The following is a 72089-nucleotide window of genomic DNA, read 5'->3' on the forward strand; positions in this document are numbered from 1 at the left end:
AATTACACTTAATCACACTACTTTCATTCTAAATAATTTTTTTATATTTTTATATTAACTTATAACTTTAAGTGTAAAATTATAAAAAAAATAAATTTATTTAAAATAAAAGTAATGTGATTAAGTGTAATTTACTTAGATGTGATTAAAAAATAATTGAATACTATGTACAGTAAAAAATTGATATTATTGAAGAAAAAAACTAAAATTTATTTTTATATATCATTTTTGTCCCCAACGTTTTCGTCCTATTTGAATTCCTAACGTTTCAAAATTATCTCCATTTTGTCCCGCCGTCAATTCTGTTAACGGATCCTTAACGTCAGAACAACATTGAGTCAATTTTGAAATGTGAGGGACTTAAATAGGACGATTGAAACATTAGGGACAACTTTAGGACTTACCCCAAATATTAGAGACAAAAACGATACTTTACTCAAAAAAAATATAATGGTATAAAATTATAATAAAATAAAGTATAAATATTTTTATTTATTATGTTTTATTGTATTTTATAAATATTATAAAATATTATAATTTTATATATTTGATTTAAATTATTTATCTAATATATATAATATTTAAATGTAAATCAACTATTATAATAACATATTAAACTGTTAAAACAAAATTTATATTGATAATTATTAATAATAATAAAATTATGAATAATACTGTAAATATACAAAAAAATAACATTTTTTTTTATTTTCTTGCTTGAGTGGAGAAAAAAAAAATTTAGTAGGATCCACATCAAAATTTTTTATTTATTATTTTTTTAGTATCTAAATAAAAGAAAATGAACCATTCTTTTTTTTTTTCTCTTATTTTTCCTTAAACCAGACATAGTGTTAGAGTTTGTTCAATTAAAATAAAAAATATGTATATATAATTTTTTACGTGTATGCTTTATATGTAACTTTTTGAGTATGTAATATGTTTAGTTTCGTATATATGATTAGAAATTTTTATGGATGAACTGTATACTTTGTGATAGCTTTAGAAAAAAGGACAAGGATAAAAATTAAAAAAAAAAGAAAAAGAAAAAGAAAACGAACCCTATTAAAATGCCATGAAGATTTCCTTCAGTCCCACCGGTAGTGACGTATCCCCAGTAGTGACCCTTGTGTATGTCCCATAACTTTGCAAACCAATCAAGCACGCACACTTCGAATTCCGATGAGTTTAGACCAAAGCTGCTCCCTTTAAAGGGATCTCCTGCATTGTTTATGGGATAATTAAGCAATGCTCCCAATCCATCATACTTCAACTCTTGATTACTAGGGTACCCTGCATTATATATAATATATAGTGGGTGCATTAATTAGAAGATTGTAATATTCTCCAAGTCATACTATGTCAAAGACCGCTTTTTTATTGAAAATTGAATATTATTCTTTTTATAGTTAAAAAGAAATATCATGTGCATTATACATTTTTTGTTCTAACAAATTTAATTATAATCTTTACTCTTCTTCATCCAATGTCAGTCTTTGTCAAAAAATTTCTCATTTTTCCGTAGTATCCAAATCAGTGTAAAAAGAGTTTAACACTAATAAAATTTATTTTTAAGAGAAAAAAAATACAAAATATATGGAGAAATAAACAAAATAAATATATGCATCAATGCCTCATACATGTGGAGCAGTATATATTTTAGGTTTAATTATTCTGTCGGTCTTTATAATTTTACCAAATTTTTAATTAGATCTCTATACTTTTTTTTGTTTTAATTAGGTCCTTATACTATATTAGATTTTATAAGTAAATCCTTATTGTAACAAAAACGTTGAAATTAATGGAATATTCCGTTAAATTATACAGAATATTCAGTAAAGTGTATATTAGGCATATTTGGTTTGTTTAGGATATTCTGTTAATTTTATCGTTTTTGTTACGATAGAAACTTAATTACAAAATCTGATATGGTATAGAAATCCTATAAAAAAAAAGTATAAAAACTTAATTGAAAATTCAGTGAAATTATAGAGACCCACAGAAGAGGAATTAAACCTATATTTGAAAGCATTGAATCCTACCCAAATTGCGCAAGTTGAAGTGATTTAGAGTCTCCACGAAGTGATTAATTGATGCACTCAAATCATCTCTTGCCTCTCCGGTGTAGTTGGTGATGGCAAGACTGTGTTGTTCATCATTATTACTCTCTTGGATTTCAATATGGTTCTCTTCTTCTCCTGGTGAGAGCAAGGAATTGCTGATATCAACCATTATAATTTCTATGGCTAGCTTGTTAGAGAAATGAACTGATGACAATTTTCAATGGCCAGGTATGAATATTTATAGGGCAAAATAAACGACATTTGGGTTACTTGAGCAAATTTAATACATCTTTACCAAAATATTTAACTACCTGTCCTATTATGGATGTATACATTTTGTATTCATATCTTTACCAATTTATTATTTTTTAACCGATTTTTCATTTTTCGATCAGTTCGTTAATAATTGGTTTTTATCTTGAATTAAACCAGTCTAATTATGATTTTTATTAATCTGATTAAACTAACTGATTCGGTTTGATTCTCACTGCGATAGGAGACCGTAAATATTTTGAATAACACAAAAGAAAATAAATAAATAATTATGAGATAAAAATAAATGAAGTTTAAGTAAAATTCTAAAAATTGAATCGGTTACTAAACTAGAAGAATAGGGTGAAAACTCAGGTAAAGTCGATTTTATGTGAAGTTGATATTTGAGAATCGTTAGATAAAAATCTAATCAAATCAATTAAATTATCTAACGATTCTCACGTATCAATTTTACGTAAAGTCGACTGCACCTGGATTTACATCAAAGAATAGCTAGAGATTCAATGGTTTAAAGATTCAATCTTCTATGTATAATATATATTTTTTAAAATAATTTTTGTGTTCTATTATTTTAATTTGACTAACCACTAAAGCCAGACTATTGTGACCGTTTTTTACTATTTTTTTCATAAAGGAAAAGTATGAGGAGCCAATGAAGGAAATATTAGAGATATAATTATTAGTGTTTTTTTTTTTCATCAGCTGAAGTTTTTGGAATGAGTAGTATCATGACATGGTATTAAAATGTTAGATCTGAAATTAGTACTTAGATGGTTATTATAAATAATACGAGGGATATTCATTTTATAACTCAATAGTCCATTATACATATTATACAAATAGCCTATTGTCCATCTAGCAAGATCCTTTTGACAAATTATCTAAAGTTTTGAACGCTTCACTTATAATTGGTTTTTACTTTGAATCAGAACGATCTGATTATCGATTTCAATTAATCTAGTCAAACTAATTAATAGCCTAATACTATCAACTGTTATGTTAAAGAAGAAGGGAAATAAGAGAAAGTCTATTAGGGGACCAGTTACATGTGCAGCAAATTTGAACAATTTTTTAAAAATTTTTACAAAATTTGATTTTGAAAAAAGTCCCAATAAAAATTATAAAAAAATTTGAAAGAGCCAATCTTCTACTTTCACACTCACACACATTTACAGTAGAGGGTGAAAAAAAAAAAAAACACTATACAAACTTTTATCCCTCTCTTTAGCTACGTCAGGGCCGCTACAGCCAACGCTGCACGCAGCCCCATTCCTTTCCGAAAACAGCACCGTCGACCACCATCGTGTTCAGGCAACGCCCTTTTTTCGCGAACACAGTGCCGCTGATCACCGCGGCAGACACGCATCTCCTCCTTTAGCTAATGCAGCGCTGCGGAGCACCGCCGCAGGCTCCCCTCGCATCCGCAGCTGTGTTCACTTCGCAACCGCGGCATGAACGCAGCCAGCCCCGTCGCAAACGCAGCACCACAGACCATCGCCGTGCCCTCCCCTCGTGAACACATCGCTTCACACCACCGAGGAGACTGCCACATGTCCATTGTTGTTGCCCTGGCGAGGGTCACGACATAACGGTCATCGAAGAACTCCTAGTTTTGGATGATTTTTTTTAGGTAAAACTTACGGGCAGTTATTTGATGTAAAGTTAATATTTAAAAATTATTAGATGATAATTTAGTTAAATTTATTAAATTATTTAATAGTTAACTTAAAAGACAACTGTACGTATATTTTTATTTTTTTTATTAAATTTAAAATTTTTTTTTGTTAAGTTTTGAAATTTTTTTATGTTTTGAATATTTTTTTAAAATTTTGGATGATTTTTAATAGTTTTTTTATAATTCTTGTTTAGTTTTTTCATATGTTTTTTTTCAATTTTTTTATGTTTTATTTTATTACGTTTTAAAATTTTTAAAATAATTTTAAATATTTCGATTTTGTTAGGTTTTGAATTTTTTTAATTTGATAAAATAATTTTAAATGTTTGTTATTAATTGGTTTTAGATTTTTTTTTTAGATTTTAAATTTTTCTATTAGGTTTTGATTTTTTTTTTGACAATTTGAATTTACAGTTCTTCCAAAAAATTTTTAAAACGAACTTGAATATCTCGTCTTTTTTTGTTAGATTTTGAATATTTTATTTTATTATATTTTAGATGTTTCTTTTTATTATAAATTTTTAAAATGACTTTTAGAGTTTTAAAATGATTTTAAAATTTTAAAAATAATTTTATAAATATTTTAAATATTTGTTATTAATTTTAAATTATTTTTTTTAAATTTTGAATTTTTTCATTAAAATTTAAATATTTTTTATGATAATTTAAATTTATTTTTTCTCTAAGAAAAATTTAAAAAAAGAAGTGCTAATTGATTACAATTGACTGCACTCCTTATTAATTACCTGGCTGAAAAATAATTAGCATAACTTCAAATGAATTAAAAGGGAGCAAATTTTATTCCTGTGGTCTTTAGGTTCAATCAATTTTAAAGAAACGACGCTGAGCCGATTTGTAGGACCTAGGTGCGTTAGACTTTTCTTTTTTAATTCATATGGCCTCATTTTTTCAATAATAATTTTGATATCAATAAATCCAATAGTTTTACATTTAACAAATTTGAATTGGTCAAGTAGTTAGCTTTCTCATTCGCTTAAGTAAATTTTAGAAGTTTAAATCTCGCCTTGTGAATGCAGCAAAATTCTTAAATAAAGTTTAGATCTGCAACGAATTAATTAGTTCTTGACCTGTTGGGTTGAGAAATACCGTGAACAATAAAAAAAAAATCTAAAACCATTTAAAAAATATAAAAATAAGAAATGTGAACTTTTATTATTAGTTATAATCGTCATATTTTTTAGAAATTTATTAATAGCTAATTATGATCAATTTAATCTTAGTAACTTTTATTATTTTTTGTTCTTACAATATACACATTGTTTAATATTTGTTTGAATTGATATTTTTGAAAGAAAAAAGTATTTTTTTTATTTGAGAAATTACCTTATCTAATTATAAAGATGTTTGAATAAAACATTTTAAAAAATTAATTCTATTAAAAAGAGAAAAAAAAACATCCTTTAGCAAATAGCAAGTAACATGTTGTTTTTAGAAAATTCAAATTTATATAAAAAGGTTTTAATAAATTACATATTAAGTATGTTTTTCTTAAATTTTCTATCGAAACAAAATTACTTTATATAATACAAATATAAAAAATAAAAAAGATTAAGAGTATAATACAAGTGTACTATCATCATAATTTGACAATATTTAACAATTAGAAAATAATCATCATATATAATTGCAATAATATCATATACTAACATGGCCCAATAAAAATAATTTTATATTTTTTAATAATATAAATTGTCTTATGTATGTCAAAAGTAACAAACTAAAAAAATATTGTTATCGTAATCCGTATTTATTTCTTATGAAATCTAAACCTTGATATACTTTTACATTCTTTATTTCTTTTACGCTCAATGTAATAACTCATGCAATAATATACGAAAATATTATTTTATTGACGTCTGTGATCAATATTAATAAGTTCGTCAGTAAAAAAAATTTGTAGTTATTTCTCTGAATTATTATGTGTCATCCACGAATATGATCTTTTGAATAATATCTCCAATTAGTTCTTAAAAAAAATTTATTCAAATAATTTAATTCTTAACAAATTTTAATTACTAAATCAATTTTTAACCTTTTATTTTATTAGACAAATTAATTTTTACATTAAAATTTGATAATAAAAAATTAAACAACAAATAAATAATATAATGTGAAAACTGATTTATTTAACAAAATAAAATTTTGATAATTGATTTAATAATTAAAATTTATTAAAGACTAAAGTATTCAACTAAAATTTTGTTAGGTGCTAATTCTGCGTATATTACTCATGATTTAATATTTTGGATTGATTGATAAAATAATTAATAAGAATTTATTAAAATTTATTTGGAGCATTAGTAAAAATAGAAGATTAAGCATGAATTTAGAATTTAGATTGTCTTTTTAGAAGTTCGTTATTTTCTTATGTTTTTATTATAAAAATTAATTTCGTCCTTGGAATAAAAATGCATGGAACCCATATTTTATTTTTTGGTGACTAATGGAACCCATATTTAACTATGTATGATTGATTTGAGGGTTACACGATTTTCCTATATGATTATGGTGATGCAACACAAATTTGTCATTTTCTTAATGAACTCATCAAAATAGAGAAAGAACAAAAGTTGGTGGCCATTTCGTGGGAGGAGGCATGATTTGGTTCTTTCCAATTCACATGGGAATGGCACGAAATGAAATGGTGTCCAAGCGTATTTTAAGAGATTGTTTTCTTGTGCATATTTTGAGAATTATTTTTTTTATATTTATTTTAATAAAAAAGTCCAAGTTATAGGCTTGATTTTCTCAAACCGGTTTAGCATGTTTCTTTTAAAATGGTTGAACCTAAGAAATTACATATGTTTCAAAAACGTTATAGACGTCTGTATTTGAATTGTCACTTTTAATTGTATTTTTATTTTTTATATTCTAACAAATTGTGTCAAAATCATTTAAAAAATACTAAACAAATTTATCTCAAAGTCAATTCTTACAAAATAAATTCTAAATGTAATTATTACTGCAAAAATTAATCCAATCAAACACAAATATAATCTAAAAATTCAGGCAAACATGGTTCTCGGCTATCTTGCATCGTGAACATCAGTTACATCATAGAGACGTGTGAGAAAGAATTTGTGAAATGGTGGTACAATGTTTTTGTTAATTGGTCGGCAATTCATCTTAATTTCTCAACTTTCATAATCCGTATTTTTCACGTGACCTTTCAAAATACAACCTTGTATATTATTTTTTTGAGTTAATAGCCAAATTAATTCTTAAAAAATAAAATATTTTTTAAATTTATTTTTGAAATTTTTTTTCAATTAAGTTGATTCTTCAAAAATTATGAATTAATCATATTTGTTTTTCAGTTATTCCACTCACAATTTTCGTCAACGATTAGTGATGTGAAATATTAACTAATAACATACATGACACATAATATATTCAATTTAACGTTGACTAAATATATTTACGAAAATTTATCAATTTAGTCACCAGGTTATATCGAAAATTAGATTTTTATAATGAAAAAAATTGACTAAATTAATAAATTTTCATAAATATATTTAATCAATATTCAATTAAATATATCGAGTATTATATATGTTATCAATCAATATTTTATGACATTAATTAATTTTTGAAAAAAATTGTTAATACAACGACAATTCGTAATTTTTAAAAAACTAATTTAATTAAAAAAATTTAAAATAAATCTAAAAAATATTTTATCTTCTAAAAACTAATTTGACTATTAATCCATTTGATATAAAAGTTTATCTAAAACAGAATCACCTAGATCATCCAATAACCCTATAAGTTTTTTGTTTTTTTGGGTATACAACCCTATGTTAGGCAAACCTAAACACCTACTATATTCCTTGTTGTTTCCATTATATATGTTACGTGTCATTATTTAATTCTTTTCCTTTAGAGGCGAAACGAAACTTTGTAGGTTTCACAATTGTTAAGAAGGTTAAACCTGAGGGTCAATAATTTTAATTAAAAATTGGAAAATTAGTTAATATTAATTTAGATATACGGAAAAAAACAAAAAACATGTTGATAATTTATTAGTCCTCGTCGTTCTTTTTCATTGACTTTAACATCATTTGCATTTTTCATTTTGTATTATCATTTGCCTTTTTTTTTCCAACATTCTTCGTTCTATCTTCATAAAAGATATTGAAAAGTTCTATTAGGTCGGCAGCCTTCTGCAAACCTAAGCCCAATGCATGAGCTGATTTTAATCTTGATCTGTTATCGGGAAAAAGTTGTATTCATATTTTAAGAACAAGATTCGGTTGATATATGAATTATTTCACTTGTCTACTAAACAATTGTGTATCAATTCAATTTTTTATTTATTGAATGTATTAATAAATATGGAATTGATCAAAAGAGCAATATATATATAAATACTATATACCCTAACTGAAATATTTAGAAATAACGAATTATATTTTTATGAATATATATGATAATCATTAATTAGTATGAAATAAATTTAACGAATTATTTCTTTTATTTTTAATTTGAATTTGCCTCTGATCTATTAGTCATAATCCGATCCAGTTATGTCTATAAATTGAAATTCAAATACAATAATAGACATGATTTATTTTTAATTAGAGAGAATCTTGCCCTTAACAATTCACTCAAAAAACAGACTAAGGTTGATTATCGACATATCAGGAAAATGTCTCAAAACTACTCTGAAAAGATAACACTCTATAAATACAAAATCCTAATTACATAAAAAGTACGTTATTCACTCCGAATTGCATTATACTCATTTTTCACTCTTACTAACTTGAGCGTCAGAGTGTTTCTACATGTGCCTGCCACCGTCGTTCCTCTTGAAGTCGACGTATACCTCATTCATTCCAAGCACTAAGCAAAGAGAAGCTCAACCTTGGATAGGATGTGTTATACACCAGACAAGAATATTTAGCGCCCACTATGGGCCACGAATTTATATAACCTTACCATCATCTTTTCTGTTCAACTTTTTGCTTTCTCTTGCATATTTTAATCAATGGTAGAAAAACAAAACAATTTACCTTCTTCTCCTCCCACTACAGTCAAACTATTAGTTATCAATAAATCGCTGAAAGCAAAAATTCAAAGGATAACCGAACTTTTGAACCAAAATGGACAAAGTGAAGCAGACGACCAGAAGAGTCCTGATAATGGTGACAGTAGTGACGACCATACCTCGAAAATAATAATCGCGGTAGTAGTCATTCTAAGGTCATCAATACAGAGAACAAGTCTCCTTCCAAATTCTCTAATAACATCATCTAATGGTACACAATTTTAGTTTCATATAATGCATTCTTGACTTCTATAATTTCATCAAGAATTCTAGATTAGCACAATTCTGATTTTGTTGGTGTCTCTGTTACCGCTACTGTTGTTGGAGGCCGTCGCGTCGTCGTTAAGGGGCTTCGAAGGGGGAGACACGCGACAAGGAGTTGGAATCACTGTTGTCGCACCGCTGCTGAGGGCCGGCAACCACGCCAAGATTTTGCCGCCGTCAGGTCTGCCGTCTGGTCATCGGGTATTGCGCGGGCGTAGTCGGAATCACTGTCAGAACTGCTGTCGCTTCGTTCTTTGTGTGGTGAGTTGTTTTACTCCAAAAGCTCTTTATCGCTATTTCAATATATGTCGCCGAGGTTTTGTAGCGTTAGTTGCTATAAGATTGAGTTTCGATTATTATATGTTGCGATTAGAGTTGCTGTGGTTGCTGCGAAAGTGGGTTGGAACTGAGGTTGCGGCTGCCGCCGCGGGCCGAGAGAAACCGGAGTTTTGTCGCGGAATTGAGTCGCAAATGAGGTAGGGGCGCTTTTCTTAAATTCATTTTATTTTCGAGAATTGTTATAAATCGATATTAATGTAATATATATATTTTTGTGATTTCATAAGTCTTATGGATTGATTTGAGTTGCTTTGCACGATTATAATTGTTTCTTGTTGAATTATTTATTATTTGAGAAGATTGAATACTTTGGGTTATTAAATAATTTTTGTTAAATTGACAGTTACCGAATTGGTTTTTTTGAGATTTAGAAATAGTTTGATATTGAAAATGAGTCTGAGTTATTGAAAAGGGTTTGAGACATTGGATTTGGATTGTTGATTTATCTGAAATGATTTATGAGAATTAAAATTGATTTGAGATATTGGAATTGGTGTGATTTTGAAATGATTTAAAGGAGTTTGAGAAATATTTAGTGGGACCCAAAAAGGATGGCAAAGTCCAAATTTTAGGAGAGGTGCTGTCAAAATTTCTATAAAATCTGGGACTTGTTTGAAATGTTGTTTAGAAAATTATGAATTTAAGAATTATATTATTATACTTGAATTATTTTAAGAAAATAATGAATTATGTTTTGAATTGAATTATTGGGAAGAGAATTATGATTGAGATTTGATAATAATGATGATTGAATTTGAATAAAGGAGGATTGATTTTAAAGTATAATTTGTGAATGAATGTATGTTTGTGGTACCTGATCAGTACTAAGGATTGTGGTTCGTCTCACTTGCTCTGGGTTAATGTTTGAGATACCTGGGCAGTAGCAAGGATTGTGGTTCGTCCCACTTGTTCTAGGTTGAGCTTATAAACACTCACCAGAGTAGTAGCAGCAGTAGTGGTTATTCCACTTGCTCCTGGTTGAGCGGATAGTAGCAAGGAGGGGTTGTGGCTCAGCCCCGCTTGCTCTGCGAAGGGTGTTTCTATCCACGGTTAGCTTGCAGGACATGTCGGAGTTGGCTATATAATTGACAGCTGATATCATCAGCCATAGGACAGGCATGCATCATATGCATTTGTATACTTTGCTTGAGTTTGAATTTGTTTTAATTTGCCTAATTGTTAAACTGTTATTAATTGATATCTGAGCTATATGATGTAACTGCTATCTATACCTGTGTTTTCCTTATCTGTTTTGTCTGTGTTTGTTCTGATGTGATACTTTTGAGATTATTGGTAATGAGATGATGATTGTATTGATTAATTATGAGATGGACTGAAGACTATGATTGATTTCTGATTGAGTTGTTAGTAAAGTATGAAAAATCAAGCTGGTTCAGCATAAACTTAATGAACCTATGCTTGGAACAAGTTGGTCATTCATACAGTCTAGGAAACTGATTGTCATTTTTCGTACAAGAAAAGAAGGGTTTTGGATTTCTGAAATATTATATATTCTTTCTTTGGAAAGGTTTTGGATGATTAACAATTGGTTTTAAAAAGATTTATAAGACGAGCGATAATCAGTACAATAAAAAAATAGTTTTCTTTTAAATATCCTCTTATAACAATTCTTAAACCTTCTATTGAGAACCATTTCGAAGACGATGTTCTAACTCTCCTACAGAAATTTTTTTTAGTGACAGGTTCAAGAAGCTTTAACACGAAGCCACGACCGACTACAGAGCTTTAATGTCTATATGTGTTTTTATTTTCTATATTTATTTTAGTCCTAGAATTTAATTTTCCCTCGACATTTATTGTTTGGTTATTAGAGGGGTAGGATTTGTGATTGAAGAATCGTAATTAAGTCTATGTATTTATTATTATGTGAATATGATATGTGACTATGTGGTTTTAAATTATAGACTTTTTGCGTTAATAATTAGAGACTCAGTTCATATTTACGAAGGCTCGATATTAAATAAATATAGTAATAAATTAAAGGATTAGATGAAAGTAACACCTGAACTTTTAGTACGATCATGAGGTGTTAAAAGTAAGGGTGTTATACAAAATGACCTTGAGGACAAGATGAAGAACGTGGAGGAGGAAACAAGGGTGGTTCTTCTTCTGTCATGGACTTCTTTCTTTTGGCGGTGTTAGCCCTAGATGTCCCAGCCTCAGGTGGTACTGCGTTGTTGATAGATGACGAGAGGTTGTCTTGGTTCGTGCCATGCTTTCGGAAATAGGAGAGGAATGTGAAGAAGAATGAGAGTGTATGAGCCTAACCTTTTGGTGGAGGATTATGTGGAGTGCAATAAGTACCACTTCCTCTTCGTGTAACCACCTTCTTTCTCATTTTTATGAATTATTAATAGATACAGTTTTTTAGAGTTAAAAGAGGTTGGAGGAGAAGATGAGCAATTTTTTTTTGATAACTGTTATAAATGCTTGTATTTTTCACCAAAAAATATTTAAAGAAAATAAAAATGTGTTTTGAAATAAATGATTTTAAAAATATATGCAAGCAAGCAGTTGAAAAGACAAGTAAAAAAAATTGAAAAATTGAACTTAATTTTACTTGATGAAAAACCCTAAAAACAAGTATTTGAATTTTTTATTAAAAACAATGATGCCCACTGCATATAGTAGAACTTCTCCTTTTGGGCGCAAGGGTGGTGTTATGGAAACACAATAGACCACCAACAAGATTTAACTTTGATCCATATTAATTTAAAAGTACTATCACTCAGCCTTATATCAAGGAAACCTAGAGAGATTTATCATCTATCCAGTTTGTCTCCTGTCGACTTGAGAGATAAAAATAAACATAGAGCATAATCAACAACTCAATTCAGGGATTTAGTACAAACAATACCCAAAGCAGTTTTCAATTTATAAAATCTATCTTTAGACAATGATTTTGTAAATATATATGCAAGTTGGTCTTTCGATTTAATAAATTAAATATCAATATTTTCTTTTTGAATATGTTCTCTTATTGAGTGAAATCTCAATTAAATATATTTTGTTCTTAAGTGCAAAATTAGATTTTTAGAAATATTAATGGCACTCATATTATCACAAATTAAGAGAATATTTTCTACTTTCAATTTGTAATTGGCTAACTGAGTTTTCAACCATAACAATTGGGAACAATAAGATGAGGCAGCAATGTATTCAGCTTCGGTAGTGGATAGGACTACAGTGGACTACTTTTTGCTTGACCACACGTTTAGAGATTTGCCAAGAAAATAGCAAATTCCTGAAGTGCTTTTTATATCCACTCTATCTCCAGCAAAATCTGCATCACAATATTCAACTACAGAAAAATTATTAGATCTAAAATATCATAAATCGAAGTTGGATGTGCCATGAACATATCTAATGATTCTTTTAACTACAGAAAGATGTAACTCTTTTGGTTGTAATTGAAATATTGAACAAACTCCAATATTTTACACAATGTCAAGTTTAAAGGATGTAAAATACGTAAGAGAACCTATCATTTATTTATAATAAGAGATTAAAAACAAATGATGAATGCATCTGCATTTTCTGAACCAACTAGATAGATATCTTCCTAATTTTTAACAAACCTGCTAATTTATTTTATCTTCACTGAATCAGGGCTAACAATGCCATTAAAAATCACTACAGTCACTCAATGACAAAGAAATAAGAAGTATCCTCACTTTTTGATTTTCACCTAAATGTTTTTATTTCTAGTTTTTGCACATTTCCAATAGAGTCAGCTAATGTTTTAGAAAAATTGAGGTAATAATAGTTCTTTTCTTTTTACCTTCATCAATGTAAAAGTGTTATGATGTAATATTGATATGACTAAGTCTATTACAGCGAGCAATTATCTCCAAGTTCACTGATCAAAATGTTACAATTATAATGTGTTCTAAATACCACCAGCTATCTTATTGATTTTTTTTGTATTTTTTAATTTTTAGAAGACTTATTATGATGCTATTATTGGGGATATTACAATACTAGAGAAAAGATTGCCATATGTGGATTTCATTGTGCCACATGCAGAATTAGGATTGTCAATGTTAGTTCCAGCAAAATCTGAAAAATCAGCATGGATGTTCACCAAGTCATTTACCTGGTAACTTTCGACAGTTACAGGAGCCATCTTGATCTATACAATGTTGGTAGTTTGGCTACTTGAGAAAGAACCTAATCTAGAGTTTTATGGCAATTGGAAGAGCCAGGTCAGCACTGCTCTTTAGTTTACGTTCTCCTCTTTATTCTTTGCTCACAATTAGTATCAATCTTAATTTTTATTTTGGTTCCACTAATTTAAAAGTTTCAAACCTGAGTAAGCCAATTTTTCTCATTTTTCAGGGGAGAAATAAATGTATAGAAAGTTAACTCGGGTGGTGATGGTGTCATCGCTCTTCCTAGTCCTAATTCTTAATTCAAGCTATACTGTAATTCTTTCTTCAAGGCTATAGAAAATGTATTAGTAATTATAACTAATTCATAATTTATTTCTTATTGTAATTGAAATTAACTATATTTTGTTTGTAATTTGTATATTGCCTATTCTTATAATTCTATTTGCAATTGTTTGGTTTGAATATTCAATCTCTCCTGCTGAACGTGTATGTGAGAATTCAGAATGTTGTTGTAGCTTATAAGGAGAGTACAAAATGTTAAGATAGATGATGTTGCTCATCATACAATTTTCTTGCACACAAATAGCCTCATCCGGTTTTAGTTAAATATTTTTCTTTTTGCATTGCCAGGTTGATTCAATTTTATGTGTTTCTAAACAAATTTTCGTACGTATTTCTTGTATAAAGATTATCTTTGGTATGTTATTGTTGTAAAATGTTATAATGTATTTATTATTATTTAAATTCATTATCATGTTATATAATAATGTGTTGATACTCTTATAAAAGTAGTTAATTATTTTATATTAGCAACTATTAAATATTAACAGGTTTGTGGGGATGTTTGAAACCCACATAAATGACATTTTTTAATTAAAAATTCAATTTATGGAGATTTTAAACTGTTATAAAATAGTGAAAAATCGCCACAAAAATTAGTTCAAAACCCCACTGAATAGATAACAAACCACCACTAAAGAATGTTATGAGATTTTATAAAACCGCCATAAATAAGCTTGTGACACCTTAAATTTTAAAAATTGCCATAATCTTTTTGTGGAAATTTGAAATCGTCACAATTTAAAAAAAAATTGCCACAAAATAATAAAAATCTTGTAGAGAATTTCTGAATTAATAATAAATATTTTATCCATGATAAAGATTTGAATATTGCTGCATCATTGATTTTTTAATTTTATTTTTTTATTATATTTTTTCGAGAGAAAGAGAAAAAAAAGAAAAAAAACTAAACAAAGAAAAAGAAAAAGAAAAAGAAAATGCATGATGATGCAAAAAAAAGAGAAGAACACATACAAAAAAAAAGAAAAAAGAAAAGAAGATCCAAACGAAGAAGGAAAAGACAAAATCTTAATTGTCTAATATTTCTGTAATTCAAACTATACATAAAGGAGGGAAAACTAGAAAGACAAAATGTAATGAAGAGTGATATAAATGGAAAGAAGTGAACGAATTTCAAAGTTGCTACTCATTATTGATCTGTTTACAAGATCTTTTACATCTATTATACCTTGAACTAAACCAATAACATACAACAACCTTCCTTGATCTCCTCATGATTCCTTCTACTATACACAATGTACTAATAAAGATTCAACTAAATCTTTATTCTTCTATTGACTTTCTAAATGATTATTGCTATTCTCTCTTATTCTCTTGATTGGGAAAGGATCCTTCCATTATTAATATTGCACCAATCTTTGCTATTCCCGCAAAAGTGATACAAAATGCTTTACAAGGAAACCATATTTATAGAAGCACAAACAACAACAACTAACTCTATACACAATTGGATTAGTTATTCACTAATCGCTGTGATGTGCAATTTGGAAATTAAAAGCTGGCAAAGAAACGATTGGTAACAAAGAATAAACAAAAGGGTTTGTGTGTATATTGTATATGTGAAGGAAGAAACAATTGAAAGTGAAAAAATGGGTGGCAAAAGTTTCCTAACCTAGAGGTTTTTCTTTTTTTTTTTTTTTTGCTTGTGTATGTCTATATGTGTATATGTATATACGAGAGGAAAATACAAATGATTTTTTTTTATATAATTATCATCGTTTTTGTGTTGATATATTATTTATCTATTGGATCAGATAGATAATATATCCGTCCAAAATACGATGATAATCATAATACTTTTAGAAACAAATTAAAGAAGGGATAAAAAAAATAGAAAGAGAGAGAATGAAAGAAAGAGAGGGAAAAGGGTAGAAAAGAAATTTCGAAATTATTCAACTTGGAAATCAAGAAAAGGGAAAGAGGACATATCTTGCATGAGACCCTCCAAATCCCATTCTCCAATTTTCAAGTTTTCCCCTTGATGCAATTGCTGATGCCCATGATGATCATTATTGTTATTATTTCCAAACCCAAACAATTCCTCCACCTTGGAAACCTTCTGATGAATCTGATGATGAGCATTGTTGAAGCAACTACTATGATGATGATGATTGAAATGGTTGTTATGGTTTTTCACATCAATAATAGGGGCATTATTGTCACTTTCTAGTGGAGGAAGGGACAACTCTCTTTCTAGCCCTATTTTATTGTTAGACCCGATAATTCCATAATTCCCATTATGCCCCTCCTCTACCATGCCACCAAATTGGGTCATCAAGCATTGAGGCACATCATTATTATTATTATTTATCAAGATAGAAAATGGGTCAGAAAAAACCATTGGTGCTGCTTGTTGTTGATGCATGGATGAGATTGATGAAGAAGTTGAAGATGAAGAATATGATGAGTCCATGCACATTGACATGGCCATGAGATCATGATGTTGTTCATTGAGGTGCACCATCATGATTCCATTAGCATTATTAGGATCTGATGAAGAGTCATCACTGCTACTATTGTTGTTGTTTGGTGAAGGGGTGTTATTGGTGCTAAGTTTGAATCTTTTCTTGAGTGTGGAGTTCCAGAAATTCTTTATCTCATTGTCTGTACGCCCAGGTAAACGTGCTGCTATCTGAGACCACCTGACACAATTTACAAATAAAATAAAAAAAAATTGTGTTAAATAGTGTCTTCACAAAAATATTTCTAATTACCCATCATTTATTTATATATATATTTAGAAGTATTGTCTCACTTATTATTTTTTTTAATTCAACTATAAAAATAATCCAACTCTTGATAGCAAAATATAAACATTTCAATAGATTCGCTAAAGGAGTTATCACGAATTGAGCTAATAAAATTACAATTTATTTAAAAACGGATCAATTTATCTCGTCTCAAACAACTTGTAAATTGAATAGATTTGAATTGTTGAGTGAACATGAAATTATTCGTCGTGTAACCTTCTATTTTGGTATATACTATATTTTTATAAATTTGTTAACTAGTATTTTAGAATTTTGATCATTTATTATTGAAATATATAAATATATAATAAATTATTTTGATTTGTATGGATACTAAGTAAAAAATATTGTTGAAGTTATATAATAATATGTAAAAAAATAAAAGAAAAAATATCAAACAAATCAGTTCATTTAATTTATTAACTTGAACCAGCCGACTTAAACTGGTATTTTCTTAAACTTATTTAAAATACGGTTCAACTGTCTTTTGTTTTTTTAATTTTAGTTTGGGGTTCGTGATGAGTTGGTCATTCCCCAGCTCTGTATTTCATGGAGAAATAATCAAACCATTTTATATTAGTATTACAAAATTTATTATAAATATAATGAATCAATAATTACTATATTTTGTGGGAATTTTTTTTAAAATGTGTTGTGAAAGAGAGGACACTGGACACATATGCTTGAGTTTTCTTTCGAATAATGAGAGGTAGAGTGTAGTTTTCTTCACATGCTTGTCAACTTTGAAATTTGTTTCAACAAAAAACACCAGGTAGAGTATGTCTTAGCTTTCTTCACAATACAATTTTTCACACATCATACACTTTAATTTCAGATATTATACGTGGTATTACTAATAATAACTCCATTTCATTGCGGTAGTTTTTCGGAATAATTTTACCCTTAAACTGCACAAGATATTTTATTATTCAGGATTAGAAGTCTTCATTCTTAGGTTTTCTGATTTTCTAATAAACGTGAGAGATTTTCTAGGTCTTCTATCACTATGTTGATGAGTACTTAATTAATAATAGGTTTAATTAGTTTTATCTAATTATTTTTTTAATTAAGTCTCTACAATGCTTTTAACTTTGTAATTAAGTCTTTTTTGTGTCTAAAATGTTAAAATTAACAAAATATCCCTCAAAAAATTATATGATAAAAGATTTAATTAAATTCTTAATTGTATGTGAATATTTTATGAAAAATATTTTGTTAATTCTAACATGTTTTATACTGATAAAGACTTAATTATAAAATTAAAAATAATATATGAACTCAATTAAAAAATATATATAAAAACATAATTATAAATTTTGTAAAAGTATAAAAACCAATAAAATAATTAAGCCTTAATAATATTATAGAGTAACAAACCATAGTATGCTTTAATTCAGTAAAAAGCTAGAGTTTTCTAGAAGGTGAAATCTGAGACATGCTTCTAATTTACGCCATTTTGTCTGATAACCCTATATGCATAGGCATGCCCTATAATAAGTTAAATTAAATAATAAAAATAATAATTAGTTCATCAGCGAGGATTAATCCTTAACTATAGATTTAAAATCTTCCAGTAAATTTAGTTTTAAAATGAATGTGTATTAGCTGATTTTTTCCCTTAATGCACAATTACAATAGCTAGTCCCCAATAATCATAGAAATAATTTGCATTAAAATAACTATAATACTTTGGTTGCATAAATCGCAACAAGTCACAATAGATCCCAACAAGCTTCATGTCAAGCTCGTATATAAATACCCTATGGTGTAATGTAATAATAATTAACTTATTATAATACCAACTACAATTGCAACAACTAACTGAGCCTCTATGACGGAAGGATCAATAGTTGAGAGACATTTTAAAATATTGAAATAGTACATATTATTATTATTATTATTATTATTATTATTATTATTATTATTATTATTATTATTATTATTATAAAATAGCCACTATTATTTACCAATGTACATTATTGTCACTGAAGTTATTATGATTCCACTACAAGAAAAAGTGTGGCCATAGAACAACCTTTACGCTAGCTGATGTGATCTTTTAAAAAACGTGACAGTAGTTTAAAAAATATGACAAAAAATTATTATCATGCTTTTTTTTAATTTTTTGCTACGCTTTAAAAGCATGAAGTATTTTTTTATAGTATTATAAAATCTGAATTGAAGGTTAATGTTTAGATGCAATAAATTAAACAAATATATTATCTTATATGAAGACATTTTGAAGAAATATGACACTCAAAATAGGTAATAAAGAAGTGAATTATTAAGCTTGATGAGGTGAAATTAATTAATTAATTAAAATAAAATAATGATAATGAAGAATAACAATGTAAGTACCTGTTGCCAAGAATGGAATGTAAATGAACAATGAGATCTTCTTCTTGCGGCGAAAAAGCGCCGCGTTTAAGGTCCGGCCTTAGGTAGTTAATCCAACGGAGGCGGCAACTCTTGCCGCACCGTTGGAGGCCGGCATTCCTCGCAATGTCGGTCCAACAACCTTGTCCACTGGTGAGCATGTACCTTAATAGCTTCTCATCTTCCTCAGGTGACCACAAACCCTTTCTAAGCTTGCTCTTAATAATAGTGTTGTTATTTCCCATTTTGTCCTTCCCCATATTATTATCCGGTTTCCTCATTTTTTGTCAATTAAGAGACAAGGAATGAAGAAGCTTTTAAGGGTTTTTGCTATTTTTGAGCACTGTGTTTGTGATATATAGAAAGAGAGATCTAAGAGAGAAAGCTATATAGGTGAATGAATGATGTTTGTGAGAGAGATGTGTATATAAAAGAGAAGGCTTCATAGGGTGGAAATGGTGATGATCATCATGATATTGATTGTTGTGAGTTTGCTTAAAATATGAATTTCAATATTGTTACAAACATCTCCCCCAATGCAAGGGATTTTTATATTTAACCAATACATTTTTTAAAGAGTTTCTTTTAAATTTCAAATATGAATATCATAGAATTTAATTTCATCAATCTCACTTTATGCTTTTTTTTTTACTTAATTAAATACACATAAAATATTATTTTATATAAAAAATATATTAAAATTAAATTTATTAAAATAACACAGATTGAATTTTAGATTTTTTTAATCATAGAAATTATAATACAACATGTATTATTATTTATAAACAAAAAGTAGTTAAGTAAAAAGAAAAGGTTTAAGATTTTGTCGAGAAAAAAAGCACACAACTAATATTAAAATTTAAAACATTATTTCTATATATATGAATATATATAAAAATTAAAAAAAAAAGATTTAGTTTGTTGGTTGATATGGGTAGATAGAGTGGAAAACGGATTGGAGGGGGACCTCCCTAACACAAAATCAAAGAGACAGAGAGGGATGGTTGGTCTTCTTGTCTTTGACTCAATTCTTGTCTTTTTCGTTATATTTTACTTCACTCACAAGGTAATCATCATAATAACCTTTTATTCTATCAAACAACACAAACAATTTTGCTTCCACTTCACATAATACCCTCTCTCTATAGGTTTTAAACTTCAAACTCACGTGTATTGAGACTAGAGAGATCAATAATCATGACTATGCTAAGTGCTAACTATATATACTACTACTTTGGGATTTAAATATTTAATTGCAAAGTAGTGTTGCACGCTTCATATATAGTTGTTTTTTTATTATTTGTTTGCATGAATTTCACAAGGGCTAACCACTTAATTGCGATATTTTGAAGCAAATCCTGCTCTTCTCCTAACTAAGTAATCTTCCCAATCATATTTCTTTTCTTGCTGTAAATTCTTTCTTTGCTGTACAATAGCGATTATGGATCTAATCATTTCAATAATGCTAGTTGAATCTATTTTTCAACATTTCTATTACATATATAACAATTCGTCATATGGTCCGTATTAAAATTTTTATAATAACAATTGTTTAGACTCTTGATGATTTTTGTGTTTCACTATATAGACTTTTTTAAGATAGTATTTAATTTAGAGACTGAAATTAGAATTCCGTATTATATTTGATAGTTAAAGAATAATAAAATTAAAATTTTAATTTTGAGATATAAAATTTTGATTTTTTAGTACTTTTAAAAAGTAGAGACATAAAGGATTAAAATTTTTAGAAGGACAAAAATTTTAGCAATATATTTTTTTAATAATTAATGATATTTTAGCACATATTTTTATTTCAGCTTCATATTTATCTTGAATTAAATAAAATACTAAGATATAATTTAATTTTATATATTTTATACCAAATATAATATAAACTTAATTAAGTCTTAATCTTTTATTCTTTTCCGTCTTTTTTTTAAATGTAGTCAAAGAAATAAAGAATTTAGATTTTAATAGTCCACAATAATAGGCTGTTTCTATGAGTTGATTATATTGTTGCTGCTTAAATATTTTAATTTGATAATAAAGAAAATAGTATATTTTATATTTAGTACTAAAAGTACAAAAACTTTCACCTTACAAAGGTGAAACTTACTATTTTTAGAATGAAATTAAAGTATATATTATTATAAAAATATTTCTTTCAAATATTTAAGTAGATAATAAAAACTACATAAATAATTATATTTTCAATATATTTTTTTATGTAAATATTTTTTTTGTTTGTGTGAATTTTTTTACATAAGCCTTTAACTTATGTTAGAATTGTTTTTTAAGATCAACAAAAATTAAACTCTAAATATTTAGGTTATAAATTTAATATCATGTCATGACATTATTTTAAAAAAAAAATTAAATTGATAGAAAGACACACAGATTATTAAGTTATGATGGTAATAAACTTGAAGACAGTAGTACATATATAAGATTATCATTAAGCATTATTATTTTACGTAGTTAAGAGTTGTAGGTTTGTACTATGAGTGATGACTAGTTAATTAATCACATGAATGAGAGAATTTGTGATCCTCAATGTCTTGACAGAGACAAAAGAATGAAGGATGCGACTTAAGTTTGTAATGCAACTTAAGATAACTAATTTGAATGGTTAGAATTTGGTAGTTTTACATACTATTCCATCTTTGAAAATCACTTCTATACTAACTTGCTATCAAAGAACCATACGTGTACTTCTTATCCGGTAACTACTTTACTACACTAATAATATATATATAGAAGGGATTTCATAATTGGGGTTTTGAATAAGACGACTTTTTTCATTTTGAATTCTTATTACTTTTTCATATTGAAAAAATAATAAGAGAGGTCTTAAGCTTTTTATCATCCTGGCGCCGAGCTATTTTTTCGCAGGGTAACGACTTCGGGCATGGCCAGCTCCCATAGTGTGACGGGCGATGTGTACAAGGCCCGGAAACGAATTCACCGTCGTATGGCTGACCGGCAATTACTAGCGGTTCCGGCTTCATGCAGGCGGGTTACAGCCTACAATCTGAACTGGGACGGGTTTTTGGAGTTAGCTCACCCTCGCGGTATATATATATATACACACAAATTAAATAAGTAATTTTTCTCTAATAGCATAGTTTTAGATTTTTTTGTTTTTCTTTAAATAAAAAAATGGAATAAGGGTGTGTTTAGATAGGATATTTTAAAATTTTAGAGTATTTTAAATATAAGGAAGTTTAAATATTGTAATTAAATTCCCTTCAATTTCAAAATATTTTTATTTTGGTTGAGATAATTATATAAGTTATATTTTTAAAACATTTTGTTCGAAAAAAGATAGTTAAATGACCTTTATTCAGAAAATATGTAGTTGATTTTTATTATTTATTAGTTTTAAATATTAACTATTACATATAAGTACATTTTAAAGTGAATTAAAAAGAGAAATAAATTGAAATTTCTTCATTATATGTGAAAATTGAAATACTCTATTTTATAGTAGTCGAAATTTGAAAATATTTTTAGTTAAATGTCCAAACACAATATATTGTCTTTAAGAATTTTAATGCTCTCAAAAAAGTTATTTCCTCCTTAAAATACCATACATGCAATACACTTTAAGAGTATAACATTTGAAAACAAACAGGATAGATAAATGTTACACAATTACCTTAACTTAAAAAATTACAAAGATAAGTAGACCTAAAAAAAAACAAAAAACAAAAATGAAAATCCGACCAAAATTTAGCAATACTCACATCTTGATAAAAAGATTAAAATGTTTTAGATTTCTTTCTCTATATCCTTTAATTTGATGCACTACAAAACCATGACAAATGTTTTGGCATAGTAGTGTAACACCACTCTTAAGACAAGTGTTATGCTTTCCTCCTAATACAACTTAATTAGCTTGTTTCTACCACAGAAATTTCAATATAAAAAAAATCAAATGATAATTAAAGTTTTATGTATATTAAAAATTAATTACTAAATCAATTAATATATATATAGGGACTATGCTATTAGGGAAAAATCACTTATTTAGATTTTTTTGTTAATATATATATATATATATATATATATATATATATATATATATATATATATATATATATATATATATATATATATATCCATCAATCCTTTTCTTCCTGGCTGTAAAGGTATATCCCTCAAGGTCATTCCCTTTCCCTTACCTAATTTCACTTCTGACGTGCCAATTATTTCCCATAAAAAATTTCATGAACCATTAAAAAAAAAAGATTAAAATAAAAACTATTCATCAATCTTAGTCACTGTCCAATAATACAAAATTAAATCAGATAGATACATATACATGGAAGAGTCTACATAAATGTCAATTCCAAAATACTGCAATGGCAACATGGTTATTATGATAGGGACTCACAATTTTTTTAAATTTTCTAAGAAAAAGTGAAGCAGAAATCTCTTAAGCTACTCAAATGTTTCAAAAAGCATCATTCTTTCTTTCTACAGGTGTCCTATTATGAAGGAAAAAAAAAGAAAAGAAAAGAGAAAAAAAAAATATCTCATGTGCTTATGAGGGTTTGCAAAGCAACATTGAACTTTGTCACAAAGACAAGAAAAAACAACTCATTTGGGGATTCTGTGTTACTCTTTTTGTTAAAATGCAGAGGCCAGAAAATAAAAGATGCAAGTGCTTTCAAATAAAATCATAAGTTAAAAAGGTGAATGTACTAATAAAAATTGAATATATTTGTGCAATAAAGGTTGAGGCTCATCACTTATGCCCATATCGATGTACAAATATCTTGCATTAGGTAGAGTTAATCCTCGTATTAATTTGGTCTTTGACTTTTTAATTGTTACAATAATTTAATTCTCTAAATTTAAAAAATATATCAATGTAGTCTTTCATATATTTTTTGTTATCAAAATTTAATACCGTTAATGACGTAACTTAAAACGACGTGATATATATTTTGACACTAAAAAAGATACTAAATGACATTGTTTGAGTGTTTAAACAATACTAAAATTTTATGTTCCTTCCTTTTAATATTTCCTGAAATGACATTATTTAATACTCTTTTAACGTCAAAACGTATAAAACGTCGTTTTAATATATCTAGTATGACAAAATTTAAACTATTTTACTCACAGCATTGAAGAGAGACTATATTTATATATTTTTTTAAATATAAAAAACTAAATTATAACAATTAAAAAATCAAACTAAATTAATGTGCAACTTATCAATCTCACTTATCAAGGTAGGGCTTAACTCCATTATGTACAATTTAAAAACATTATCGTATCTAAATAGTATAATATAAATTGGCTACTAAAATAAATATACAAGTAGTAGCTAATTTTGTAATTTTAAAGTTACACAAAGATCATTTTTTTTTTTTTACAAAAAGTTTCTCTTCTTGACTCCCTAATTAACGTTGAAAAAAAATTAAAATAAGAAAAAGAAAGCCATGGTATTATTGGTTTAGAATCTAAATGTTTTTTTTTTCATTCTTTTCTCGATCTCTTTTAGATTTTTTTTTTGTGAATTTATGGATTCAATCATATGATGAGGGGACATAAACAGTCACACATAGAAAGAGATGTTCAGTTGTTCACCACTAAATTTTTATCCTTCCCATTTTATCAAAAAGGACAAAAGAAGAAAAGAAAAAAAAAAGTAGTATAGGAAAAGAGATAGATCATCATGCATATTATGATAAAGCTGCTGAAAAATCTGCTACTAATTAAAAGAAGAAAAGATCAAATCAACCTCTTCAACATGAAGACTGGCAATGACATGATTTTGACATATAACATTCGAATTACTGGAAATTTATTGTTTTGAACGTTGTTTTGTTTTTAATCCTTAGAGAGACATATTGTCACCTTTTTTAACTAATGTTATAAATATTTTACATATATTATATAATTAAATGAGATAAACTAACTAGTATCGAATTTATGCTTCAACACAGACGATCCCTCAAAAAAATAGTTTATTTTTTATTTTATACATGAACTTCTTTTCTGTAAAAAAATAATTAGGTTATCTTTGTCTATATATATTGTAATCATTTTTCATGTATTCGACCTATCATATCTTTTGAATTGACAAACTTATTTTTATTTTTATTTTTATTTTTAATGCAGCACTAATTCTTCCAAGTATTTTACTTCTCGTTTTAATCCATTTCTATCTAATCTAATTATATCAAAATTCTGAATTTTTTTTTCGGGCTCGGCTAAGTGGTGCCATTTGTACAAATAAGAATGCCCCTCGTTACAAGATTTCTTCTTCATATAGATAGATATAGGATCTATGGAGCAATTATTTAGAAGTACATTTTTTGAAATAGCCCTTCCTATCTGATAGAAAAGGATTCCATGATTCTGAACCGATCTTACCTGGGATCGCAAATCCCAAGTTTGTCTATGAAGAGCAAATCTAATTATATTAGTGTCTATAATGGATTTCTTTTGTATAATACTAATCGATAGGGTCTCATTGGTAAGTGCTACAAGATCTCGTACATTGGAACCCATAGTTATGGTTATGCACCCGAGTCCATTAGTATGGAACATTCTCTTTTCCAAGTGAAATCCCCTGGTATATGAAAGAGTGAAAAAGTGCTTTCGTTGTTGTGGAATAAGAAGCCTTCGTATCTTAATGCATGTATTTAATTTATTCGGAGCTATTAGAGCAGGATCCACTTTTTGGGGAATATGAGTCGAAGCAATAACAAGAATATTTCTAGTGGAACATCTTTCACAATCCCTGGAGAGATACTTCACTAATAGACCGAGGGATAAGTAATTCGACTCATTCACATCCAGATCATGAATGTTTGGAATCCATATTATGCAAGAAGACATTGCTTTTGCTAATTCGAATTGAAGGGTGATATAAAATCGGTCTATTTCCGGCATGATATCCATAGTTAGCGCATTCATCATAGTTAGAAGCTCCAACTCCGTATCAAGGTCACGGTCGATATCGTCACTATCATCAATATCGTCACTATCATAAAAAAAAAACTCTTAGGCTTGTTATCCAGGAACTTGTTCAGAAATACTGTAATGAAAGGAACATAGGAGTTTGTCGCTAGGTATTTGACCAAATAGGATCGTCCAGTTCCTATAGAACCTATCACTAAAATACCCCTGGGGGGTAGGGCTAAGCGGAGCGAAAAGGGTTTCCCATGAGATGGAAAATGAAAACTATTAGCCCCACAGGGGGTTTGTGAATAAGTGATTGTCTGATAATGAGCAAGGAATATCCGTCTTTCTGCTAAACAGGATGTATTGAACTCATAATTCATTAGATACTTTTTATAAATATCAACTAAGTATCGTAAGTAAATTGCTCCCAGTTGTTTAATTAATATTAATTGAGTTAAAATATTTTAATTAATATTAAATAAAATAATAGAAATAATAAGAGAAGAGACGGTAAGTGAAAAGTCTCTTTCTCCCAGTCATTAATTGCCGGAAATATACCAAAAGCACCGATAGAAAAAGAAAATATTTGATACGTGAAGCAATGATTTGATGTATTTTTTTTATATATCATATCCCATTTTATAGAAATGGAAATTGATCTTCTCTTGTGTTAAAAAAAATGACTTGTATTTTGGAGCTTGGAATAAGCTGTAGAAAGGGAATATAAAAATATTCCTATAGAATCTTGAGGAACGGGAGGATTTAATCGTAAATATCGACTAATTCTTACGAAGTACAAATCAAAAAGAAGTCTAAAAAAAAGATAAATTTCATCTATATCGAATTTGAATATCAGAATAGTAGATATATTTCTGATTCAATGGGTTAGGTCCACTTGCTTTTTTTTTTTTAATGTCGATTAAAGATATATAAATATACTAGATATCTTTCTTTAATTTTAACTAAAATATTTTCAAATTATATTACTCTAATATATATTAGAAAATATAGAACACGGAGCATGCTGATTATATCAAAAGTAAGTAAAGGGTAACATTTATTTTTCTATGGGTAAGGACACCATCGCCGACATAATAACCTCTATACGAAATGCTGACATGAATGGAAGAGGAACGGTTCTAATACCATGTACTAACATTACTGAAAACATTGCTAAAATGCTTTTACGAGAGGGTTTTATTGAAAACGTGAGAAAACATAGGGAATGGGAAAATCTTTTTTTAGTTTTAACTCTACCATATAGAAGAAATAGAAAAGGATCATCTAAAACGCGTTTGAATTTAAAACGGATCAGTACTCCTGGCCTACGAATCTATATAGGACTATCAAAAAATAGTTATTTTGTTAATAATCACTTGGATTTTCTGCCGAATTCTTAATTCAAATTTGAAATGTACAACGATTCATTCGATAGCTTTTTTGTTTTCTAATAACTAATAAAAAGGGGTCTATTTCTGCTCGAACATTCCATAAAAATGAAATAGATTTCCATGTTAGGAAAATTTCCTATTTATTATTATTTAAATTATTTATTAACTTAAGAAGTATTTCTTTGATTATTATATTAAAATTTTTCTGATTAGAATATAAGAATTTTTATATTCTTATTAGTATCGAAGAAATCCCTTGTAACGATTTTTTTTTTATTTTAGACGATGGAAGCGGCCGTTACGATATATAAAAAACTACTTGGATTTGGAACCTACATGCTGATGCTCATGATTTCGATAGCCATACTAGTGATTTAGAGGAGATTTCCCGAAAAGTATTTAGTGCCCATTTCGGCCAACTCTCCATCATCTTTCTTTGGCTTAGTGGCATGTATTTCCATGGTGCTCGTTTTTCCAATTATGAAGCATGGCTAAGTGATCAAACTCACATTGGACCTAGTGCCCAAGTGGTTTGGCCAATAGTGTTATATTATATATTATTATATATTATATAATATATATACAATGGAAAAAATGTGGAAAACAAGACAAAGATTCTTTACAATGAAGAAGTTTAAAACTTTTTATTATTTAAATTTAACATATCCATTTCCGTTACAACCAGTATTGAATTTTTCTGTTTGAGCCGTACGAGATGAAATTCTCATATACGGTTCTCAGAGGGGGAGTTCCTTTGGTTTACCTATCTCAATAAAGTCTATGATTAGTTCGAAGAACGTCTTGAGATTCAGGCGATTGCCGATGATATAACTAGTAAATATGTCCCTCGTGGTTACTGTTCGTTCTAGATAATTGCCATTAAACTCGGCTCAATCTTCAAAAAAGGATTGAGCCGAAGACAAAGATACTTAATTTATTGCATAAACATAATATATCTTATTTTTCTTTTTTATTATATCCATAAAGTTCTATATTCTAATTGATTAGATATATCTTATCTATTAGATATATATTAGAGTCTAGAAATGTAGAGTATATAAATAAATGGATATGGAATAGTTAAATTGGAGTATTTCAATAAAGAGAAATAGAATTGACTTAATAATTTAATAATTTTTTTAAAAAATTAGAAAGAATATTGACAAATATCAAATCATGCACCTATTGCTACAGCTGTAGATATAAGTATCTTGAGAATACGCCTTAATGACCAATGGGTAACAATGGTTCTGATGGGTGATTTTGCTAGAATAGGCAATAATAAGATCACCATTTTAGTAAATGATGCCGAGAAGAGTAGTGACATTGATCCAGAAGAAGCTAAATAAACTCTTGAAATAGCAGAAGTTGACTTGAGTAAAGCTGAAGGCAAGAAATAACTAATCGAGGCAAATCTATCTCTCCGACGAGCTAGGACACGAGTAGAGGCTATCAATATGCTTTCGCAATAAGAAAATTGGTGTATACGAATAATTCTAAAACGTGAAATAAAAAAATGAAATAGAAGAAAATATACAAAAAAAGGTATAGGTCGAACTTATTAGCTACCATTGACTATGGGGTGGTGGTCCCGCTTATGGGGTCAAATTAATACGTTCTAAGAAGAAATATTGGAATCTCTTCGATCTCATAAGTATCATACCAAATCCCATCAATCGAATCGCTTTTTCGAGAAATACGAGACATCTAAGTCATACAAGTAAAGCGATCTATTCCTTGATAAGAAAAAGAAAAAACGTGAATGGTGATTGGATTGATGATAAAATAGAATCCTGGTTCTCGAACAGTGATTCGATTGATGATAAAGAAAGAGAATTCTTGGTTCAGTTCTCTACCTTAACGACAGAAAAAAGGATTGATCAAATTCTATTGAGTCTGACTCATAGTGATCCTTTATCAAAGAATGACTCTGGTTATCAAATGATTGAACAACCGGGAGCAATTTACTTACGATACTTAGTTGACATTCATAAAAAGTATCTAATGAATTATGAGTTCAATACATCCTGTTTAGCAGAAAGACGGATATTTCTTGCTCATTATCAGACAATCACTTATTCACAAACCTCCTATGGGGCTAATAGTTTTCATTTCCCATCTCATGGAAAACCCTTTTTGCTCCACTTAGCCCTACCACCCCAGGGGTATTTTAGTGGACCTTTGATTAATTAACATCTCGTTTGTTTAGTGATGTTTATTGACCTCCTATTTCTTTTCTTTATTTTAACCACAATTCTCAGGAGGTCAAATTCAGCCTTTAAACTACTGTTTAATTATTTCATTGTCATTCTCCAATATAACAGGAATGGAATCACGCTCTGTAGGATTTGAACCTACGACATTGGATTTTGGAGACCCACGTGGCCACGTTCTACCGAACTGAACTAAGAGCACTTATTATTTATTTTTTTTAATAACATAATAATATTATATTATTAAAATATTATTAAATTTTAAGTGACTCCAATACATCTTGCTTGCATATACCATATGCTATATATAAATATTGATATATATGTATCTCCAATTTGAATCAATCTCAATTGATCCCTTGTTACTTCTCCTACGATAAGTATTAGTTCGAGATAGACTATTCATGGAACGTGAAAAGCAGATGAATAATCATCTGCTTCCGAAAGAAATCGAAGAATTTTTTGAGAATCCTACAAGAGCCAATCGTTCTTTTTTCTCTGACAGATGGTCAGAACTGCATCTGGGTTTGAATCCTACTGAAAGGTCTACTAGAGATCAGAAATTGCTGAAGAAAGAACAAGATGTTTCTTTTGTTCTTTCTGGGCGATCGAAAAGTAAAGAAATGGTTAATATATTCAAGATAATTATGTATTTACAAAATACTGTCTCAATTCATCCTATTTCATCAGATCCGGGATGGGATATGGTTCCGAAAGATGAATTGGACAGTTCCAATAAGATTTCATTCTTGAACAAAAATCTATTTTTTGGTTTATTTCATCTATTCCATGAACAGAACAGGGGGATACACGTTACACCACGATTTTGAATCAGAAGATAGATCTCAAGAAATGGCAAATCTATTCACTCTATCAATAACTGAGCTGGATCTGGTGTATCATAAGGGATTTGCCTTTTCTATTGATTCCTCCGGATTGGATCAAAGTTCTTATCTATTAATAGCTTTTTGGTTTACACGTCCTATTGCAGCAAATGCTTGTCAAAAGGCATTTGTAACTAATCGTGTAGGAGATTTTGGTTTATTGTTAGGTATTTTAGGTCTTTATTGGATAATAGGTAATTTGGAATTTCGGGATTTGTTTCAAATATTCAATAACTTGATTTTTAATAATTATCTTAATATTTTTTTTGTTACTTTGTGTGCCCTATTGTTATTTTGCGGGTCCGTAGCTAAATCTGCCCAATTTCCTCTTCATGCGGAGAACAGGCCATTCGACACGGAAATTCCAAAATTGCTGAGGTTTGGTTTGATCAAGCCGCTGAATATTGGAAACAAGCTATAGCCCTTACCTTCGGTAATTATATTGAAGCACAGAATTGGTTGAAGATCACAGGGCGTTCTTAATTTAATAAAAACACTTTTTTTTAGTTCTATTTATATTATTCTATATACCCTTATATCTTAATATATATTATTTCCATATTTATTTTTATATTTCTTACTATATTTATCTTACTAAATAATCTTATTTATATATTATTATATTTAATATTTAGTTTAGAATATTTAATGCATATTTCATTTAAATGTATATTTAGTGTATTTAAATGTATATTTAATTTAATTAAATGTTTGTTGTCTACATCAGTCCATCCAATAAAACTGAAAATTTAGAATAATATTCTATATATCTATTATGTAAATATATTAGGCAGTCAGTCTTCTATTCTTTTTCTTGGCGCAACTGGGCTATCCTAAACTTGAACCAGAGACCTCGCCCGTCTCGATGTTAGTAAAATAATTGTGCTATCAATTTAAAAGACCCTAAAGTTCTAGACCAATAACCAAATCTCTTAGATAGCGTTTGGTGGAGAGACATAGACTGAAAAACTAAGACTGAGAGACTTTATTAGTATTTGTTTTGAGGTACTGAAATAGAGATTGAGGGACTGAGACTCAGTATCATGTTTGTTGGTTCAGAGACTAGTACTAAAATTTTTTGTCTCTGTCTCTAAAATTTCAGTATTTCAGTCCCTCCAAAAAGTAGAGACACAGGGGACTAAAATTTTTAGAGATGGAGAATGAAACTTTAATAACATTTTATACCTAAAATACCTTCATTTCAATTTTATCCTTTGTACAAATTAAATTAGAATTTCATTCTTGTTTCAATTTTGGTCTCCCACTTTGCACCAAACAAAATACTGAGATTTATTTCAATCTCTGTCTCTCAGTCTCAGTCTTTCCGTCTCTGTCTCTCTACCAAACGCTACAATATATGTTATTTTGGGCTGCTCTTGTGATGGTAGAAATAATGATAACTGCATCGGTTGTTTTGGGTTATAGTGATAGGAGTAAAATGAAAAAAATAATTGAAAACCAAACTCTTATATCTCTTTTAATTTATTAAGTAACTAATGAAATAAAATATTACTATTTATAATATATAAATTAAATTAAAAAATATTTAACCTGTAACATTATAGTAGGAGAAAATAGTTGTTATGACAAACATTAAAATTGTGAATCATACAATAGTATTATTTCAATTCAATCTTGTGAAGAAAGAAAAAGAAAATTCTAAATCTAAATTTATTAGGTATTAACTAAAATAAAATAAAATACTATTAACACTATAAATTAAATAAAAAATACCAATACTTTTAGAATTAAAAAATTAGATTTTTAAAAATAAATAAATAAATATTTTATAAAACAGCTACTATTGTATGGAGAGTGATTGCACATAGTTTACAGAACATAACTCACTTCAAAATTTTAGTGTCCAAATTTAAATTTTAATATTATCTTTCGTGATAGAACTTCTCACGTGCATCCGTCAGTTACGGTACATAAAGAAACTACCTCCACAAGAACGACTCATCTTTTCTATTTCATTTTCATCTCTATTTCAGTAAGGTTATAAAAAAAATTATGTGTAACTTCTTCTTCAATTCTTTACTCTATTGATTTATCTTTTAATTTGTTTCATTTTTTTAAATTTTTCTTACTTCTATTTCTAATTTGGATGTATTTTTTCTGTATAGAACAATTATTATTAGAATAAAAAAAAGTTAGTATGACAAAAAAAATAGTAAATAGAAAATAATAGAAAAAATAGTTATTATGATAGAAATTAAAGTTGTCAATATAGAATGGGACTATTTCAATTTGAAAATAATAAAAGAAAATCCGACTCTAAATTTATTAGATACTAGATAAAATAAAATTACATAAAATGTTATTATTTACCGTATAAATTAAATAAAAAATTACCAATATTTTTAATAAATATTTTATACAATAATTGCTAAGCAGAACTTACTGAATAGAAAAAAAAATTGAACATCAAACTCTCTCGTATTTTCTTTGTATATTGTTATTTTGTTATAGTATAAATAATAGTTTTGGAATTATCTAAATATTTTAATATAAATTATTTAATATTGTCATAGCTAAAAAAAATAAAGAGATAAAATTAATATTTCTTCTAAGAATAATTATTTTTAAAATTATAAATATACAATAAAAAATTAGAGTACATTAAAATAGTATCATAATAAAAAATAATTCAAAAGATAAAATTAATAAACTAATAGAATATATATATATATATATATATATATATATATATATATATATATATATATATATATATATATATATATATATATATATATATATATAACTAACCAATGTTATCATCATTGAATATATTATTTGGATCAATTCTAATACTTAAATATCTAAAAACAGATTTTTAACATATAAATAATATTTTTTAAATTACGTAAATCTTTTAATATAAATAATTTAATATTGTTTGGACAAAAAAATTAAAAAATAAGATTAATATTTCTTTTTAAAATGATTTTTATGAAAATTATGAATACATAATAAAAATTTAGAATACATTAAAATAGTACCATAATAAAAAAATTTAAATATTAAATTAATAGTATAAATTTTTTAAGTGAACAATTAATAATCATAATATAATACACTGTATTATAGATATATGTAACATAGTATATTAGAAATAATTAAAAATTTACTAAGTATGAATTAAAGCTTTTAAAAAATGATAATTTATACCCACTAATATTATTAGTTTTATCTATTACTTGAAATTGGACCAATTTTATTATTATTATGAATATCTGAATGTTTAAACGCAAATCTATTATTGACATGAGATTAATGTATTTTTAAAATCAATTAATGTATTCAATAATATTAATAAGAGATGAGATGAGAAGAGAAAAATGTGTAAGAAGTGAAAGTTAAGAGGTGAAAGTTACATCAAGGTGACCAAGTGGAATAATAGGAGTTTTTCAGACATTAAGTGGAGAAGTTAATTAGAAAGGATAATATTAAAAAGAAATCTTGGACACCAAACCCATGTATTTGTTATAGATTATTATTATTATTATTATTATTATTATTATTATTATTATTATTATTATTATTATTATTATTTTGAATGATAAAAAATCACAATATACGTGTTTGGTATCATTTATAAAAAAAATTTTAACTTTTCAAAAATTAATTCACAATTTTTTTAAAGAGTAGAAACATATGATTTTTTCTTTTTGATAATTCATTCTATCACTTTCCTAAAAAAAATTGACTTCAAAATAAAAAAGATCTACTTTTATTTTTAGCTCTATGAAAATGTTTTCTGTTCTGCTGAAAATATTAACCCTCCACCATTATTTTCAACGCAAGGTTTCATCTGTTAGAAGCACTGGTTTCTACCATCATTTTCATGCAATATTCCATCTATTGGAAGTATTTTCCACCATCATTTTAAAACAATGTTCGATGTGAACCATCTATTACGTATATTTTTTTCATTTTTTTATCATTTTATCACTCTATTTTTATTATTAAATTTGTATTTAACATTGTATGTGGTATGAAATCTCAGTTTTAATTTTATTTTTTTCACATGTGATTTTTTTTATATAGCTTGCTATTATTTTTATAGTTAATTATAACAAATTCTTGACATCAATAAAGGAGGAGGTTAATAGGAGTAAAAAAAATAACAGCAACAAAATATACATTGACACACATTTTATATTTATTTTTTATTTTCACCTATCATATCATATACAATAAAACAACAAACACTATCTACATAATAATTTCTTTGGTATTGCCATCAAAATTATTGTAAATTAAAATTTTATTACTATTCACCACATACAAGAACACCGTTATGGATGAAGGTGAAATAGAAGAACCAATTTCTAATGATATTACGTGGCAAGAACTAATTGTCAAAAAAATAGAATTTATTAGAGAATAAATTAAGAATCAATTGACTAAATAAGTAAATGATTGTAATCTTAGTGATTAGGTGATGTAAAATCAACCTTCAATATTGAAAAGTATTTTGTTTAATTCCAGTGGCTAACAAAAGATTTGAAAAATAGATAGTTAGTTAGTGAGTGAGTGATAGAAGTAATCAAATAGAAATTAAGATTGATTAGAGTGTGAGGTCTTACTATCAAGGTAAATTAGTGAAAGGGTGAAGAGAAAATTGAACAAAACTGTGAAACGAATAAGAGCTGCTAAACCAATCCAATACCAATATGCTTCTTTAGGAGCATCAAAGGTGTTTAATACAGCTTCACCAATTGTGGGAGAACCATCTTTAGTCTGCACAAATAGCTCTTGCATTATTGAACAAGATGTTTTTTATTTTATTTTTACTGGAAAGAATTTAGCCTACTGAGGCTCAATCAGAGCAATGAAATCTTTTGGAACAATACACCAAATATTGAACTTATACTATTGTCCTATTGAATTTTCTTTTATCAGTTTTTAGTCAGGTATCAATGTCCATCTTCCAATTGTACCAAAAGTATTTTCTTCTAGTGCTAATGAATGCAAGGATAAAACAGATTCTTCCTTGTCTTGATAATTTAACGAAACATTATAAAAGGGAGCTAGTAATAACCAGAATAGCACAGTACAAATTAACTGATTAAAAAAAATACAATCACTTTGATGTATCAAAAAATTGAGATAGTCACACTTAAAGTCCTAATAGTCACAGTAACGAAACGCTAAAATTGGCACGTGTAGTTTGTAATGATCTGAATGATGCAAGCTTGATCTAATCTTCACATCCTGAAGAGTGGTAACATTCTTAGTGCAATTTGAAATCTCAATTTGCTGAGGCTAAGGAAAACCATTGCTTCAACAAACTAGTTGCTTCTCTAGTAACTTCAATTTTGCAGCTTGTAAGGATAGGACACCCTATTACAACTTGAGAAACTGATATATCCTCAGAAGTAAGAACTGAAAAAGAACAATGACTCAAGGTTTTTGAAATTTCGCATTTGGAGACTTGAATATATATCCGAATTTCGGATCTACTATGACCAATTTTCTTAAGAAGCCGAAACAAATATGGAGTGAGCAGTTAGTTAGGCTTCAACAGGGTTGAATTTGGCCTTTCCTGGAAGCAGGGCTGAACCCCGTGTTTTCTAAAATAATTTTGTGACAATTCAATATTATTTTGTTTATTTTGGGATTTATAATTGGTATTTCAATCCTATTATACAAGATCGATTATTAGTGGCTAATGAGCATTTTGGGATCTATGATGCAGATCAAAGAAATCAGGAAAGGGGAAGAGTCCTAGAAAAGGAAGCAATGAGTTCCAAAAATGTATTGATATAGAGTGTAAGACTCCCAAAAAAGCTATTCAAGTTTTAATGTTGTGAAGAAGGTCTATGTTCTTTCCTTGATGGCGTGAACCATACAAAAAAATAACAATAAGAGTAAAAAACTCAAAAAAAAATAATAGAAATTTTATAAAAATAATAATATACACAAGAGAGTATTGAAAAAAAATATTATAAAAAAATAATGAACATATGAACAATGAACAACACAATTGGTATATAGAAAATAAATTTCAGTTCAACCTAAAAACGTAAACGCAAAAGCTAGAATTTGTATTTAAAAGATAAAAAAGTTGCCAAACATAAAGATGCAACGTTCAAGAGACTCAAACGCGCTTCCCTCTTTTCCAAACATAAAAGTTGCCACACATAACAATTAAACTCTTACACTTGTTCTAGTTTCACATTATGGAAGTTGGTTATTATTAGGATGACTAGGTGGTTGCGTGTTTGTCAGATGCTGTGCACTCTGATTCATTGTCGGTGATATTGGTAGTGCTTCTTGTTGAAAAATATCACCATAATTCAGAGTCTCAGGTTTATACTGCTGATTACTATCCTGAATTGCTGTGTCCGTCGTGAAGAAGCTAGGAAGGGAAGAGGGCTCACCATAGAACCAAGATGATGATGGTCCCTCCAAATCAAGATCATCAATAGTGTTGTTGTATTCGACTGGAGAAATCTGCCTTGGGGTAGTAAGATGCTGATGATAATTAGGTGCAGCAACATTGTTTTGAATAATGTTTCCATAAAGATTATAGTTATAACAAACAGCAGCAGCAAGAACATGGCTATCTTGCTGATTGGATGGCAAATTCACGTTGTTATTGTTGATTCCATTCTCGCTGTTGCTGCTCAGTGACGTTTGCTGACCATAATAATAATAATCTGCCTGCTCTATCTCATTAAAAATTCTATCCATATCTGATTCAGAATTCTGCATATTCTGATATACATATATAAAAATAAAATTTGATGGTAAAGCAATTTAATTAAGAGAAAAAATCATACTCTTGAACTCTTGTGGACAATACTAGTAGAAATTATACCTGTAAGAAGCCATCGTTATCGGCAAATAGATGTTGAAATTGAGATGATCCATTATCCACCGTGATGTTGTTGCTGCCATTATTATTACTATCATTAGTCAAAACAAGTACTTGTTGGTTGTTGACGATTCCATACTCATTCATGCAATCGTCACATTTACACTGATTAGAGCAACCAACTCCAGCACTGAAGCAAGCGCAGTGCTTGTTCTTGCACTTTGATTTCCTGCAGTTGCATCCTTTTCTGTGCCTTGCTGCTTCGTTCCCACCAATAATAATCTTGGATTGAAACGCCTCTGGATCACGTAATTCTATTTCTTTTTTCTTCTCATACACTTTATCCCTGTTATTCTCATTATTCTCGCACGCTTTGCAAGTACAAGAATTGTTGCACAAATTTCCAGCACGAAGACATTCACAATAAAGTTTCAAGCATTGACTCTTTTGGCAGTTGCAGCAGATGCCATTATCACTCCCTTTCTTGTTACCACCACCAGAAACAATATCCGCAGTTCCTCCATTCATCTTGTCACAAGATTCCATCACAGTGAATGTGTGAGACGAGGTGATCTGAAGAAAGAAAAAGGATTATTCCTAGTTCGGATGGTTCTGATGACTGGTAGCGGTTAGAGCAGGAAGCGTGGGATTGTAGCCTCAGAGCTAACTAACCGTGTTTGGGAGACTGTTGTAGCTCAAAAGAGCAATAGCTTCAGGATTTTATATATTTATTCAACTCAACATGCTATCTTAAGTTCCTCATTTAGATATGATTGAGTTAATCATTTTATCTTTACTTCTTATCTTATTTTAATAATAATAATAATATTTAATTAATCTTATTATCTTTTAAAAGTCAAAATAGGATGTTAATTTACCGCCACTTCCAAATTAATTTTAACCGTTTTTTATTTTCTTACTCTTTTCTTTTTAATACTTAACTAATCTTGTTAAAGATAAGAGATTGGGTGTTTTAATAAGATCATGAGTTTAACCGCAAATTATTAATTTAACTTGCTGACGTTCTCATAATTAATTAAATAAATATGTGAAATTATAAAAAGGTAAAATTAAAATTTATAATGTATAAAAAATTAATGCCTGTTCTTTAAATATATAATAAATAAAGAAAAAGTCTAGGAAACTAGTAATTTTTGTGTTTTGTGGTCAACACTTAACTATCAAAAGTAAAATGAGAGATCTTTCACCGTTGAATGTAATTTCACACTATTAAAAACGTCAATTAATGATTACAAAACACAAAAATTATTAATTTCCTAACACTCCTCAATAATAAATTAATTAAAGATATAAAAATATAATTTAATTTTATTTTTATAAAATTCTTTCATATAATATTAAAATTCAATTTATCTTATCTTTTTTAAATTTTATTTTTGAATCAACATTTAAAAATTCTTTTTGTACGTAAACGTATTGCAGTAGCATATCTTAACATATTTAACAAAAGATAATATATGTAAAAAAGAAATTATTGAGTCCAATAGTTTTTAGTAATTTTATTCATTGTTTGAAGAGGAGAAATAGATTACAGCTTTTTTGAAAGTTTTAATTTTTTGTTTGATTAATTTTTTATTTTATAAACATAGAAGTAATTTTGATCACAAAATTACGTATATAAGAAGCAATATTTTTTAATTTTTACGTTACATTAACTGACTTTTAACCATTAATATTAATATTTATTTTTCTTTTATTAACTTTATCCTTTATACATATTATTGTATTATTTATAGAATTCTTATCATTTTTTATATGAACTCTTTTTTTCAATTATTTATTATTTATAGTTTTTATTAATTTTTTATTTAATATTATATATTTTTATAATGATAAATTTTGTGCATTATATTTATTATTATCTTTTTATAATATAATTTATTGATCTCATTCGATAAAATAAATTAAACAAAAAAATTAACTATAAATAATAATAATAGTAAAAAATTATAACGTACTAAAAAAGAGTACTAAGAATATTAAAAATATACTATATAAAAACATATAAAAAATTAAACATATATAAAAAAATAACATTATAATTTAATGTCATGTCTTTTTTTTTAGTAATTATCTATCTAAAAGTGATTTTAACTAATATTATCCAAACAATATTTATTTTATCAAAATCAATTTTATTATAAAATTGCTAAACATGAATCATGTTGACACAAACTTACTTCTACCCAAAATCAATTCTATAAAATCAATTGACAAATCACAATCCAAACACACACTAAGTTGTTTTCAACAAATAAATTTTACTAATTCATAGTATCACTTTTAGCTTTTTTTAAATATTTTTTTTTACTTTACATTCTTTAATTATTATTAAAATAAATAAATTATTTTAGATGTAATAAACATATAATTATAAATGTCACATATATAAAATTATAAATATTAAATTAAATAAAATAATTTTATGATATTATTTCTCTACCATTACTCTTAATAAAATTGGTGAAAACTAACTTTTTAACTGGTTAACTAATTCAAAATTCTTTTAGAATATTAAACTAGTAATTTAAGAAAAAAACGATTCTTATATTTTAAATATTTTTTGAGTATAAAATTTGATTTTTTTAACCAACAAAAAAGCAGTTTAATTATTATTTCTAAAACTTGTTAATAACAGGTTTGATCTTTTGAAACCAGATTGATTTACTCATCTAAAACTAATTATATTTCTCCTTAACCTCGTATCATGTTTGATTTTCCAAAAACCTTAACTATGTAAACCCCTAACAAAGAATTATTAGAAAGATAATAAAGAGTATCATTAATTTGTACCCTTTTATTCTTTGTCTGGAGTGCAATTTGATTAATAAACCATTATTACATTATGAGTATGAATATGTGCTTGTTTTGGCTTTATTAAATTGATAAAAAAATATTTTTCACATAATAAATGAACAAAAATTTATTTTTATTTTATTTTATCTAAATATAATTGATAAATAAAAAGATTTTTTATATGAGATATCTAAATATAAAATTACTTTTATTTTTATAATTTTTTTTTTAAATAACATCCAACAAACCCTATATTGATAAATTTAAGTACTTTAGTCACCCAAAACAAAAATAAGTACTTCACTTTTCCTTAACCCAAGGCTTCCTGAAATATATGACAATTGAAGCAAGCATTCAATGACTTCCAAATATATGGACAAATAGTTAACGTGGTATAGTTATTTTGTAAATAAATGCTAAATCATCAAAAAGGAAAATAAAATACTATAAATATTTAACATACAAATTTGGCCTTTCATGTCAATCAACAAAAAAAAAAGTAAGCCATTTTGAAAAAAAAATCTTTTCTTTAATTTTGTCACTCCGAAATTTAATTTATCATACCACTAGACAAAATTCTCTAATTTAATCTAAAAAAAGAAATTAATTCATTTAAATAAAATTAGATTAGTTAAAGAACCGATGATATAGTTGAAATTTTTTTGAATATTATTATTACTATTCTCTTGGTCTTATTCAAATTTTACTAAAATAATTATTGTAATACCCTAATATTTTTAAATTAAGTTTAAATCTTATTTGAATTATATTAATTATTGTTATTCAAATTTTACGAAATTTTTAAAATAAATTTTTTATATAAAAAATAATAAATAACTAATTTTTATTACAATCCTTACTAGTTAAGAAATATAAATAGAGCTAGTGATATTAACATGAAAGATACGTACTAGATTATAGGCAAAACAATACATATTAAATAATCATATAAATAAAAAAACAAATATAATAGACACAATTGTAGTGCTCAATAAAGATAAAATAAGACATATAAAAAATTCAAATTCCCTTAATGTGTATATCTATAACTAAAATAATCATCTATTCTCCATTCTTAATATAAATTTGAGCAAATATTTAACATTTTCTATTTATGTCCTTGATATCTCACTACTAATCATTTTATAGTGTACTGTTTTTTCAATTCAATCGAGTAGTGTATTATTTCGCACCACATCATTTCTGAATATGATATGAAGAGAGGGTGAGAAATAAAATTTTTTCAATAATTTATCTATATGATATCATCGTATCTATCTTCAACTACTTCGAATTTTAAAATAAAAACAGTGATAATGCAATATTTTCAATTAGTCGAAGTGGTGTGACTTTTATATGCTTCTTATTTACTTATGTTATTACACATGTAACTCATGACTAAATACGTATAATATTAAAATATACAAAATGCAAACATATAAACATTGACTTGATTTCTCTTGACATTTTTGTAACTTCTCTGTACATGAAAAGAAAACGATTTTTTATTGATATAAACTCTTATCTGATACATGAAATTGACCTTAACTTTTCTTAAGCAATCTTTTAACATTGCTTTGATTTTGGAGGGTATTAAACTCAAACTGTGTATAAAATTAAAAGGAGTCCTCTTTTCTTACCGAATGTCGTTATCCCAAAAGTTTGTCAATCATCATCTTTTCTTATCGAATGATCACTTTGATTATCTTGTCTTTAGGGGTCATTTTTCTTTACCAAAGCATTATTTCCTCAGTTCTTTAATGCACATAAAACTGGTTATTATAATGTTTAATGTGAATACAATTGAGAGATATTATATCATGACATGCAATACTAGTTTCTATATTAAAAACATTTAAGATATAACTCAAAAAAAAGTAGCATAAAATCTTTACTTCGAGTGAAATGTGTAGAAATTCTATATATATTTTAATGTAAATAGACACTATTCGTTAGCGAAGAGAGACTTATTTCATGACTAGAATTTGTGCGTGTTTCGATGTAGGCAGATATATATCTTTGGTTAAGAGATATGTTTCATTCTTTTGATGAAACTCAATATAAATATTGAGGTTGCAAAAAATATGAATCCTATGCAAATTTCTGAGTTCATGTTATTTTTATCGTAGAAAGAAAATTTCTATATTCCTGGTCTCCGTAGTTAGCATAGTTTAGAAAAGATACTTTCTCAAACAATATACGAATAAAATTTGTGAATAATTTGGCGAATGATCTATAATGAGAGTAAGAAAGTGAGAAAAGATAAAGATTTTTTTATAATGAAGTGAAAAATGTATATGAATAACAATTTGTAGAGATAATAGAAGATAGAGAAAATAAATTACTAGAATTTTCGTGTAGAAAAAGAGAATAGAATGAAAAATGAAGGACTCAACTGGCTCTTAGGCATAGTTATTAAAATTGGACCGGACCAGTTGATTCAATCAGAAAATCAGACCCAATATCGGTCTAGTCTAAGATTAGGACTGCTTAAAGTAGAGAACTGCCATAAACCGATCAAATCCAAAGTGAATCAATCAAATCCGGTCAAATTTGGTAAAAAAATTAGACCGGATCGAACCGTTCGGTCTAGTTGACGCACCACGGTTTTGCAAGTCCACCGTGCAAGGACAATCTTACCACCAAGCTAGTAATGCTTCTTACCAATATATATATATAACAAACTTTTATTTTATTTATATTCAATTTATTTTAATTTTAATTAAAGTCACTTTTTTTTGAATCATTTATATTTTATTCAACTATAAATTTTATTAAATATATAAATTAAAAAGATAAACAAAAAATTTAATAAATCCCAATTTATTTTTTCTTTTCATGATTATATGATATCTATTAATATTATTTTTCAATAAATACTTATAGTATATAATTAATAATAGGTAAATACTCACATGCAATTGTCTTCATATGAATTTGATAGTTAAAAATCTTTAGATGATATTCAGTCAAACTTGTTAAATCATCTAACTGTTCTTAAATATCTTCACATGAAAACAACTGTACGTGATTTTCACCTATAATAATATAATAATACAATAAATATAAACTAATTAATAAAGTATTAAAATTTAAAATTTATAATTATTTTTATAAAAATAAAATAAAAATACTTATAATAAAAAAAATTAAAATTTATATAATTATTTAATTATTTCAAGTTAATCGGTTCGATCAGTGATCCACCGGTTGAACCAATAATTAAGTGACCCAATAACTTGATTGCTTCAATCACCGGTTTGATTTTGACAACTACGCTCTTAGATATGTGCAAATTGCATTAAGAGAATCTAACTCGTGTTTATATGAAATCTTCAATCTGAATTGTTACTTTAAACGTCTTATAAAATTTTTTATATTTTGAATTTGAAAATAGTTATTAGATACAAATTTATAGAGAATTGAGTTATTTTTACAACAAATTTTGAACGAAGTCAATTGGATAACTATAACTTGAGATATTCATAAAATATTATATATCAAGCTGATTGGTTAATAGTTACAATACGATTTTTTACTATAAACTTGTAACAGATGTATCTACTTAATTAAATTTAAATTTAATTTTGCACTAAACTCAAAAAATAAAGATAATTTTCTCATCTTTTCATATAGCTAAAGATTATTCAAATCTAATAAGTATAAAATTAGTTATGACTATGTTTTAAAAGTTATTTATTGTCGGTTAAAAATATACTAAAATAAATATTTTTATATTTTAAATTAAATATATTAATTTTTTAAATATATTATCTTCTAATATTTTATCATAAAATTAAAATTAAAATTATTATAAATTTAATTAATTAATTAATTAATTATTAAATAATGAACATAATTTAAAAAAAAAAACTGAAATGTTGTTACAGCTGCCGTTACTTGCATCACCTCCTCACACCTCGTTAATTAAATATAAATAGATATGTACCAAAGGTTATATATAAATTAATAAAATTAATAAATGAAATGTCAGCAAAAAAAATAATAAATGCAATATACTCCCTTGTTTTGTGTCCACTGTCCACCACTAGAAGAAAATAAACCACGTTACAGAACGAGAATTTTCAATCAGGAATTTAGAATAGCTTTGTGAACAAGCGGGACAGGTGGCCATTCATTGACGCCATTTTTTTTAATTTAACAAATCTATTTTTTAATTAAATTTTGTTTATATATTTAAAATTTGAATAAAATCAAAATTGATTTGAGGAAAATAAATTTTTTATTTTTAATTTAATTTTTTTTTACTTTTTGTTAATTTATTTTGTTTTCATTAAATTTTTTAAAATTTTTTAAATATGATGGATAATTTTGTAATAAGAAAATATATACTTTTTAATTTTTAAAAATATTCATCTAAATTCTAAACCAAAAAAATACATAAATACGTTATCCGTTAAATATTTTTAAAGCATTTGGATAAATCAAAATAATATACTCGTTAATTATTTCTCCTGAAATTTAGAAATTCAAATATGATTGGGAGAATAATTTAGATTTTAGAAAGCTAATAATTTCACAATTATAAAAAAAATAAAATAAACAAATTGAACCCACAATTCAGAGGACGCATCTCAACCACAACATAAGGTTAAAGGTCTTTGAAAACGTTATACGTCCCCTTTCTTAATTTCCATTTTTTTTTAAATAAAAGAAATTTCTCTTATATATATCTCTATCATGTGATTATCATTAATAACCATCCATAACAACTTTAATTCCCTCTGAAAATTTGGTTTGATGATTTAGATATATACTATACTCTCCACCTTGCAAATTTCGGTTGGTTCAATAATCTTTAGGGATCCAGAACTTGCTTTTCTTTCCTACAGTATTATTTTTTCTCTTTCTCTTTCTTGCCCTTTGTGTTTTCTAAAAGACCAATACCCTTTAGAAGAGTGAAAATTTCAAGTCTTCTTTTCTTTCCTCTTGAGTCAATTCTTGAGAAAATCTTTGAGATCCAAGAGTTTTGATAAACAAAAACCAAATCCAGATACCCTTTGATCTAAAGTATACAACTTTGTTTCTGGGTCCAAAATTCTTCTCTTGGGTGTGCCTCCTTGATCATCATCATCATCAGAAGCTTTTTGAGGAAAATAAGAAAAGAAGCACGCAAACAAATGCTGCAGTTTTTCTTCTCTGTGGCTTTTTCTGCCATCCCTTTAACACTTTATATTCCACCACTCAGAAGCTTGAATCTTTTTGTTGAAACCATGGAAGACATGGTGAGAGAATCAAGAATTCACACCAACAGGGTTTACCCTCGACTTCGTGTAGCTTGGTTAAGGATCATGGATTGTGTTCTTTGCAACAACGCAAGCTAGAAGACTTTTTCATGAGGAATAATAATGGCTTCTGATTTGAACAAGGTCTTAGATCTTATTGTAAATATTTTAATTTTTACTTTTTTTTTTGGGGGGGTTAGTTTTTCCTTTTGATTTTGGTGGTGTTAATGTTTATGAATTTATTTTGTTTTTGGAGGAATTATTTTTGCCCTCTTGTTGCGGGATTTATGTTTAACTTTGTGAGTTGTTTATGAATTTTTTTTGGGTAATAACATTTGGTGAATAGTGATTCCTCCTGAATGGCGGTATATAATTATAACGTAATAGAATTTTGTGGTTTATCATATTATTGGAAAATGGGAAAATTGCCTTTGTCTTCAATGTTTACATTTGTTTGTATGTTAATGGTTTGCAGGTTTGGTAATTTTTTTGTCTGATACAAAGGATTTGGTATGCTGATCCTTAGTTTTGTTTTTCCACAAGGTACGGACCACAATGACTGCCACCTGTTAGTAGATCACATGCTGGTGTTAAGAAATTCAAAAAATAAATAAATAAATAAATAAGCATTTTGACTCTGGAAAAATTATGTTTTTGTTAAAATGGACTCTAACTTTTATTTTTGACAAAATAAATTCAAAAAATATATATTATTTGATAAAATGGTCTCAGTGTTAACGCTTCACTCTGAATATTAGTAAAAATGTCTAAGTGGCACGTTAAGTGCTTACTTAAAGGGTTAGAGTGATATATGTGGAGATTTATATTTTAATTTGAAGAAAATTCTAAGTCCTAAATTGAGTAGATGGTAGAGCAAAAATGGGAAAAAAAAAATCTTCATTAACAAAGAACGACGCTTCTATCAAAAGAAAAACCATTTGATGGAACCTGCGTCTGCTATTAGGAGGTGATGGTACTAAAATTGAATATTTGGGTTAATTTTGGCCGTTGGTTTTTTTGTTGTCCATCTTGACATGTATGTCGTTTTGAATGAAACTCGTTGAAATTGAGCTTGTGATTCTTCTTATTTGTTGAATTTTTTTTCTTTTTCTTTTTATTTTGACAGAAATTGAAAATGAGATGTGAATATTTTGTTCCGGTTGATGAAGTAGAAAAAGAGATTAAGAAAATTAAATTGAATGTTGAAAGGAGCGAAGGGATAAAAAGCCATTATAAGGTACATAGCTATGCTATGAGGTCATCTGTGATTGAAGAACACATGAGAAAGGTAGAGATTTTTGTTGTTGGTGCGTGTAATTGGGGTTGCTTTAGTTATATTTATGAACATGTTCTCGTTATTTAGTTAGTGATAGTGTTATTGTTGCTGTATGATAGTAAACATTAGTAGTAGAGAATATTATTTTTGGGTGTGTTGAATACTGAAATTGTATCAAAAATGAATATGTATTTTCTGAACGAAAAAGTATAGGGAGCCAATGGTCTAAGCGTACAATGTGTACAATGGAGGTTTAGGAAGTATTAGAGATATGACCATTAGTGTTACATTGTCGTTACGTTTTTGGGATGAATGGGTTCATGATATGGTATTAGAGTTCTAGATCCGAAAGATCAAGGGTTCGATTCTTGGTGAACTCCAAAATTAACTTACCTTTTTAGGATGAGATGTTTATTATCTCTGGTATTTGGATGGTTATTCATAGACCAAAGATTTAGCCCATTGTACATATTGTACACTTAGGCCATTGCTCCCTAGCACTATCCTTTCTGAACATGTGTCAAATGCAACAAAGATGATTCGTTGTCAAATGAGATTTTTAATGTGAGTCAATGAATGTCAACTGGAATGTAAAGGAGTGAAATAGGAATTTCGAGTTTAATAATCTCCCATCTAAAAAAAGACAATATTGTAATTTCATATCTAACCCTCTAAGTAAATACTTAATGTGCCATCTAGACATCTCCCTTAACGTCAAAGTTATTTTGTTAAACGGTGCCTATTTTTTGGAGTTTATTTTGTCAAAAATAAATGTTGGAGTCTATTTTGACAAAAATAAAATTTTGAAGGAGCCAAAATGAATAATTACTCTTAAAAGAATTAAAAAAGTAAAATGTGATATTTGTTAAAAGTACATATCATTTTGGTTAATTTCAAATTTATTGTTATCATCCATATTTAATTTATAAAAAATAGATTAATACTCGAACAGTCGAATATATATAGTTATAATGCTTCCCTATACCGTTTATTTGTTATTTTATTATTTTATAAAAATTAATGTCTAAAATATTTTCATAATGCATCCTCACAATGCTTGTCTCTTTAAAAAAAATTGAAATACTTGAAGCAACAAATATATTTATTTATTTGGTCATACTATATCACAACACTCATTCTAAAGTGTTCTGTAATGATTTTGGATAAAACCAAATTCAAACCCTAGTGCATATACTACAAGATTCAAAGATTGAACCACTCAATCAAGTCTTACTGTGTTGATTTTGATTGTTTTACAAATATTTTCAATGCCACTCACCAATATCGTCCATCATTTCTCTTGCTGTGTTTTCTTCCCTACATGCTTTATGCAGCTAATAAAACAGCCCTTGATGTTCGAAGGCAAAATCCATGCAACAACCATCCACACCATAACTCAAACATTACACAAAATGCGTTGCTCTCCTCGGTTAAAATGTTCAATATGCACAAACAATCTTTTGTGTTAAATTTTTTCCACCAGTACAAACCAAATAAGTAGTTCAACTTTTGGGGGAACTAATCCTCTCCACGCTTCCGATGTGAAGAATGTAACTCCTCTAGCATCTCTAATTCATATGCCTTAATCACCTTCTCTCTAATTTGATCATTCATAGAAGAGGGGTCTAAATTATTACCAAGAACACACTATCCTCTTCCAAATTCTCTACCACCACTTTAACAATAAAACTGAGTCCCTTAATAACGCATCACCAACTCCTAATAGGTTAGGTTAGGTTGGAATGGACTAAAAAACAATTATTCAACTCAAACCCACACACCTCATGTAGTTGACTAACAAATATTAAAAACTTTGAAGGATGGATAAAGAAGGAATTAAGTAGAACAGAAGGGCTTATGCAGGCTACACTAATAGGCATTAGGCAACTAATTTCTATCTACCTTTTATCGATGAACTATCACTATTAATAAACGATCCAATAAAACATCATTCTCTCTTTTTCTTTTTTTTCAAGTATTTTTAACATATGAAGAGTTACGAGCAACATTTGGAAGACATATCACAGCTCTTCAGTTCTGTTAACCAATGGCTGAGAAGCACATTTCTCACTCCCAATCCTCAAGACAAGAACAAAAAGGGACATGACTAAGAATAAATAACCTTTTTTTTTAAGAAAAAGAAAAAAGACAAACCAACCTAACATTAACCGCTAGAATATGTGACTGTTTTTGGTTGTTTCTAGTAAACAAAAACATGTATAGTGTGACACGCTGCCACAGTTCTTTCTACTCCAACTACCTATGGCTATGTGTAAGGATTTAAAAGCGGAAATCTCCATTTTGCCCATGTTGATGCTAATGGGTTGATTCCTCACCAAACACTTCAATATTGCAAACTGGACATTTCTGAAAGAAAATAATGACATGAGAGGGAGTTAGGGAGACAACTAATTGTGCACATATTAGATGAAAATAAACCATGGACTGACCTTGTTAATGCCAAGCCATTTGGTAATGCATTCACAATGATAGACATGGCTGCATGGCAATTTCATTTGCTGGTCACCTCTTCTATATGTCATCTGACAAATGACACACCTGGGGTCGATGCAATTCGATTAATATCATATGATGAAAACAGGAAGAGCGGGAAGACTATGTATATGCCACCACAGAAATAGCATTTTGTATACTCCATATATTCTCTTTTATGAATGTATCCAGAGCTACATTGGTATAAAAATGAATCCAAAAACCACAATAACAGATAAAAGGGGAACATAACAAGTATGAAGTATCTTGCTGGATCCTAAAAACTAGAAAGCATAAGTTTCAAATTTTCAAATTCTTGACTAGTCTAGTCAAAACAAATAAATAAATAAAAGGAGAAACAGAAACCAGTAATATGTGGAAGTGCTAAAGATAAAGTTAGAGATCACAGATCAAACTTCAGGAGTTTGAATATCCTCTTCCAAACAGTACAGAAGAAATCTATTTCTAGAGTTTGGATATATCTCTCTTATCATACATTTTCATTGCAATAATCAATCTGTAATTTTAAATATTCTTCATTCACATCCATATTACCCACATTTTCACCTACTCCAAAAAAAAAGGTTGAGATCCATGAAATTACCTTTTACCATAATTTTTTCGTTTGAATAAACTTCCAAATTTGTACTTGGAGGTTGGAAGTGTATCAATAAGTTCTTGCGAGAGACCTCGGCTTTGAGTTCCAACTGCCTCCCCCAAATCCAGTAGTTCCTACAATATATAGATTTTTATTTGGGTTAATGATCCCCATGATTCTTAATTCTGCTTGTATTTAACATACCAATCAAAGGTCACCACTTACAAAAATGAAACATACCAAGTTCCAAGATATAATATGCAGAACTTAGATTGTGAAACAAAGCAGCAACCTTCTCAAAGTTGCTCTTACCAATAATGCTGACATTCTTTAATCTAGAAGGCGGTACCATCTTTCTTTCTGGTTTTCTTGGTACTAATTCAAATAGGACAAGACTGTTGACCTCTATTTGGTGAAAGCAATAAAGCATGATTTTTTAAGAGGAATCCTCCCCACAGAAACGTTAAGGGATTGGAATACTTCATTAATAGTTTCTTTATCAAGTATTATTAATATTATGAATTTAGATCTTCTAAATTTTGGATTTCACTTTAGTGTAATCTCTAAAGTGAAAATCCAAAATTTAGAGGATCCAAATCCAATATTATTATCTCAGTTGATCTTGTTTCTGTGAAGAGCATCTCTTGCTCTCCTATCTTCTTTACACTATATTAGTGATAATGTTCTTTTTCATTGATACAAATCTTACAAAACAATCTCCATTCTCTGAAATATACTCATGTAATACCCTAAATTATGTATGCTCTCAGCATGAGTTAATAGAATCTGATACTTAGTAAACCACAATTAAACATGATAATCAATGGATTAAGAGGGGGAAAAATAAAGAATGCAAGCATACATCAGTATTTTTGTGTGAAACACTAAGCACATCGCACCTCGTATGTCATATTGTCAGGATCAATGTCATCTTGCCATATGACCTGCAGCAATGCAACAAAAGCAACTGAAATAGAAGTTGAAAACAATATAGAAATTACAGGTTTACTTGTTAAAATTAAGCCCAAAAAAAAAAAAAGAAACTCATGCATGATTAAATGACGTGGCCTTTTGATTTTGACATATAAAAGGGTCGTTATGGGTAAGTTTGTACAATATGTACTTGTATGAACCAGAGTGGTGTATCAGTTTACCCTATTGTGCCTAATACAGCACTGCTGAATGCACCCTCACCGGAGCAGGAATAAAAAATAAAATGCAAGACTGATCCAAGATCTAAGTTTAAACCTTTATCATAAACAACCTAATTTTTATAATGTTGTATCACGATTTAATACTATTTCAGTATTCAAATAACATCTTTTTGCATCACGATTTGAATCAACCCCCCCCCCCCAAAAAAAAAACACGCAAGCACACACACACCCCACGCATAATAATAATAATAATAATCAAGCCAAAACAACCTTGCTTTACATATAATAGAAAGTTTCATCATAGGAGCTATAACTAACATAATTATTAGTTCTTTTTTCTTTTTAAGTACCATTGGCTAAGCTAGTCATGTTTCTCTAAACTTCATTTGTCAGAATCACTGGTCAGTTCATTCATAAAGCTAAATGATAGAGTCAATTCTTGATATAAACATCTGGTATACAGCGAAGGTTATATGGTGGGAACAAGCAAAGGTCCACATGAAAGAGATAATGTATATTAAAGGGTCTCGACATTTTTATCCAAAAATACAATACCGAATGCTCCTACTACAACTACAACTACTATTATTACTAAGCCTTGTCCCACTGGGAGGCTCGGTTACAAGAACAAATAATCTAAAAGGAAATAAAAAAAATGATCTAAAAAGAAATATACAAATGAAGCTCAAACTTGAAATTCCCTTTATTTTTGTGGATAATAAAAGTAAAACTTCAAGTTATAGGGAACTCCGCAATTGAAAGAAATTAGTCTACTCAGTGGATGACGAGAGTGATGAATAATATTTAAAGCACAATGTGTTCAACACTAGATGTTCTTATTCTCTAACTTCATTGAAGTTATGCGCAAAAAGATACCCTAACAAGCGAAGACATGGTTATTCTATAGCCAATCCTCTGTTCAATTCAAGTCCAATGTTAGGGTTGGGATTGAGTATTCATGCTTAAGAGGAAAATTATGCCATTTGAATGTCCATTTGTTGTGAAAAGCATTTTTACGTTTGGATTTTTTTTTTCTATTTGTTGTTCACAATTAATTCACTTAAACTTAAAATATGTGGCAAATTACCCCATTCCAGACTTCAACTATGCCCCTCTAACCCCAAATTTTTCAACATATGAGAAATAATATCTCCCATATTTCAAACAGGGACAAATGATAAATATCAAAACAGCAATCAACAAGTTAAGGTCCAAAATTTAGGCATTGTTAATAATAAAGCTTCTTACCTGGCTGCCATCGGACTCATGATGATTTGGACTGCCTGCAAACGGAAGTAAAATGAAATAAGATATATAGTGTCATTCTTATCATATTTTCCTAATCCATGAGAAACTAAACCTGTATCAATTCAACTAAAACAACAAAAACAAATAAGGTTTTCATTTCAAAGGTTTTGTAAAGATCTAATGTGGTGTTTGCATGGAGCTAAAAGTAATTCAAAAGGTAGATTCACTTATAATAACCACATTGAAACACTGATGTAGCACATGATATGATACATTCTTATGGTAAAACTGTAAAAATAACTGAATATCGACTAACATTCTTCAGGGATGGTCTGCATGCTTGTGACTCCCTCTCTTATGGGTGGAGAATCTGCTGTAGCTGGCTCCTCAGTGATTGTTACTGAAGGATATTCCCACTCTGCCCTGTTGATCTCCATTCTAGGCAAATGATCATTTACCTCATAAGAACCATAATAGGATGTACTTCCTGGACCAGATAATCCAAACTTATATTGATTCATGTTCATCGACCAGTAAACGCATTCCTGGACAGTGCATATGATACAAAGTCATATTTCATGTTTGATAGGTAAGGTTGAACATACACAAAACATAAAGCAAACAGTCAATTATAAGTTTTTTTTTTAAAAAAAAAAAAAAGAGATAACTCTTTTCATATGTAGTTTGATACACTTACAAATGGGACAACAAATTTCAAAATAAACAAATATAAATTAATCATAGGGAGATATTTCTGTAGAACATAATTGCTTCCAAGATTCAATACAGGAGTACTTCTTGGTTAGCAACTACCTACTATAGACACTCCATTCAATGTTAAACATGTGATGTTGTCAAATCTATGTTAGGAATACACCAACAAGCATTTGTTAGGCATAATAGCATATATGTCAACTATTGAATAGAGTTTCTATGAAACTATAGAACTATCCATCCATTGCCACAGTTGAAATAATAGAGAAGTTACTATCATTGTCACACTATTTTTGAACTTTACCTTACTATTCCAATCAACTAAAAAGATATACCTACCAAGATCCTTTTCAAACATCCTAATTCAGTTACATAACTGTTAAGTGCCAGTAGGTTATTTTAATTTTTAAATAGCAGTACAATAATAATAACATTAGATATGAATTTTGATAAACTACTATTGTAGAGTGTTTTCACTATCCCCAGATCATACAACATCTTATGCACATCTTTTGAGGTAATTATTGCAGAAATCAAACACATGATGATTTGACAATAGATAATTGAATGTCTCTATAGAAACTTCTGCACTTACAATGCATCAAAATTAAATTAAATACTAGAGGATGAAAGTTAATGCTTTCACTCCCACATCCCGGGATAAAACTCAATCCAGTAAAAATCAAATCAAAAAATAAATAATAAATAAATAATGACAAAATAAAAATTCAAATGTTCCTGCATCCAAACTCATTTTGCATTCTCAATACACAGGGCAGTATGAACCTAAAAGATTGTAGCCAAAACTACAAACATTGAACAAGTTGACATTTACAAGTACAAGCAAGAAACCTGATCAGGCATTGAGCCAGCAAAGGTATAATTGACTGGAACGTGCGACACTCCTTGGAAGAAATCCACAAAGTTGCTATCATTAACAGCATAAGGGAAGCCATTATCCATGTAATGCAACCCCATTTGTCTACCATCATTCATTTTCGCTAAGATTTTGAAAAAAATCACCACGTTCACTCTTCAACAACAACAAAAACTGCAAAAAAGAGCCACATTATTACACATAAACCAGACACCACCTTAGTATAACATTACAAATAATATCATATCATAAACTATGTCTGTATTCAAACCATTATATTCAATCTAAATATCATCTTCTAAACACACCCTTAAACAATGTAAAAACTGCATAAAAACTAATTTGGAAGCTAAAGATCAAAATAGCATCATTCATATCCCTTACTTGATCAGCCTCTTTTCATTCCAACAAACATAAATAAATAAATAGAAAACAATTAAACATAACAGGTGCAAGGTAGCAACAAATAAGAACCAAACTGGAAACCGTTAAACCAAAAATAATTATACAAAATTTCCTTAAAAAAAGGCAAGTTTCATTCGTAGATAGATGCCTAGATGGTGATGAGATTGGAGAGAAAATAGGGAGAAATGTAATGTTGGCGTGTGTGAGTGGTGAAATTTTCTCGGGAACAAGACGGAGGAGAAGGAAAAAGTGTTCTTACCTCGTTTCACATTCGGAATTGGAAGAATGCAAAGGGTTACTGAGTTAGGTTCAGAAAGAGGAGGAAGAAGAAGGAGAAGAAATTAGGTTCCAAGAAATGAAAGATAGAGAGAGAAAAGAGGGAAAACAAAAATAGGTTTCAATTTCAATATTTTGGAATTTTCCCTTTCTCTCTCTTTATTTATATATATTTTTTCTTTTATTAAGATTTTCTTTTGTGCAGGAATTCAGAGAGACACAGAAAGAAAGAAAGAGAGATGAGAGAGACTCTATAAAAACCAAAGGAAAGAAAAGGAGTAAGGGAAAGAAGAAGAAGACGAAGAAGCAGACCACAGATTATTGGGTTCCTTTTGCTTTTTATCTTCCTTTTTTTATTATTATTTTATTTATTTATATATCTTTTATTTTCTGCGGTTGTTGTCGTTGCACTTGCTGCTTCACTGCTCAACAGACATTAAACTTTGAAAAAGAACGGCACAAAAAGTTAGTATTAACTATTGAATTTATAGTTGGGCTACACATATTGCATCTTAAGTCTAACCAAGTGAGACACTAAAAAAATCTACTCTTATTAAAAAGTAATTACATACACTGCAATTCCAAAAATGTTATTATTTCTCTTCGATTTTTAATATAAAAAATTGTTCATTTCTCAAACTCAAAATCACAATAAAAAATTTTTAAATTTTTTTTAAAATTTCTCAAAATTTTTAAATTTTTTGCGTAAATTAACAATAAAATCTGGTAGTATGTTTAAATTCATCAACAAAAAATACACAAAAATATGAATAAATATTTTGCAAGATGTTGAAAAAATTATTATTATTATATTCAGTTAATTTCTCCCAAATTTCGCATTTCTACTAGTTCGATTTAAGATTTAGTGGATCGAGTTCGTTCGTTTAGTATATCAAGTTTTTCTGATTCTATTTGTTCTTGTTTTTCTCTGTAACTAGGGCATTGAACGAAACTGTGCCACTTATTGCCTCCAACACCGTACTTTGTGAGAAAATCATTCCAATTTTCTGTCAGATGCATTTTTTGTAAAAAAATTTCAAAAAATATAACTCATCTTTTGTTCGATTTCTTCGTATCACTTGTAACTATTTAATTTCTTCGTATTCACTGGTGAATTGTTGTTGGCATACAACTCTCAATAGCCTTTTGTAATTGATGCACATTGATCGGTAAAAATAGTTTTTGGTGTCTTTCCTCCCATGCAACGAAGCCAACTTTTGAATAACTATTTGAATGATTGAATATCCTCATTTTTTTTTATCAAAGCACATCCGAAAAGTGTCAACTGACCGCGGTGATTCACACCCACAAAAGAACCAAAATCCAGAGTGTACCTGCAAATGGACACCAACAGTTACGAACCGAAACTGGTTATGCATATGAACCGAATATTATATCACAATGAACCGAATACCTATTTGTGTTGTAAGTCGTATCAAATAAAACAACATCTCCAAAATACTCATACATTGTCCTACTTCTTGCATCAGCCCAAAATACATTTTTAATAGAGTGATCAACTTCAGGGTTAATCTAAAAAAAATTAATTCTTCTCTTTCATTCTTAATAAGTACTTCCCAAATTCTTTGGCATCATCTTGTTTGGAAACATGCGGTACTTTTCTTGTAATGTAATTTCTCACTTCTTTCTTAATAAAACTTTGTTCACGATGACCACCCATTGCTACTACAAATGACTAGTATGTTTTACTCGGTCTGATTCTGGCTTTCTTGTTATTTTCAATGGTACGACGCACAAACATGCTTAGCTCCCTGTGTTGTTTAAGCATCTCTGCTCGATCTGCACAGAAAGAGTGTAAATGATTCAGAACAACTTTAGAAATGATCCAAAGACTAACCTCCTTCAATATAAGTACATAAATTCTAGCTGGACAGTTTATTCCAGTTGAGAGGTTTGTCTTCAGAGTTGGAGATATCTTGGATTTCCATTTTCCCTCTCTACTACATGTAATTAGTTTATTTTTAATTTCATCTCTCTTCCAAGTGGTGTTCCTTATTTTCGTAGAAAAATCAGCAAGTTTGGAATAATTTTTATAAAATTTTCGAGCTTCTTCGAGTGTCTTGAAAATCAACCAAATTTTTGGGACAAATTATTCAGAACAACACACCTGAACTGTAAAATGAACCAAAATATTGTCATAACAAGACTATTGTGTAATAACCAATGAATTGAAACATATGCATTATATAAATTCAAAAACTCCTACATTCTATCCAAATTCAAATTCATAAACAATAATGATTTTAGCAAAGAATGACGAAATTATTCATTATCATTTTATTCAATTGTATTCCATTCCATTCAATTCAAAATTGTTGAAGAATGAACCAAAATACTATCATAACAAGACCACTGTGTAATAACATATGAACCAAAAAGTGTCCATTATATAAATTCAAATTCAGAAACTCCTGCATTCTAGAATGAACAGAAAATATTATCAAAACAAAATCATTGTATAATACCAAATGAACCAAAAATTAAACACTGGCTTTAGCAATGAAAAATAAAAATATTCATTATCACTTTATTCAATTAAATTTCATTCTATTCAATTCAAAATTATTGAAGAATGAAACCAAATGAAATGAAGACCGATCCAAACCTCGTCCACTTGATTCAATTCAGAAGAATAATTTAAATCTCTCTCATTCAACTGATTTGAACTTGAATCATTCATTGTTTTGATAATACGTTATTCGATTCAAAAGAATAATACGTTATTTAAATACAGATCTAAATCTAAAGTGAAAGAGAAGAAATCAAAGGTGAAACACAATGAAAATGAAGAAGAAAACAAAAATCTATAGAGAAATCAGAGAAGAATGAAGCTTTATGTTGAAGTGGAAGCTTTACGTTGAATAGATTTACATTAAAAGTCTGTTATGAAAGCATGAAAGAAAATGTGGGGCGGCGCATGAGACAAAATAACATGGTTGGACTTGGTTAGGAAAATTATTTGGATGCAGAGCATTATTGTTGAATTTAAACTAAGTTGGGTTGATTTAGTAGTTAGTTCATTAGTCCGCTTAAGCAAGTGTCGAGGGTTCGAATTTTGTCTGTTGTATGCAACAATCCATTGGCTAGTAGCAAATCCTTATATGGAGCTCAGTATCGTGCAGAATTACTTCTAGGCTTGTCGAGCTAGGAGATACTGTAGAAAACAAAAAAAAACTATTGAATTTAATTTTAATACCCTATTAACATAAAGTAGTTTTACATATATATTTAATTATATAATGTCACATAACAAAAATAATTACTTTTCACATTAACGCATTAATAGTCACCTAAAAGAACAAATATAATTATAGGATGATATACACTATCAGTGTATCAAAATTATATTCTTAACTAAGTTATATAGGTGATAAACAAATCGTAAAAGTAACTTAGAATGAAAAGAAATAGGAAAATAAGCGACAATTGATATGAAAGAAAAGAAAGAAGAAAATGAGGGAGGAGCCCTATATATACACAATCCTAATAAGGGCAAAATAGTAATTTTGTCTTGATATAAATGTTGTGCACAGTTACCAAGGTATCTAAAAAATGCACAAACAATTGAAGCGATACCTTTATTAAAATACGTCGAGAATTTAATATGTCCACCTGGCAAATCATGTTGAAATCCTAACCACTTTACAAGGACGTTAAGAGCTGAGTTCCTCAAGAAAGAGTATAGATTTACAAATCGATCTCCATGTGTAAAGAGAAAACAACCATGAAGATCGATCCTGCGACTTACTTGAAGTAGGACCTCTTTGAGTCCGATTTCTAGTAGGAGAATTGTTCATATCTTAGCCAAAGATAACTTAGAACCATAGGCCCTAAAGATTGGGTCATCTTAAGAAAGCCCAATAATTGCTGAATAACTCCATGACCCATGTTCAACCCAACTTGCATGGGCGAGCAACATCTTGGCAACCACTACTTCAAATACTATCCACATCTCAACCACTACTTCAATGTGGGATAACTTCCTAAATAATGTTGGATTTCTTGTTGGATTTAGCGTCGCACATTAGCATCGAATTTATCGGTGGACTTGACAATAAATTTGTCAATTCAAATTATTACTGGCAGATTTATATTTTCGATAGTAAATTCACCAGTAATAGTTGGAGAGAAAATAAAAAAATAGGCGTGAAATTTAGCGTCATATTTACGGCAAATTTTCAATTAGTAGAATGTAGCGTTTTGGTGACTTACAATGCGTTACCATCGGATTTATCCAGTAATCTTGCCCTAAATACAAAATTCTCTCTCTCTCTCTCTCTCTCTCTCTCTCTCTCTCTCTCTCTCTCTCTCTCTCTCTCTCTCTCTCTCTCTCTCTCTCTCTCTCTCTCTCTCTCTCTCTCTCTCTCTCTCCCCAAACCACCTTTGGTAGCTCCTCTCCAAGCACCGACCACCACTAATAGCCTCTAGACTGCGTGACTGGGTTGGAACTCCTTACGTCGCGTGGCTTGCTATGTCGCTTTTGCTTTTTTCACTACCACTTTTGTCGTTGCCGTAGCTACTCGTTGGAGCTGCCTCCTTCCTCCCTCCAGGTAAGTTGTCCTCCTCCCTCTTCCTATTCTTTTCTATTTTCCATTTGCATTTATATAAAAAAAACCCTGAATGCAAACCTACATGTTGGTGACTGCATCGCCCGTGCTGCCACCACCATGCTAGAAAAGTCCTTTATACCGCAATTGTCTCCAGATAACTCACTGATTAGTTTAGAGTAGTTAAACCCTAAGGTTTTGTTAAGGATTTGGCTTTAACTTCGAAATTTACATAGACTTTGACACAAAATTTGTTAAAGAAAATGTGGTAGTTGAGCATTATATTGAGTTTTATTCTGATAAATTTAGTTTGATTATAATTATTAATATTGCAAAAGTTTGAAAAAATGGCATCTTCGGATATTAATAAATCATGATATATATTTATTATTTGAATTTGGGGAATTAGGAAAGGCTACTTGTAAAATCTAAATCTCCAAGGGACTTTGGTTCTTTAATTTGATAAGTGAGATTTGAGCTTTGGATATATTATTGTATTTTCTAATTTGATATTATGTTTATAAGATTTGGTAAAATTAATTGAATTTTGATTGATGTTGTGGATTGAAGACTTGTGGAATAAGAGGTTCATTGGATTTATGGAACCGTAAAGGTGGATATGCCTATATTTTAGGGGAGGTTTTCTCAAAAAAATTTCAAAATTGTAGGTGAAATTAATTAGTAAAAGTGTTACTAAATTTAAGTGTTCTCTTCTTAAGAATCTTAATGATGTAATATCAATGATGAGGGCGACTTTCCTGAGGTATTATGATCCTTAGGACTTAAAATATAGGTTATTGACCTATTGAAGATAAAGTAATTTAAAGAGTTTATGTACTTAATTAAAGGGGCACTAATTTGACAATTAGTTTATACTCATACTTAGAATAAAGCTTAAATGTATGATTTAGGTTCGAAATATCTTTATTGATTTGAAAAGAATGGATTTCATATGATTTAAAGTGTGGTTTGAGTCTTAAGATATACCTAAGCATTATTTGGGTCAATTTGAGAAAATTCATAAGAGAATGATATGTTTAGTTATCTAATAACATAGTATGAGATTAAATTGAGTTGTCTTTGAAGGGTATGTAAACCTGATTGCAAATTCAAGAATAAATGAGTAAGGAATGTGATTTTTGGCATTATATAGACCACCAATATCATTATTGAAAGTAAATGGGTCAAAAGTATGATTTTAAAAAGAAAAAGTGCCAATATGTGATTATAGAAAGTATGTGATTTGAATTGTGACGTGATTGTTTAATTATATATTGATATAATTACATTATTGAAAGTAAATGGGTCAAAGTATGATTTTAAAAAGAAAAGGTGCCAATATGTGATTATAGAAAGTATGTGATTTGAATTGTGACGTGATTGTTTAATTATATATTGATATAATTACATTGTTTCAGGTAGACATGACGACATGTAAAGGTATCCAGAGCTAGCCTTGTGGTCAGGGTAGAGGAAGGGTGACTACTGGAACCTTTGTGACTTCTCACTCATCTCCTTCTACCTTGGTTACCCTTAGGACGTCATAGGCACCAGGTACACAGCTGTTCATCACGGTCCCTAACCTTAATTACGTAGGTCCTACTGCGCCACCATCGCCTACGGGAGGTCATCATGTTGCTTCACCAGGACTCCTCCACTCAATCAGCAACCCACTATTTTGACAACACCACTTTCAGTGACAGATACCACAACGCTGGAATCCTCTCATGGATCCCAACCATATGGTCCAACACTGTTGCCGATCATTATGATGACGATTTGGCTTGATAGTTTGACCACATGAGTTCTATTTTAATTGGTTGTAAATGCAATTTAATTTGAAGCTCTTATACAAAATTGTATTGACTAATCTTAAGTTTTTCATTGATAGGTTTGTGTGGGATAATAATGCATGTACATAGGAGTGTACTAATGTCATTAAGCTGATATACGACCACCCATGACCGAGCTACAAGAAGATCTCTATTGAGACCAAAGAGCGATGGTTTCATAAGTGGGAGCTAAAATCTCTACACATTCAAACTTTAGTTAGTTTATATCGATTAACTAGTGCTAAATATTTTATTATGCAGGAGAAATTTATATAGGAGAAGATTCATGATGCCATGATAAAAAAGATCTTTAACCATCGTATGGATAGGTTGCTTCAATAGATGCTTGAGGATATACGTAAGAGGCGTGACCACCTTACTTAGTGGCTTTGCCTGGATGTTAAGAAGAGCCTCTACGTCTATTGGAAAACTAATGAGGGGTTCAGGTGTCATTGAGCCACAAACAGGGCCAATAGGGAATCGACCAGGTCATCCAAGTATACTGGTAGGTCTACGACTTTCCTGAAGACAAATGCCTGGCTGGTATGCAACTTGTTTTAGTGTGTTAAATTCGTTTTTTCTTTGACAAATAATGTAATTATCACTTGATTTAACCTATTGCTTCAATATGTGTAGTTTAATTCGTTGGATCATGAGGCGGATGGCAGAGACTTTCAGGTATACTCGAACCTTGCAGGAGAATAAGGAGAGATTTGCTGATCAGGGGTCTCAGGATTATTTATGTGAATAAACGTCGTGGTTTAAAGCATAACATATATTCATTTTCAATTAATTTTCGTCCTAATCACTTTTGCATTTATCATTATATGTAGGAATCCTACACACAGAGGTTGGAGGTCTTGACCCAACAATCTTAACAGAGTGGGGAGGACGGCAACACCTATGCAGCTTTCGTTGTCAATCCTGATGCAGTGTGACGCGAGATCGCATTTGAGCTGTACAAGAATCGTGTCTACGGGTTGAAGACATTTTTTGCCGGCAACCTTTGCACCTCGACCTTGAGAGCTTCATCCACCTCATGCACTAGCCCTGCCGATCCCAAGGTCATCAATTTGTGAAAGTCAGTTCACAGCCTCACCCAGAGAGCCTTCAAGGCTAAGCTCAGCATCTACATCTGTTTGAGGAAAGGTATAACGAGATTCTCACATGCACGGAAGCGAGGGATGCTTGCGATTCAGAGACAGAGTCCTTAAAGGTGGAGCTCAGGCAGGAGTTGGAGTTGATTCAATGGATGTGATGACAGATGGCGATGTACTATGAGAAGATGTGCGCTAGTGGCAGCGCCGCTGGTGGAGGGGGCTCCTCTTCCTCTGCACAGGAGCCAGGATAGGCATCGACACCACCACCTAGACCGCTGATGCGTGAGCATCTTCCCTATCTTTTCCTAGTGCATTTGCATTTAATTTATTGAGTTTAATCAAGAATTAACTATCTTTTAGCCACTATGGATGTTACTTTGAGTCGTGTGCAATTCTGTTTATTTTAGATAGTATTTGGCTGGATTATTTAATGGAGTTTTCGCAGAAAAAGAGAAGAAGGCGAATGATGCTGTCAACCCTGATCTCTCTGCACTCAAACCTGAATAACTCAAGCTACAGAGGTCCAATGGACGTGATTCCAGTGGCGTTGGAAAGCTAACTTCCAGATCTTTCCAACGATATATAATAGTCCACATTTCTCTACCACCAATTTGATCAAGGTTGTGCCTAACTTGATATTTCTCAAGTTAGGCGCAAGACAGCATCAACAATACGCAACAATGAGCGTGACTCCAAGCAAGGCGCATGCCACAACAAAAACACGCCATATTGATTTTGCTTCACTCAAGTAGGGCGCAACAACACAAGCCTTGTAGCTCCAATCACTGCATACCTCAAGTAAGGCGTGGCTTGATGCCAAGTTAGGTGTGCCTCACTACGAAGCAAGTGGTCTATATTCATCAATTGAAGACGCACGGATTGTTTTAATTAATTCTGATTTAAACTTTATTTTTATTTAAAAATAGAAAAAGATATTATTTAGTTTTTTAAAAAAAATAAATATAATTTAAATTTATTAGGATTAGATATAAAAAGGAAAAAGAAACTTCTCTTCTGGGATGTTCCATCTCATTCTGTAAATTACAGTTTACCTGAATCCTAGTTTTTCTTTCTGAACCATGAGCAACTAAACCTCCACTGTTAAGGTTAGGAGCTCTGTCTATTGTATGGATTGATTCTATTATTTTTCTATTTTAATTCATGTACTGATTTATATTTCAAGAATTGTTTTCGTTCTTTATTTTATGAAGTTGGGTGGAACGGAAGTATGACCCTCTTTCTAATTGAGTTCTTGTATAACTTGGAAAAGCTCTTTAGTTGAATATCAGCTTGAAAACATATTCTCCTAAATTTCTAATTATCTGGATTTAACGGGATACGTGACATATAATCCTCTTATTTTTTGGTAATTAGGATTTCTGTGGCATATAACTATAATTGAACTTCACCTCTAATTGGAATTAATTGACCAAGGAATTGGCGGTTGATGAGAGTTAGAGGAAACTAAAAAGGTCTAAGGAATTAGGGTTTAGTCATATATAGTTGCCATGAATTAAATCTTGCATGATTAAAATAGTTAGTAAGAAAACTCAATCAGAAAAATAGATAACTCTGAAGCCTTAACTGTTTTTCCATATATTATTTCCAACTTATTTACTGCCTGTCTTCTGATATTTTGAATTTATTGTTAATGCTTTGAACTCTCAAAAATATTTTCTGCTTGTCTAACTAAGTAAATTAATCAATTATTGTTGCTTGATCCATTAATCTTTGTGGGATCGACTTTCACTCACCTGAGATATTACTTGATACAACCCGATGCACTTGTCGATTAATTTGTGGTTAGAAATTTCGCACCAACCGCTGCTTCAACAAGAACAGGGGAATGACGATGATGATGACGATGATGATAACGATGATTATACAGACCTATAGTAAACGAGACAAGATAGCCTTGGAGGGTGAAGAGGATCGGGTGGTGCAATTGGAAGATGAGGCTGTGAGTGAAGAAATAGAGAAGTGCCCATTAATATTATTGCGGTTCTTAAGAAAATTATAACATCAAATTTTATATTTTACCTTCATCAAATATTGCTAGAAACATAATTCGGTATCCTAATCAGGTCTCTATAACAAAAAAATAAAGAGTAAACATGAAGAAGGAACACTTATAGAATGATTTTTTTTTGGACATACACAGTCACACACACTATACCCAACTATTGTTGGGAATAGATCCTGAGTGCAGCTTGATGAAAGATATACAAATTCTCCATCTGTGCCAAGCTTCCGCTGCACTTATGGAGTGATCTAAATGGCATGAAGTATTCATGACAAAAAAATGGCGTATTTAAGAATTCATTTTAAATTGGTCTTCTTGTACGCTACTAACTCAAATTATAATAGTTACGTAAAAAATTACGGTATTAATTATTTTGTTAATTTTTATAATTTTATAAAATTTATAGTTAGATTTTTATTTTTTTTTAATTGGATTCTTATATTATTTTTAATTTTTAGGTTTTTTTTATCAAAAATGTTAAAATTAAAGGAATATTCTTCTCAAAAAATATATGATTAAGGTTGGTTTAGTAAAATTTTTCGAAAATGTGTTTGTGCTTTTTAAAAGTTTAAGTTTTTTATTTTGTGTTTGGTAAATAAAAAAAATCATGTGCTTGTATTTGCAGTTTTTAAAAGATTGAAGTACTTTTGAAAATACCTAAAATAAAACTTTTTAAAGTTAGTTTGTGCTTTTCAAAATTTAAAAGTCTAATATAACCTCATATTTTAACTAATTTTCAAATTTAATGGTTACATACTACTTACATTTATGTCTATTACTCTATTATAGTATTTTTAAAATTTAAAAACTATTTTACTAAATGCAATTGTTGTTTCTTGTGTTTATTGAAAGCTAATTTAATTTGATTTATCAAACATAAATGATACAATTTTTAAAAAATTATATTTTAAAAATTAGCTTTTATAAGATACTTTTAAAAAGTAAAATTTTTACCAAATTAAATCTAAATATCTAATTAAATTTTTAATTGTGAATACTTTTAATTTACAAAAATATATTCTGTTAATTTTAATATTTTTTATATTGATAAAAATTTAATTATAAAAATAAAAATAATATAAAAATTTAATTAAAAATAAAAATTTAATTATAAATTTAATAAAACTATAAATTATTAACAGCCACACAAATAGAATATTCTTGGGTTATTTTTCAAGCTCCAACTTTTGTCTTTCCCATCAAAATTAAAGCCTAATTGTGCTAAACTTCTCCATCCATCATTTTTCTATTAAAGAAATAAAAAAGTTGATGTTGGAAATTTTTAATTAAAGAGAAAAACTAATTAAACCAGGCAGATGGAATTGTTGCCTGCACGTCAATTTAATTTTTCCTGATAAAAACGGTGCTTTCTGTTTTGCATCACATCTTTCTATTTCACAGTCTGCGTGCACTTATCAATTAATTTCAATAATAGCATAATAAATGTAAATAGTAAATACCACGCAGTGCCGTGGTGGCCATTTCCAATTCCGTAACCTATACATTCTTTTTGCCAGATAAAATAATTAGTTTTTTTTTAATACTAGAAGTAAAGTGTGGCAGGAAACAAGTACGAACAAAATTCAGTGTAGTATTAACAACTTAGTTTAAAAAAAATGGAAAAAAAAATTACGTAAATTTTGTGTCCATTATTCTATTAGAGCACAGGTAATTTTTAGGACACACAAGATACTGAACTTATAAAATTATTTATTGAAAAATTCTAAATTTGAATAAATAATAAAACTTAAATTTTTGTTAAATATAAAAATATTTCTTTACTAACTGTACCAAACTTTGGGGGCTTAAATTTTGATGAAAATATTAATTATTTTTTGTAATTAATATAACATTTAATTAATATTAGTTATAAATGTAGCTTAATTGAAAAGGTTAAAAAGAATAGAAAACAAGTAATCTATAATACTACTTAGTAGTGACAGACACTAGGTATGTGACATACAGCTGTGTAAACTGGCAAGTCCTCGAAGGCTTTTCTGAATTATTATCATAACTTACAATCCCAGTTGTAGACCTAAAAAATTGGTACTACATAGGTTTTGGTCCCCAAGCTAGGTGACAACTTCTTTAATAAAAGGAATGTTACTCATATACCTAATAATTGATATATGAATTAACAGTTTCTATTTTTTTTATCATACAGTTTCTATTAAATTATGGTAATTAATTAATTATCTCTTTTTTCACCATATTTTTCAGTCAAACAAACTAAGAATTAGTTCACTATTATAAATCTTGAGTCTCATTTAAAAATTTGTCATTAGTTAATAAATTACTGCATGTAAAAAAATTGGTAATTAATTATTATATTATTATAACTTGTGTATAGTTATTACTTATTACAATAACTTCAAAGTGTTACAATTCAGTTATATATATATATATATATATATATATATATATATATATATATATATATATATATATATATATATATATATATATATATATAGAATTTCGAAAACAACATATTAAAGAGAATTTGAAAATGTTTAGAAAAGAACTTTACAAGAAACATAAAGTACAAAAATATAAAGACTATAAAATAAAATCATGGAAAGAGCCTTATTCAAAGGATCAAACTTGGTGAACCGTTTGAAGTTTCTGGAATGTATAAGTTAAAGTTCTAACCCGTTGTCATGTTGCTTCTATTTATAGACCTATTCGACCACTATTTTACAGACACATGTCAACAGTAATTTGGTCAATGTAGTTAATCATTCTTGTCAAGTGCCTTGTTTGATTCCAAGACTTGAATCCTTTCGTCCATGACCCTTCGACTATGAGTTCGTCGTCACTTGCTTTCGACCTGTCATCATGGATCCGGAGTCACACAAAACTATGCTTTTATTCACACTGCCATTGAATATGCTTTAAAACCTATAATTTGGAGTATAGTTTATATTTAAATTTTGTATGATGGGCTGAATTTACTATTTGGAGACTTGTCATTTTATATATATATGCTTTGTATATTTTGACCGAAAATCTTATGTGTTTTGTTGAGGTTGTTACTTCCATTCCTTATTATTCATACGTTTGTATTTTATTCTACTGTAATGCAATATTGCATTTTATTCATAAGATTATTGTGTTTGTTCTGAATATTACTTGCAATGTAAAATCGTGTTTATTCCACCATACATACGCACACACAAAAATGTTCCATTAGTCATAGATTTTCATTGACTTATTGCATAGTTTTATTTAAATTTTTGCAAGAGTTTAAACAAGTATACCTTGAAATCATTTGATATGAATTAATTTATCTGAATTTTAAATAAGTTGATATATGATTTACATTGACCTGTTTAGTTATACATGATTATCAATCATTAAAATTATTAAATAATATACATTATTTTCAAATATATCTATCTATTAATTATTGTTATAGTTGCTGAATTTGTCTTTTATTGGTGTTGCAGATGTCTAACTTTGTAGTACCCATGTTTAACCATAGTAGGAGACTTGGGAAGGATAGTAATGGGGTGTTGCAGTATTTAGATAAAAAGGTACATAAATTTCCTCTAATGAACTTAGATTTAGTGAGCCTTTTTTATTTGGAAGAACTACTAAAGAGTTTAGGCTATGCTGATTATGCTACAATGTACTGGTTAGAACCCACAGCTCGAAATTTAGAATTTGAACTTCATGTGATTAAGGGAGATTCTAAGATAAATGATTTGAGAAACAGTTTATTAGTGAATGACTGTCTAGATTTTAACTAATACTTTGAACATCCAGTTGGTGAGGCTTGCTATGTTAATGTGGATTTAGGTAGGCTGCTGGTCAAGTTAATGATTCTTCTTCCTCATCCTCATCTGATGAAGATGACGGGAGCTTCGAGGATGAGGCATACAATCCTCCTTCAGATGCATATCATGAGAGTAGTGACACTGATAGTGACGAAAACAGAATGAAGTTAAAGACATCTACTAAAAAGAAGGTTGTTGATGGGAAAGATGATTGTACTAATGAGAAGGGTGGTGCTGACGGGAAGGCTACTGGAAATGTGAACACAGACAAGAAGAAGGCTAATTCAAAGAAGTATGTTGGGAAGAGAAAGAAACATGCTAGGTCCAATTTTAATCCTAGTGGAAGGGATAATGTTGGAGTTTGTTCTAGGGGCAATATAGGTGGACAACATACTAGACTTAGTGGTTCTAAGGCCCAACTTGGTTCTAAAAAGATAAAAGTGTGTCAAGTCACACTAAGGGTGTTGAGCCCATTATAGAAGAGGTTGATTCTGAAGAAGAAAAGGAGTATGTTTATGAGAGTGAAGCATTTGTCTCCCCTATTTTATCAGATGATGAAGGAGGTAATAAACACAAATGGCCAGAGTATAAAATCGGTTATGGCTATGGAGAAGTGTACTTTGAGTTGGGTATGGAGTTTGACACAATGGCCGAGTTCAAGGAGTGCTTGAAGGATTACTTTGTATATGAGGGAAAGGAATGCCGATATATTAGGAACGAACCAAAAAGAATTAGGGCGACGTGTGCTGAAGAAGGATGTCCGTGATTAATCTATACCTCATATAATTCTAGAGATTGTTGCTATCAAATCAAAACTTTTGTAAATAACCACACATGTGGGAGGGATTTTAGTTCTAATCTGGCCGATCGCAAGTGGGTTGCAAGCAAGTTGGTTAAAGTTTTGGAAACTCGGCCAGACTTGACACCAAAAGAGGCTAAGGTGCACATGGTTGAAGAGTATAATGTGCAACTGCATGACAAGATGTTCGCAAGAGCTTTGAAGGTTGCAAGGGAACAAATAATTGGAAAAGAAGGAGAACAATATGGTAAAATACAAAATTACTTGAGTGAGCTGTTAAGGAGCAACTCAGGTTCCATTGCAATGATGTAGACAATATCTTAACCAGAGGGTCTGTCACTATTTGATAGGCTTTACATCTCACTTGAGGCTTGCAAGCCTAGGTTCAAGGCTAGTTGCAGGCGGTTGATTGGCCTTGATGGATGCTTTGTGAAAGTATATTATGGTGGACAACTCCTATCTGCAATAACACAAGACGGAAGCAATCATTTCTTTGTTATATCTTATGCAATGGTGGACAGTGAAAACACTGAGACATGGAAGTGGTTTCTAGCAAGGTTGAAAGAACACTTGGGTGATGTTTGCAATGAAGAACTGAATTTCATCTCGGACCAACAGAAGGTATGTATTCTATAACATGCTAAAGAGTATTATTAGTGAACTTTATTAGTGAAGTTGATTTATGATGTTTATGGTGTTCTGAATTCTGTTATAATGTGTTCTGAATTTTGTTATAAGAGTATGATTAGTGAAGTTTATTTATGATGTTTATGGTTTTGCTGAAATTCTATTATAAGAGTTTATTAGTGAAGTTTATTTAAATTGTGTTTATAAGAGTATGATTAGTAAAGTTTAGTTATAAATTCTGTTATAATGTGTTCTTAATTTTGTTATAAGAGTATGATTAGTGAAGTTTAGTTATGATGTTATGGTTTTGCTGAGTTCTGTTATAGGACTTTATTAGTAAAGTTTATTTATGATGTTTATGGTGTTGCTGAATTCTGTTATAGGAGTTTATTAGTGGATGTTGTCCTTAATGCATTTAGTGAATTTTATTAGTGGAGTATATTAATGAAGTTTATTAGTATATTTTATTAGTGAATTTTGCTTTAGTGTTTCTTGTTAGTATATTTTATTAGTGAACTTTGTTTTGAATTTTGTTGTTGGACTCAATCAGGGGTTAGCAGCGGCCCTTGATTACGTTATGCCCAATGCAAATCATCGGAACCGTGTACTTCATATCTGAAAAAATTTCACAAAGAAATTTAAAGATAAAGAGTCCAAAAACATGGTTTGGAAGTGCACAAAGTCAACTATTGAAGTGTAGTTCAATAACAACACAGAGAAGTTGAAGCAGATGAATTGTAGTGCATGGGAGCATATGATGTGATTTGCTCCATCATGTTGGTCAAAATCACACTTCAGTCATAGACCAAAAGTGGACAACATAACCAACAATATGTGTGAAGTATGGAATGTCAAGATTGTTGGTTATATGAAAAAAATAATATTAACCATGTGTGAGGAATTGAAATGCTATATTATGCAAAAAATGGCCAATCACAAGAGAAAACTAGCTAAATACAATGGTAAATTAGCTCCTGTGCAACAGATTAAGCTGGAATAGATTATTATGCCTAAAAACAACAAGTGAAATACAGTATAGAGTGGAGATAATGACAAAACTATCTATGAAGTTCAAAGAAATTTTCACAAGTTTGGTGTAAATCTCAAAGAGCACACTTGCACATGCAATGTGTGGCAGTTCACAGGAAATTCATGTATACTATGATATCATTAGTTATATTAATTATATCTATACATATTCATTATGGTCTTTGATTTGTTAAAAATGTATGTAGGATTTCTATGCAAGCATGCAGTTGCTGCAATTTCTAATTGAAAAACATGGGATACAAATTAGAAGACTTTGTCGATAAGCCACTAAAAATGGATGCTGTGTGAGCAGCATACTCCTATGTCATTCAACTAGTAAATAGTGAGGAAGCATACTCCTATGTCATTCAACTAGTAAATAATGAGGAATAATGGATTCCCGCAGATTGTCAAGAAATCCTCCCTCCCCCAATCGTACGTCCAGCTGGCCGGCCAAAATTTAGGAGGACGAAAGCTTCTATCAAAATGGTGATTGGCAATAAAGTTAGAGATTGTGCCAAGTAACTTGTAGTAAGTGTGGAGAGAAAGTTCATTATCACAAGACTTGAAAAGGTGTACCTAAGGATCTAAATTAACAGTCAAAGACTAAAAGGACAAAGAAGACAACAAGCAAAACTCAATCAGGGACTTCCGTTGAAGCTGCAACAAACAAACAAGGACAACAACATGATTCGATGGTTGCATTTGTTATTTTTTGTATTTTATTTTTTAATTGTGTTAATTCTGCTAGGTTTGTTATGTGTTATTGATTTCAAATTATTGAATCTATATATTATATTTGTATAATCATTTTCAGACAAAGACAAAAAAGAATAAGAAAAAGATGCCAAAAGTGAGAGCCTCGCCTAATGTAGATTTTGTTGAAGAGATTGATTTATCTCAATCTACATCCCATAATGATGGACCTGTGAGTATATTGTTGTATTTGGTGACTTTAGTATTGCTAATTTTTTTGTGCTGAAATGGTTATTTTATCTTGTGTAGGCTACTCAACAAATTTTCAAACCTCCTGTTGGGTTCCGAATGAAGCAAACTATTGTGAGGCCTCCAATACCACCTACTCAAAACCATCTAGAGCCACTTGGAGCAGCTACCTCGGACATTCGGCAGCTTGTTTACCTTCATGCCAACACCTAGTTTTAGGCCTCCAACTCACACTTGAGGAGATTCATTAATAGATTGCAAGCACCAAGTGAAGACTCATATGTATTTTGTTAGTCTATAAGTGAAGAATCATATGTATCTTATGAACTCAATTAATTATCTTTTGGTTCATTAATAGTTATAAACTTATTCGCTGGTATATAAGTTAGACAACCAACAATTTAGAAACATTATTTTGCTACTACATAAATAATCATATTTTGGTGCTAAGTTTATTATAATAGATTATGGAATTATTTTGAATTGTGCTCATAGTTCCATCCTTACTATCATATAGCACATATGAAAATCTTTGTAGAGACTTTTTTTTATAGTAATGAAATATATATTTCAGATTTAGCTTACAATTATTGTATATCCAAATTTTTATATATTCATCCATCAAAATATGTGATTACATATTTGTAGTAAAATCTAATTTCTTTCAATATAATATTATTTTAGATTAAAGTGATAACAAATTCATTAACATATAAAATATAATCTTATACAGATTTAATT

At 29.0% G+C, this 72089-nt stretch overlaps 2 protein-coding genes and 1 long non-coding RNA gene across 5 annotated transcripts; 1 reads left to right on the forward strand and 2 right to left on the reverse strand.

Annotated features, from left to right (window-relative positions):
• Window positions 1-15275: 15275 nt before the first annotated feature.
• On the reverse strand, window positions 15276-19714 carry LOC112707695 (transcription factor MYB83). The gene is made up of 2 exons (XM_025759591.3): window positions 19281-19714; window positions 15276-16814 (listed from the first exon to the last, which is right to left on the reverse strand). Exons 1-2 carry the CDS (start codon window positions 19577-19579, stop codon window positions 16061-16063), a joined length of 1053 nt encoding a protein of 350 aa, XP_025615376.1. The 5' UTR covers window positions 19580-19714; the 3' UTR covers window positions 15276-16060.
• A 17033-nt stretch (window positions 19715-36747) lies between these two features.
• LOC112707699 (E3 ubiquitin-protein ligase BIG BROTHER) lies at window positions 36748-55106 on the reverse strand. 3 transcript variants are annotated; one of them, XM_025759593.3, is made up of 8 exons: window positions 54630-55106; window positions 53941-54139; window positions 52691-52919; window positions 52375-52409; window positions 50869-50913; window positions 49976-50103; window positions 49329-49437; window positions 48820-49245 (listed from the first exon to the last, which is right to left on the reverse strand). In XM_025759593.3, the coding sequence occupies exons 2-8, from the start codon at window positions 54082-54084 to the stop codon at window positions 49195-49197; spliced, it is 741 nt and encodes a 246-aa protein (XP_025615378.1). In that variant the 5' UTR covers window positions 54085-54139; window positions 54630-55106; the 3' UTR covers window positions 48820-49194. The 3 variants fall into 3 exon arrangements, with proteins under 3 accessions (XP_072057842.1, XP_072057841.1, XP_025615378.1); XM_072201741.1 differs by lacking the exons at window positions 48820-49245; window positions 49329-49437; window positions 49976-50103; window positions 50869-50913 and adding exons at window positions 36748-37430; window positions 37543-38112 and having other exon boundaries at window positions 54630-54996; XM_072201740.1 differs by lacking the exons at window positions 48820-49245; window positions 49329-49437; window positions 49976-50103; window positions 50869-50913 and adding exons at window positions 36748-37439; window positions 37543-38112 and having other exon boundaries at window positions 54630-54996.
• On the forward strand, window positions 44990-47503 carry LOC112707698 (uncharacterized). Its single transcript, XR_003156127.3, has 3 exons — window positions 44990-45746; window positions 46078-46145; window positions 46729-47503. It is a non-coding gene; the product is annotated as an uncharacterized lncRNA (long non-coding RNA).
• Window positions 55107-72089: the final 16983 nt, after the last annotated feature.

Source organism: Arachis hypogaea, chromosome 8, assembly GCF_003086295.3.
Source record: "Arachis hypogaea cultivar Tifrunner chromosome 8, arahy.Tifrunner.gnm2.J5K5, whole genome shotgun sequence".
Taxonomy (NCBI): Eukaryota; Viridiplantae; Streptophyta; class Magnoliopsida; order Fabales; family Fabaceae; genus Arachis; species Arachis hypogaea.

Coding starts and splice junctions, on each gene's coding strand:
- LOC112707695 (XM_025759591.3), bottom strand. CDS start 19,579: ATGAGGAAACCGGATAATAATATGGGGAAGGACAAAATGGGAAATAAC. Junction 16,815..19,280: donor CATTCCATTCTTGGCAACAG/GTACTTACATTG, acceptor AAATTGTGTCAG/GTGGTCTCAGATAGCAGCAC.
- LOC112707699 (XM_072201740.1), bottom strand. CDS start 54,084: ATGAATGATGGTAGACAAATGGGGTTGCATTACATGGATAATGGCTTC. Junction 52,410..52,690: donor GCAGACCATCCCTGAAGAAT/GTTAGTCGATAT, acceptor TTCCGTTTGCAG/GCAGTCCAAATCATCATGAG. Junction 37,440..37,542: donor ATAACGATGGCTTCTTACAG/GTATAATTTCTA, acceptor TATGTATATCAG/AATATGCAGAATTCTGAATC.